Raw genomic sequence first — 66,418 nt, forward strand, 5'->3', positions numbered from 1 at the left:
ATGGTAGCAAAGCGGCACAATGTGGAGAGACATTTCACTACGTGTCACACAAGCTACCATGCTAACTACCCACTGGGCAGCGCACTGCGCACAGAAAAAGCCTGCGAGTTAAAGTCAGCTTTGTGCAAACAGCAGTCTTTTTTCACTAGACCGGTTAAAAACTCCCCAAAAGCAACCGAAGCCTCGTTTAGAGCTACGCAATTCTTGATGAAGAAAAAAAGGCATTTACAGACGGGGAGGTTGTCAAAGAAGCAATGATGATAATTGCTAAAACTGTGCTTGAAGACGAGAAGTATGGAACCGATGTACTCTCCAGTCTCTCCGATGTTCAACTCGGGGCAACTACAATGGTAAGAAGAGTGTCGGCGATGTCTGGGAACTTGACCGACCAGCTGGACCGTGATCTGACGAGGTGCCGGTGGTTCAGCATCCAGTGTGACGAGTCGGTGGACAGCAGTAGTACGGCGCAGCTGATGGTCTTTATCCGGATGGTGTTTGATGATTTCTCCAAAAAAGAAAAACTTCTGACACTACTGCCCCGAAGACAACTACGAGGGGAGTTGACATTTATAACGCAGTGAAAGAGTTTTTGGTGGGAAAAAAGGTGCCGCTGGAAAAGCTGGTATCAGTGACTACACCAGCAGGCCTTATGTGCAAAAGTGATCTGCTTTGAGCACGTAATGACTCCCGTCGTAAAGAGCATAAACAGCATCCGCTCCAGAACTAAACAGCACAGAACATTCTGGGTACTTTTGGAGGAGCTGTCAGCTGAATATGGTGACCTGCTACTACGCAGAAATCCGATGGCTCAGCAGGGGACAAATTTTGCAACGTTTTTGTCACTTTTAGACTTAGACTTAGACTTCCTTTTTATTGTCATTCAAATTTGAACTTTACAGCACAGATAAGAACGAAATTTTGTTACATAAGCTCATGGTAGTGCAGGATAAAAAAGCAATAAGGTGCATATATAAATAAATAAATATATATAAATAATATATATAATATATATATAAAATAAATAAATAAAGAAATAAATAAATAGATTACTGTACAGATAAATATATTGCACTTTTTCACATGCGTCCACGTTTATGGATGTATGTTATATTGTCTTTTTTATTCCAGCGAGTTAAACCATTTTTGGGGGGGTTGTGGGGATAATTTAATCATGATGCGTTTAAGAGTCTTACGGCCTGAGGGAAGAAGCTGTTACAGAACCTGGAGGTTCTGCTTCGGAGGCTGCGGAACCTCTTTCTAGAGTCCAGCAGTGAAAACAGTCCTTGGTGGGGGTCGGAGGAGTTTTTGCAGATTTTCTTAGCCCTGGTCAGGCAGCGGCTTTTTGCGATCTCCTGGATAGGAGGAAGAGGAGTCCTGATGATCTTTTCCGCCGTCCTCACCACTCTCTGGAGAGACTTCCAGTCTGAGGCATTGCATGCTCCAGTCCAGACAGAGATGCTGTTGGTCAGCAGGCTCTCTATAGTGCCTCTGTAGAATGTGCTGAGAATGGGGGTAGGGAGCTGTGCTCTTTTCATCCGACGCAAAAGGTGCATGCGCTGCTGAGCTCTTTTTACAAGAGCTCCGGTGTGTAGGGACCAGGTTATATCGTCAGTTATTTGCACCCCCAGGAACTTGGTGCTGCTTACTATCTCCACTGCTGTGCCGTTGATGTAGAGTGGAGCGTGGCTGGACTGGTGCTTCCTGAAGTCAACGATGATCTCCTTGGTCTTGTTGACATTCAGGACCAGGTTGTTGGTTCTGCACCAGTCAACCAGATGTTTCACCTCCTCCCTGTAGTCCATGTCGTTGTTGTCATGGATGACGCCCACTACTGTCGTGTCGTCTGCATACTTCACAATGTGGTTAGTAGTGGACCTAGCGCAGCAGTCATGAGTCATCAACGTGAACAGCAGTGGACTCAGGCTTTTGGGTGAAATCAAAGAGTTCATGCAGTCCAGAGGTGAGGACACCGTGCTGCTGGAGGACACTGAGTGGATACTTGACCTTGCATTTTTAACGGACATTACTGGAAAACTGAACAGTTCGAACTGTGAGCTGCAAGGCAAAGGTACAACTGTCGCCGATATGATAAGTGCTTTAAATGCATTTAAAGCTAAGATGAACCTTTTCTCTGTGCATTTACAGAGAAAAAAAGTGCTGCACTTTTCCTCTGTGCAGATGGTGCTGAAATACAATGCTTCTGCATCTGAGGCTTTTGACAAAGTTGCAGAAAAGTACTCTCAGGTCATAAACAGAGTTGGGCAAGAGTTTGAGAACAGGTTTTGTGACCTGGATCAGCTTGAGCCATGTGTGTCATTCATTTCTAATCCTTTCATGAACGTGGACATATCATGCATTGCTGAGCAGTTAAAGGCCTACTGAAATCCACTACTACCGACCACGCAGTCTGATAGTTTATATATCAATGATGAAATCTTACATAAAGTGCAATTTTAAATTTTGCGCGAAATATCCTGCTGAAAACGTCTCGGTATGATGACGTCTGCGCGTGACGTCACGGATTGTAGAGGACATTTTGGGACAGCATGGTGGCCAGCTATTAAATCGTCTGTTTTCACAGAATTCTGGACATCTGTGTTGGTGAATCTTTTGCAATTTGTTCAATGAACAATGGAGAAGCAAAGAAGAAAGCTGTAGGTAGGAAGCGGTGTATTGCGGCTGACTGCAGCAACACAAACACAGCCGGTGTTTCATTGTTTACATTCCCGGAAGATGACAGTCAAGCTTTACCATTGGCCTGTGGAGAACTGGGACAACAGAGACTCTTACCAGGAGGACTTTGAGTTGGATGCGCAGACGCGGTACCGTGAGTACGCATGCAGCTGCGGCTTCCAAACATTTGATCGCTTGCCCGTACGTGCGTGCCGCTATGTGCATGTCACGTACGTAACTTTGGGGACTTTGGGGAAATATATGTGCTGTATGAACTTTGGGGAGGTAAACGGTACTTTGGGCTGTGGGATTGAGTGTGTTGTGCAGGTGTTTGAGTTGTATTGGCGGGTTATATGGACGGGAGGGGGGAGGTGTTTGTTATGCGGGATTAATTTGTGGCATATTAAATATAAGCCTGGTTGTGTTGTGGCTAATAGAGTATATATATGTCCTGTGTTTATTTACTGTTTTAGTCATTCCCAGCTGAATATCAGGTCCCACCCGCCTCTCACAGCATCTTCCCTATCTGAATCGCTCCCACTGCCCTCTAGTCCTTCACTCTCACTTTCCTCATCCACGAATCTTTCATCCTTGCTCAAATTAATGGGGAAATTGTCGCTTTCTCTGTCCGAATCGCTCTCGCTGCTGGTGGCCATGATTGTAAACAATGTGCAGATGTGAGGAGCTCCACAACCTGTGACGTTACGCTACTCATCTGCTACTTCCGGTAAAGGCAAGGCTTTTTTATCAGCGACCAAAAGTTGCGAACTTTATCGTCGATGTTCTCTACTAAATCCTTTCAGCAAAAATATGGCAATATCGCGAAATGATCAAGTATGACACATAGAATGGACCTGCTATCTGTCATAATCCGTTACCCGGATCATGGCATGATTTATGTGGGTTATGTTTCTGCTTTAGTCTGTTTCCTGGGTGCACACTCTTTCCCTGTTTATTCTTGGTTTCCATGGGCACTGATTCTCCTCACCTGTCTTAGTTTTGGCAATTAGTGTTTCCACCAGGTGTTTTGGCTAATCACTCCCCTTTATAGTTTCCTGTCACCCAGCAGTAAGTGCTGGGTCAATGTTTGCTCTATGCAACATTTACGTTTCCCCTGGTTCTCTCCTCATAGTAAGTTTGTGCACGCTAGCATTCCTTGTTTATCACCCTTGGTGACATTTTGGTTTTTTTGTTTAGCTCCACGCTTGCTAGCGTCCTCTGTTTTGTATTTTTGTCCTGCCTTTTATTTATTAAATATACTTAAAATCTTACCTGCACTCCACTCCTGCTTGTCTCCTGCCTTGGAAGGAACACGACAACCACAACCATGCCCCGAAGACGTAACAGATTGACCCAGCCAGACGAAGTGTTCCTGTCCAACAAAGACAAGCAAAACATCCTCCTGGAGCTCAGAGCGGACACACAGCCATGGGAAGACGAGGACGAAGCCGAGCTGTCCGAGGAAGACCTTCCGGCCGACGCCATGGTAGCATGGGGGCAGCTTATGGCGAAGTTGTCGGAAGCAGAGACCCGCTTCCTCCCCCACTCTCAAGCCACCCGGACGTCGTCCACCCCACCTGGTACGCGAAGGCTCCGGCAGCAGGCCAGCTCAGCGCAGGCGCAGAAGGGGTATAACACGGACACTTTGCCCTCAACATTGTCTGCCAGGCTCTTCCCGTGCGGCTTCTCCTCCCCTCAGACACCACCTGCTGGCAACTGTCCGGAAAGGCGCCAGCGGCGCACACGCACAAAGCCAGCTTCCAGGCTTCCTAGAGCCCACCCACCCGTGCCCTCTGCTCCCGCCGAACTCTCACAAGCGCTCCCCCCACCAGCTCCATCGAGCATCTGGAATCTGCTTCCTGAGGGGGGGGCCAGTGCTGGTAGCGTGTCAGCGGGACAAGCAGACCTCATTCCACTGAGGATGCTGCCTGCCTCTCCTCCAGCGGGGGCGCTGTCTGCTTCGGCCCTACCTCCTGCTCCAGCACTGCAAAGACCCCGCAGAGACCAACCAAGTAAAATGGGCATTGCACCAACAGGACAAACAACTTGGACAACAAGAGGAACAGTTTGGCGTTCTTGGGGCTTGCGTCAACGCCATAGCGGAACGCCAAGACGCCCGCCTTGGTGCTTTGGAGACACAGATGGGAAGTATACTCTCCGCACTGCAGGTGATGATTCCCCCTACGGCCAACACAGCAGTCCAGCTCAGACAACCACCACCCGCAGATACTCCGTTGCCTGATCCGCCTCTGGCTCCGCCCACGCCGACAGACGAGCCGCCTGCTCCACCTCTGGCTCCGCCCACTCCGACAGACGAGCCGCCTGCTCCGCCTCTGGCTCCGCCCACGCCGACAGACGAGCCGCCTGCTCCGCCTCTGGCTCCGCCCACGCCGACAGATGAGCCGCCTGCTCCGCCTCTGGCTCCGCCCGCTCCGCCTCTGGCTCCGCCCACGCCGACAGACGAGCCGCCTGCTCCGCCTCTGGCTCCGCCCACGCCGACAGACGAGCCGCCTGCTCCGCCTCTGGCTCCGCCCACGCCGACAGACGAGCCGCCTGCTCCGCCTCTGGCTCCGCCCACGCCGACTGACGAGCCGCCTACTCCGTCTCTGGCACCGCCCACGCCGACAGACGAGCCGCCTGCTCCGCCTCTGGCTCCGCCCACGCCGACGGCGCCTCCTGCTTCCATGGCGACGGCGCCTCCTGCTTCCATGGCGACGGCGCCTCCTGCTTCCATGGCGACGGCGCCTCCTGCTTCCATGGCGACGGCGCCTCCTGCTTCCATGGCGACGGCGCCTCCTGCTTCCACGGCGACAGCGCCTCCTGCTTCCACGGCGACGGTGCCTCCTGCTTCCACGGCGACGGCGCCTCCTGCTTCCACGGCGACGGCGCCTCCTGTTTCCACGGCGACGGCGCCTCCTGCTTCCACGGCGACGACGCCTCCTGTTTCCGCGACGACGCCTCCTGTTTCCACGGCGACGACGCTTCCTGTTTCCACGGCGACGACGCTTCCTGTTTCCACGGCGACGACGCTTCCTGTTTCCACGGCGACGACGCTTCCTGTTTCCACGGCGACGACGCTTCCTGTTACCACGGCGACGACGCCTCCCGCGCCTGCCTCGCCTACGACGTACCCACCTCGTGTCCGGCGGGCCGCAGCACGGCGCCGCCCACCTCCTCTTGTCCGGCGGGCCGCACCACAGCGCCGCCCACCTCCTCGTGTCCGGCGGGCCGCACCTCGGCGCCGCCCACCTCCTCTTGTTATATATATATAATGGCAAAAGAAATTCAAAAAGAACATGAAAACCTCCCACATTCTAAAATACATTATAAAAACGATTAGCATCAAAGACAAAAATCATATAATGTGTGTAATATTTCTTTTGTTTCTTTTTTTTCTTTCCTTATGCTACTGTTGTTTCAATACATTGTTAAAAATTTGAATATCCATCCATCCATCCATCTCCTACCGCTTGTACCCTTTGGGGTCGCGGGGGGTGCTATAGCCTATCTCAGCTGCACATGGGCGAAGACGGTGTACAATATTTTTTTTACAAATATTTGAATATTTTTACGAAAATAAGTTGTATGCCTTTGTTTTGAAAATGTAAAATGGACAAGTTTACTATTATTTTCAGAATGTTGAAATAGTTGTACCGGGGGTGGAGGGAAAAGAGCTGGTTACTTGCTTCTCTCGCGAGATCTGACAACACTGCGCGCGAACCAAACACGGCGAGGATAAAGCAAGATGGCGTCTGACGGTGAAGACGTTATTGCAGTCGTCACAGTTCAGTGTTCTTAATCTGTGCGTCCATGTACACATATATGTCCTTTATTAGACTCTATTAAATAACGTAAACATCGTTAACAACTGTTTGCATCCGGTTATATTAGTCTGAGCGCACTTTGATGCTTCGCGAGTTAGCTTAGCTTGTTAGCTGCTAACAAAGAGAGGCGGAAGTGATCAAAACACATCGCTAAGCAGAGATCAATTGTGAGTGTAAAGTGTTGTGATTGTGTGAAAATGTGCGAAAGAACGATAGTAGAGTACGAGGAGGAACTTTGTCCAACAAAAGCGGAGAAGGAGCGACAACCTCAAAAACATCAAGTTGTGTTACACAGAACAGGTTTGTTTACGTCTTACTCTCACATGTTTACTAACTTTATATTTATTTATAACACTATTCCTAAATAGATTGTCTATAGGAAGTTGAATTGTCATGTGAAGATGATGCACTGATTGTTTTATGTTCATAAAAACGAGACAGTTTCAGACACACAATATTTATGAGAGGTTGATGTTCCTCTCAGTTTGTAACAATGTGTATCAACATGTTTACACAAAACTCACACAGTCACCGGAGGAATATTCCAGAGAGCAGGTTAAGTGCAAACTCTTGAGTATGTAAAGCTCAGTTTTACCTCCAAAAATAAGAGAGGTAAGACAAAGTCAGAGTCAGTTACCATGGTAACTGACGCTGTAAACCTAGCCTGCTAGCTGGCAGGTTTGACAAGTTATTTATGTATGTAAAAGCTATACTGACCTGTTATTTCCTTCATATTGGTGCAGCCATTAACCTACTACAACACCTACTACGTCGACCTACTCTGTGGCCTAGTGGTTAGAGCAGGGGTGGGCAATTAATTTTTACCGGGGGCCGCATGAGCAACCCGAGCACTGCTGGAGGGCCACATCGACAATATTTCAATTAAATTTTGCTCAATATTATTTTTGATATACCATAAGATAAATAATAATAATAATAATTAATAATAATAATAATACTTTCATTTATCCTAACTTAACTTTATACCAAAAGCAGATTGCTTTTGATGGTTTTATTTTTAACACTGTCGTACACTACACTTCCTGATGTATAATACAATGCAAGAATGTCAATTTCTGCACAGGGTTAATTTAAAGTTTATCCTGCATCCTCTTTAAAAGTCCAACATTTTTCCCCGTCAGATTTGGACAACCATCTGTTGTCACACCTGCCAGCTTGTCCCATTTCAGTCCTAACATGTCCAAACACGCATTTGCCTATGTCAGGGGTCGGCAACCTTTATCAAGCAAAGAGCCATTTTGACCAGTTTCACAAATTATAGAAAACTATGGGAGCCGCAAAAAATTTATGAAATTTTAAATGAAATAGGCTCCAGCGCCCCCCGCGACCCCAAAGGGAATAAGCGGTAGAAAATGGATGGATGTATACAAAGATTTTTTTTTTGCTTTGTGCTATGTATAATCCAGGGGTCTCAGACACGCTGCCCACACCTTTATATGGGATTTGAAAGCTGGTGCGGCACGCGGGTTTTAACTGAATGGCGCTTGTCAGCGTCATGCGTGCCGTGATGGTACAGCATATAGCTGCAGGGCCGGCCCGTGGCATAGGCCGTATAGGCAAATGCTAAGGGCGCCGTCCATCAGGGGGCGCCACGCCAGTGCCACAAATGTTGGAGAAAAAAAAAAGTTGGTGCTATTATTTCTAAATACAAAAAATAATCCCACGTTAATTAAAATGCAAAGTAAAGCCTATTTAATAGAAATATTATTTGTTACAACATTACGCCCCCCCCCCCTCCTCCTCCCCCCGCACGGTGCGCCCCCTCCCTTCCCGTATCATGACTCTTTTTGGACGTCACCACATCAAAAAATCAACACAAGATGCCAAAACTGTCAGGTGCCCAGGGAAGAAAAAAGAGAAAAGAAGAGGAGGAGAAACGAGAAAAGACAGAGGTAGCAGGTAGGTAACGTTAGCCTACATGAAATTATTTGTCTGTTACAGAATGTGATAGTAACCTGGCTTTTTAGCATTAAGCTAATGTTACATGATTCGGCAATTGCTAATCAATAAATAGCTAGTTCTGTTTTAACGTCGGGTTAATATTGTGGAGGGGGCTAAATTGTTATGGAAAATAATAATGTAACGTTAGGTAATTACAGTACTCCCACCTTACATTCCTCAGGGACATTTCTTTCTTTCTTTAGTTTATTTGGAACATGAACACACTTACATCATAATACATCACACAATTTCATATCATTTCATTTTACATCATGCCCGAAAAGGAGTAGGAAGAAGCAAAGCTTATTTAATCCTACCCCTTTCCCACTTCAAAGCGTTTACAAATATATAGAATCATTTACTGACCTTTTTATATAATAAAATAACATCTATGAATTAGTATACAACAGTTTTGTAATATGTAATTAATTAATTAATTCAGTCATTATTAACATACTGAGATGAAGAATATCTTATTTTCAATAAGGTTGAAAGTATTTCTCATAATTCTTCTTCTTTGTACTCTGTAAGCACTATTATTTTGAACAACCTCTTAAACTGGATCATATCAGTACAATTTTTAACTTCTTTACTTAATCCATTCCATAATTTAATTCCACATACTGATATGCTAAAAGTTCTAAGTGTTGTACGTGCATATACATGTTTGTATTAGATCTTTTAAGCAGGTGTTTTTTGTTTACATTGTTATTTCCTTCTGGTTAGCTAATGTTTGCCCTGCAGGTAATCGTCACTTTTCCACCCCTTTATATATTAGGTATAGTTGTAAGTAAAAAAAAAAGGTCAAAGACAAAGCTATTTGGGTTCTTGTGAGTATATACACTTCACTGCCGATGTGGGGGGGCGCCACCTAAAATCTTGCCTAGGGCGCCAGATTGGTTAGGGCCGGGCCTGTATAGCTCCCACCATAAACAGTGTGCCTGATCAGCCTCACGTTGTATATGGCTTTTGCTTGCTCACGTAGGTGACAGCAACGCATACTTGGTCAACAACCACACAGGTTACACTGACGGTGGCGGTATAAAACATTTTTTAACACTCTTACTAATAATGCGCCACACTGTGAACCCACACCAAACAAGAATGACAAACACATTTCGGGAGAACATCTGCACCTTAACACAACATAAACACAACAGGACAAATACCCAGAATCCCATGCAGCCCTAACTCTTCCGGGATACATTATACACCCCCGCTACCAAACCCCGCCCACCTCAACCGACGCACAGAGAGGGGGGGGGGGTTGATGTGTGAGGGAGCAGGGTTGGGGTGGGTGCGGGGTTTGGTGGTAGCAGGGGTGTATAATATAGCCCGGAAGAGTCAGGGCTGCATGGGATTCTGGGTGTTTGTTCTGTTGTGTTTATGTTGTGTTAAGGTGCAGATGTTCTCCCAAAATGTGTTTGTCATTCTTGTTTGGTTTTGGTTCAAAGTGTGGCGCATTATTAGTAAGAGTGTTAAAGTTGTTTTGTATGGTCACCGTCAGTGTAACCTGTGTGGCTGTTGACCAAGTATGCCTTGCTGTCACGTACGTGTGGAAGCAGAAGATGTATATTGTATAACAAGTGTTGGGCTAGCACGCTGTTAATATAAATTGTAGAAGGCGTCAAATGCTGTACCATCATGGTACGCCCTTATTATAGCTGTAAGGGTGAAAATCGGTGAATATTAATACCGGGAGAGTTTTCTGCGAGAGAAACTGAAATCCGGAAGTCTCACGGGAAAATCGGGGGGTTCAGCAAGTAAGCTGCTGAGCCGCATCAGAGTGATCAAAGAGCCGCATGCGGCTCCGGAGCCGCGGGTTGCTGACCCCTGACCTATGTGAACCAGTCATTACCTGTGGTTGTCCCTTTTAATTGACTGCATGGCTGCCAGCTCCTCCGTGATTTGAAAGTCTGCAGTTATCCCACGTAAGAAGATGAGCAGCTGGCCGATGTCACGTACATCGCAGCTCTCATCCAAAGCCAGCGAAAAACAGTCAAAGTCGGCCGTTCTGTTTTTCAGCTGAAGCTCCAAGTTTCTGGGTATATCAGTGCAACAGAGTCCAATAAGCACTCCTTAATAAACTCCGTCAGAAAACGCCTTACTTTTTCTGGCGATTTTGTAAGAAATGATGAAACTTGTCCCGACGGCTGCATTCTGGGGGTGTGAAATATGGCAAAAAGTCCTTGTTGGGTTTGCAGTTTTACCATCAACGCATCAGCTTCCCTTGCGCGCGCTTCATCAGACAGATTCCGGTATTTTTCCTTGTGCTTCGTCATGTAGTGGCGATTCAAATTATATTCTTTAAACACAGCAAGCTGTGTACCACACATTAAGCACACGGCTTTACCTTTAATTTCTGTAAAGAAATACTTGGCAGCAATGTTCCCTCTATTTGTTCATGTGTCTGAGCAAACACAAAAACTCCCTGAGCATTCAGCGGAGCACATGTGAGCAACATCACACGTGGCAATACCAGCAGCACACCTGTCTCAAACCAATCTTTTATAATAACACTCAAATGAGAGGCGTCATTTTCATGAGATTATTTTGTAATATTAGTGATTTGGCCCACTTGTAATGAAAATAAAAGAAATATTGTTTTTCATAAGCTACGGATTAGTATTGTACAATATGTCTGGGTGGGGGTCCTGCTTTGGAAATCATTTGTACCCCTTTCAGAGATCACATTTAGTTCCCTTAAACATCCTCATGTTGCACAATGAAATGTAAGCATAGGATGAAGTGTGCATTCCTGTAACTTTCTCTAGAAACAGCATTCCATGATTAATATCAATAAATTAACATTAAAAATAAATGACAGTAGAATAAGCACACATATGACTGAGGAGTCATAGTGTAACTTTGTGTGGGAGTTGTCCGACTTTTTGTGTGGCCATAAACGCACCAGTGGCTTAGTGCTATGCGTGTTGGTGACAGATGACAAGTTGCTTTTGGCCTGGTTTGTACGGCAGAAAATGACTAGTTTTGCGAGATATACGTTTTTTTACTCGTGTTTTTGGTGTGGTTATGGCCGAATATAAACAGCTTTGCTCAATAAAGTGATCGATATAATTCCTGTCCTCGAAGCATCTCGATTAAGGCTGAAACGACGCGTCGACGTAGTCGACGTCATCGGTTACGTAAATACGTCGACGCCGTTTTTGTGCGTCGGCGCGTCGCATATTTACGTCACACTACTGTCATGGCGGAGCGCAAAGCAGACGATGCGAGCGAGGGGAAAAAAGCACGCCAAAAGTCGTCAAAAGTGTGGGAGTATTTCAATAAACGGCCTAATAATGTTGTTGTATGCACACTGTGTCGAGCGGAAATGGCCTATCATAGCAGCACAACGGCTATGAACGAACATTTGAAAAGAAAACCCCCGACAGCGTTCTTGCCATCACCATCAACAAGTCATTCGTCCGCGTGAGTATACGTTGTCATTATTACACAAAAACATGAATGTGTAATTTGTATCTGCGTTGTAAATTCATAAACTAAAGCACCGTTTGCTCTGAGAGGCGCGTTTGGCGTGCCTGTTCAGTGTTTACAAAGACGCGCTCCTCTTTAACGCTGTGGAGAGGCGGCGGCGAGCGAGCGGCGAGGCGGGGCGCGCCGGGAGCGACGCCGCAAGAGACAGGGGACGACGAGCGAGCGAGGAAGAGGAGCTGAAAAGCGAGGAAAGAAAGAGAAAAGAGTTGGAAGAGAAAAGACTTTGTGTAAAATTAAAAGATTGTAAACCTGGCAAAGCCGTCTGGCGTTCAGTCTGTCGGTCCTGAAAGAACCTCACGGCACAAGACGTGTCACAAACGCTAACGTTAATTAGTTGTGCAAATACCTTTTACAACATTAACAGTTACATATACTATGTACAAACCAACAATTAACTTTCACTTTAATCATACTATCATTGTTGTGTTATTAAGCAAAATAAGCAATACTTTTACTTTTGTTGAAATGTTTACACTTGTTACAGAATATTTCCGTTTTGCACTTTTTTGTATTGGATGTTTATCTTTATTTTTGCACATTTTAAAGCAAAATAAGCAATACTTTTACTTTTTAAATGCTTATACTATTCCAGAATATTAAGATTTGCACTGGATGTTTACTTTTATATTTGCACATTAAAAAGCAAATAAGCTACTTTTAATTTTGTTAAATGTTAAAAGTTTTAAATGTTTACATTGTTACAGAATATTTTGTCATGTTGTTGTCAATGTTGACTGAGTGGCCATACTTTTTTTTTTGTAAATAAAAGCCATGCCTTTTGAAAAAACTGGCCTACATTTATTTTTTCCTCTTCATTTTAAATTAAAAAAAAAATCGGTAAAAGGAAAAATAATCTATAGATTAATCGAAAAAATAATCTATAGATTAACCGATTAATCGAAAAAAATAATCTATAGATTAATCGATAGAAAAATAATCGTTAGCTGCAGCCCTAATCTCGATAGACGTTACAATAATTGAACGGTGTTGACGAACACCGTTAGGGCCGCTTGTTGTCACTGTCACTCAGAGTTGCATTGCAAAATTACACAAAATAAATGTGTTTATTTTGTTTAGAATTCAGATGGGTTTGATTTGGTGCGCGGCATCTGTTTGTTGTGCGCAGAGTACGCTTGAGCATTGTGCAATTGCGCAGGCGCGCACCTTAGAGGGAACGTTGCTTAGCAGTCCATGTCTTGTTGGAAACACGCCATTCGTCATCAACTTTTCTGTTTTTAGCGTCTCGGGTGTAAACCGTGCATCACTTGTCGCTGTGCACCTTCATTCGTCCATAAATAGCACTTTTCAAAATAAAAGCAGCACAGTTGTATTGCACGCACGACATAGATGTTTTTTAGACTTTATTTTGTAATTTGTGATTGCAGCTGTTCACATTTACTCACATACGTCCACACGGAAGCAATACAAATAACGCTTTTCAAAACAAAAGCAGCACCATTGTATTGCACACTCGACATAGATACTTTTTTAAATGTATTTTGTAATTTATGATTGGCCTCACGTGGGCCGGACAGGGACGCACAAAGGGCCGGATGTGGCCCGCGGGTCGCCAAATGCCCAGGTCTGGGTTAGAGTGTCCGCCCTGAGATCGGTAGGTTGTGAGTTCAAACCCCGACCCAGTCATACCAAAGATTATAAAAATGGGACCCATTACCTCCCTGTTTGGCACTCAGCATCAAAGGATGGAATTGGGGGTTAAATCACCGTAAAAATTATTCCCGGGCGCGGTCACCTCTGCTTCTCACTGCTCCCCTCACCTCCCAGGGGGTGATCAAGGGTGATAGGTCAAATGCAGAGAACAATCTCGCCACACCTAGTGTGTGTGTGACAATCATTGGTACTTTAACTTTTTAATGTGGCATTGATTGTCGAAAAAACAAAGCCTGATCTAAAGATGGCATCTTTCCAATCCAATCCAACTTTATTTGTATAGCACTTTTCATACACAAGGCAGACTCAAAGTGCTTCACAGCACAACATGTGGTACAACAAAGTGAAATGAAAGAAAATAAAAGCAAAATTAAAATGCAGACAATAAAAAATAAAAACAGTCCGGACGTTAAAAGTTAAAAGATTAAAAGATTTAGCTGAAAGCTAAGGTGAACATAAAAGTTTTCATTCTCGTTTTAAAAGTAGTCAGAGTTGGGGAAAGTCTGACATCTTCAGGAAGTTTATTCCAGCTATTTGTTGCATAGTGACTGAATGATGCTCTCCCTTGATTTGAGTTTACTCTGGGAACCGCTAACAGATTGGTCTCAGAAGATCTTAGTGATCTAGAGGGCTTATATAGTGGGAGCATATCGGTGATATACTTCGGCCCTAGACCATGTAGTGATTTATATGTGAGCAGGAGGATTTTGAAATCAATTCTCTGATGTACAGGGAGCCAATGTAAGGATTTAAGAATTGGTGTAATGTGCTCACATTTTTTGGTCTTTGTTAGAACTCTAGCAGCAGCGTTCTGAACAAGCTGTAGCTGCCTGACAGTTTTTTTGGGAAGACCTGCAAGGAGACCATTACAATAGTCTAGCCTACTGGTAATAAAGGCATGTACAAGTTTTTCTAAGTCTTGAGCTACATTTTTGATGTGATAGTAGGTTATCTCATACCATCTCAAACCAATTGGCCGTTCATTATTAAGTGAAATGTCTTGAAGTCGCTTAAATTTGTCTTTAACCAAGCAACACTATGTTTTATCCAGTTACTCGATTAATCGAAAACATTCCCAGTAGAACACTTGATTAATAAAATGTTCAATAGCCACAGCCCTATATTTCATGTACGATTTAATATATAGCATGTAGGAGTTAAAATGTGTTTTGTTTGTGTCCTGTAGACATCCATCAGCTGATTGAACACCAAGAAGAATGTTTCCCTCATCTGCAGGGGGACAGTTTCACTTTAGAGGATCCACAGCACTCACATTTTAAAGGGGACGAGGAGGATCTACAGCCCCCTTATTTTAAAGAGGAAGAGGAGGGAGAGTGCCCTTCAGGGCAGGAGGAGGCTGATCTCAGCAAGTTTCCACTGACTGTTGTCTCTGTGAAGACCGAAGACCATGAATACAAACCACCTGAGTCCTCACAGCTTCATCACAGTCCAAGTAAGCACAACATCCACATATCATCTAATACAATGTTTGTGACACATGTTCATCCAGGGGCCACATTTATGACTAAAGATGAAGATATACTTGCATTTTAACACCACCATTTAAAAATGAATGCTCATCAATCATCAACAATGTAATTGCTGGGGTGTAACCATGTGACCTAGAGGCCGTCCTCCTTACCTCACGTGGTCAAATGAAGGCAAACATTCAATATGACTACTGTTTATTTACCTTTATCAGCACATATGTCAGCATATTTCAAAGGTTTAGTGGTAAAGATTAGGGATGTATACCAAGTACCATTTTTTTTAGTACTGGTTCCTAATTATGTCGTCCATGAGGACCGTGAAGATTCTGGACTAACGACACAACTAATTGTATTTTTAATTCCAGCTGACTGACGTAACTATGACACGTTGTCACATTGAGTTCATCTGCCGCTGCTACACATTAGAATCAGCTTTGAATAATGACAAATAAGGAAGCAACAACACGCAAAAGTTTGATGTGTGTGTTATTGACAAGAAGATGACATAACTGCATTTCACCTTGCACTGCACACATAGTTGACTTCTTTAAGACTTCAAATAAACAGCTGTTGATAAAAGACTTCCCTGCTCTGAGATGTTACAGAACATCATGTTGGAGGTGTTCAACATCTTGTGCTAATAGGAATGCTATTTAAAATGCCTTTTTTCCACTTTTTTATTTCCACAAATTACATGTAGTATCGATAAATACTGGTATCGATAAGGAATATCGATTAGGGTATCATATCGATAAATTCTTAACGATTTACATCCCTACTGAAGATACAAGCCAGATATCTTAAAAAAATATATTCAACGTTTATTTGGATTTAGTTACTTCTCTGCTGTCCAGCAATGTCTCAATCAATCTGGTTTATTAGTACTAATTAGCAAAGTTTTCTTGTCTTTCTAAAGTCTTTCTTTTGACAGCCCCTCGTGATTAAGTTGTCCGAGTGCAAACTGAGGCGGTATTTGTGACTGATAAAACTTTCGGCGAATCAAAATTTAAGAAATTGTACCGGAAAGATCATTACTTTTGAAGACGACCAATAAAAACGCAATCAGTATCAGAAATACTTTAATAATCCCAGAGGGTAAATTAAGATTTTCAGCACAATCCCATTTAAGAGCAGACCGACATTACAGAGAGACAGAACAGGATCGCAGTCTAAGCCTGGGCCCCTGGAGAGGGGGTCCAGATTGAGGCCAAAGAAAAACTCATATCCATAGCACACAGAAACATGTGTGTAAGAGGGAAACATAAAAGAAAACAAAGGACATTAAAGACATTAAAAGAGCAGAGCTGATGCAACCAGCTACTTCTACACAGCCACAAAAGTAAAACAACAACAACAAAACATATACACTGTAGTGACCTCTGCGGTGTTCCATGCCATCGTTTGCTGGGGTGCGGGGAACACGGCCAGAGACAGGAGCAGACCCAACAAATCAACCAAGAGAGCCAACTCCATGCTCGGCCGCCCACCAACTCCCGGCCAGTGTCCAGTCTGCATGGATGAGCGAGGATACGTCCAAGGAGACCGAGGTGTCCGATACCTGCTCATTCAGCCAAGACACTGTGAAGCTTGTCCGTCCTGGCTCTCAGCGCCAGCTCCGAAGCCCTGTCTCTTCATCCGCATCTCCTCCAGTCTCTCCAAACGGACTCTGGTGTGGCAGAGACCCAGCAGCTGTTCTCCATGGCCAAAAGGCTCCTGGGAGGCAGATCCAGACATTCACAAAAAAAGCACAGCAGAAGTCACCAAAGTGCCACCCCTTGTCACACAGTCCCAAAGGGTCCTGAACCAAAAGGCAAAAATACCCCGCATGAAAACAAGAAGGAATTATCAGGAACACAAAAGGGTGACACAAGAGCACAGAGCTCCTGCCAACAGCAGCCACTACAGCGGCACCATCTTGGGGGGAAAAAAACGGGGACGGAAATTTGACCCGGTTATCTTCTCCAAGTCACGACACTGACATTGTCTTTGTGACAGCGCGCTTGCTCCCCCTGACGTGCCGGTCCTCAAGTGACGGCGTGATAACAGTGCACTGTCACAATAAACAAAAACAAACACCGGCGGAAAGCGATAATCGATTAAAAAAACAAGCAAACTGGAGTTTTGACCCGGAGAAGGCAGGTCGGTTAAAAAAAACAAAAACTCTGCATCCCAGGGACGCGCAGACTTACGGAAATGCACATCCTTTTTGATTTCAATGCGTAAAAAGACATAAAAAGTGTGTTAACTCCAACACTGGTTATTAATAAGGGATCAATAAAGTACTTTCTATTCTATTCTATTCTATTCTAATGTAATTATCAGACAGCAGTCATTTCCATTAGACAATATTCAAATATAGGTGGTAGTGTTGTAACGATACCAATATTTTGGTACCGGTACTAAAATTATTTTGGTAGTTTTCTAAATAAAGGGTACCACAGAAATGGCATTATTGACTTTATTTTAACAAAAAAACGTAGGGTACATTAAACATATGTTTATTTTTGCAGTTAAGTCCTTAAATCAAATAGTGAACATTCAAGACCACTTGTCTTTTAGTAGTAAGTAAACAAACAAAGACTCCGAATTAGTCTGCTGACGTATGCAGTAATATATTGTGTCATTTATCTACCTATTATTTTGTCAACATTATTCAGGACAAGTGGTAGAAAATGATTTATTAATCTACTTGTTCATTTACCGTTAATATCTGCTTATTTTCTCTTAACTTGTTCTATCTACACTTCTGTTAAAATGTAATACCCGGTAATCACTTATTCTTCTGTTGTTTGATACTTTACATTAGTTTTGGATGATACCACAAATTTGGGTATCAATCCGATACAAAGTAGTTACAGGATCATACATTGGTCATCTTCAAAGTCCTCATGTGTCCAGGGACATATTTCCTGAGTTTATAAACATAATATTAGGGGTGTAACGGTACACAAACATTTCGGTTCGGTATGTACCTCGGTTTAGAGGTCACGGTTCGGTTCATTTTCGGTACAGTAAGAAAACAACAAAATATACATGTTTGGTTATTTATTTACCAAATTTGTAAACAATGGCTTTATCCTTTTAACATTGGGAACACTATAATAATTCTGGCCACGTTAATCAACATTAAACTGCCTCAAGTTGTTGCTCAGATGAAATACAATGGCAAAACTTTTCTTCTACATATAAAAAGTGCAACATTAAACAATTTCAAGTCAACTCATCATGCTTAATTTATTACAGCATTTGGGAATCCTGTAGTTGATTTTTATTATGTAAATGTTATATTTTTATCAACATGTGATAGCAGGGACCCTGCCATTCAAAACTAGGCTGCTGCATTTCTAATGATTAATGTAACTATAGCTGAAAAAATAGTACAATAGCAATAGGAGAGACTATTCATCCCTGAACACCATGGATTTCATGTAGGCTTAATGATGCAGTTACATTATTATATCAACTATCAGAGACAGAAACTCTTCATTTAACATAATGTCCTTTTTTGCTGCTTCAACACAGCTCAGTCAAGACAGAAAAAGGTAAAGTGAATTAACAGACAGACATGGCTTTGCTGTCCGTATTCTTTAGTATCGCGGTACTATACTAATACCGGTATACCGTACAACCCTTATAGGTGGTATGGCCCACTTATAATTAAAATAACAAAGTAATGTTGGTTTTCATCAGATATGTTCTAGTATTGTATATGTGGATGGGGACCCTGCTTTGGAAATAATGTGTACTCCTTTCAGAGATCACGTTTAGTTCCACTTCAAACATTCACATGTTGCACAATGAGATGAGTGCTGTAGCACGAGCGTGGGATAACGTGAACAGTTGTGGAACTTTCTAACGAACACAGTGGAAAGTATTTTAAGAAAAATGAAATGACGCAGATATTGCTTTCTCCTTTTCCTGTTAACTCGAAAGAAAAAACAGGATCTCGTTGGAAGCGCGATGTATGTGCAGACGCTGTTTGGGTATAACAAAATAGTGGCTGCCAATGTAGTTTACAATGTCACTACGTCAGTAGTTGTCAAACTTTTTTCACCAAGTACCACCTCAAAAAATACTTGGATCTCCAAGTACCACCATCATGAACAGCATTAAAATACAGTAGCATAGTAGGCCTTAATTATTCATTAAAAACAAGGAGGACACTTTATTTAACAAGTGTATTTAATATTTTAGCCACTGTAATATTACACACAGTTTGAACAGTAACATTGTGTTTGAATATAGGAAAATAAAACACTGTACTTAAATAATAAAATAATATTTGGCATACCACTAGTGGTACACTTACATCAGTTTTATGTGTATGTACATATATACATGTATATGTGTGTATATATGTATATGTATGTATATCATGGATATAACTGTAAACATTATAATGATAAACCGCAGTAAGATTCTGGACATTGGGTACTACCATTTCATTTTTAATTATCGAAAACCCTCATTTAGTAAGGCATTTTAGGCGACATTGCTCACTTCCTGGAAATGCAGCGGCGGCGCGCCTCTGAAGATGGCGCATGTGTACTAGCGCTGTTTGTTAAAGTTAAAGTACCAATGATTGTCACACACACACTAGGTGTGGCGAAATTATTCTCTGGTTAGAGCAGGGGTGGGCAATTAATTTTTACCGGGGGCCGCATGAGCAACCCGAGCACTGCTGGAGGGCCACATCGACAATATTTCAATAAAACTTTGCTCAATATTATTTTTGATATACTGTAAGATAAAAAATTATAATAATAATTTAATTTAACCTAACTTAACTTTATACAAAAGCAGATTGCTTTTGATGGTTTTATTGAAACTCTTAATCCTTAAATATTTATATTAAGCTATGTGAAATTGAAATAAGAAAACAAAAACAATCATTGAATCACTGCAATTTATTTTTAACTTGTTCACACTTTAACTTTGTTGCACAAACAAGGAAAAACAACAAACAACTTAACAAGTTTATAGAAATACTGCAATACAACAAACAAAAGTCCAACATATTTCCCCGTCAGAATTGTCCAACCATCTGTTGTCACACCTGCCAGCTTGTCCCATTTCAGTCCTAACATGTCCAAACACGCATTTACCTATGTGAACAAGTCATTACCTGTGGTTGTCCTTTAATTGACTGCATGGCTGCCAGCTCCTCCGTGATTTGAAAGTCTGCAGTTATCCCACGTAAGAAGATGAGCAGCTGGGCGGTGTCACGTACATCGCAGCTCTCATCCAAAGCCAGCGAAAAACAGTCAAAGTCGGTCGTTCTGTTCTTCAGCTGAAGCTCCAAGTTTCCAGCGATGGTCTCAACCCGCCTCGTTACAGTGCGTCGGGAGAGTGACACGTTCTCAAATGTGCCCCTCTTCTCCGGGCATATCAGCGCAACAGAGTCCAATAAGCACTCCTTAATAAACTCGCCGTCAGAAAACGCCTGGCGATTTTGTGAGGAATGACGAAACTTGTCCTGACGGCTGCATCTCTGGGGGTGTGAAATTTGGCAAAAGGTCCTTGTTGGGTTTGCAGTTTTACCATCAACGCATCAGCCACCCTTGCGTGCTCTTCATCAGACAGATTCCGCTATTTTTCATTGTGCTTTGTCGTGTAGTGGCGATTCAAATTATATTCTTTAGATAGATAGTACTTTATTGATTCCTTCAGGAGAGTTCCCTCAGGAAAATGTAATTTAAACACAGCAACCTCCATCCATCCATCCATCCATCCATCTTCCTCCGCTTATCCGAGGTCGGGTCGCGGGGGCAGCAGCTTAAGCAGGGAAGCCCAGACTTTCCTCTCCCCAGCCACTTCGTCCAGCTCCTCCCGGGGGATCCCGAGGCGTTCCCAGGCCAGCCGGGAGAGATAGTCTTCCCAGCGTGTCCTGGGTCTTCCCCGTGGCCTCCTACCGGTCGGACGTGCCCGAAACACCTTCCTAGGGAGGCGTTCGGGTGGCATCCTGACCAGATGCCCGAACCACCTCATCTGGCTCCTCTCGATGTGGAGGAGCAGCGGCTTTACTTTGAGCTCCTCCCGGATGACAGAGCTTCTCACCCTATCTCTAAGGGAGAGCCCCGCCACCCGGCAGAGGAAACTCATTTCGGCCGCCTGTACCCGTGATCTTGTCCTTTCGGTCATAACCCAAAGCTCATGACCATAGGTGAGGATGGGAACGTAGATCGACCGGTAAATTGAGAGCTTTGCCTTCCGGCTCAGCTCCTTCTTCACCACAACGGATCGATACACAGCAACCTGTGTACCACAAATTAAGCACACGGCTTTACCTTTAATTTCTGTAAAGAAATACTTGGCAGTCCATGTCTTGTTGAAAACACGGCATTCGTCATCAACTTTTTTTTTTTTAGCGTGAGCTGACATCTCGGGGTTAACCGGGCATCACTTGTCGCTGTGCACCTTCACTCACAGGTTACACACGGACATACAACCATAAATAACACTTTTCAAAATAAAAGCAGCACAGTTGTATTGCACGCACGACATAGATGTTTTTTTTAAAGTAATTTGTAATTTCTGATTGTCGCTCACAATCATGCACGCGCATGCGTCCACACGGAAGTAATACAAATAACGCTTTTCAAAACAAAAGCAGCACCGTTGTATTGCACACTCGACATAGATACTTTTTTAAATGTATTTTGTAATTTATGATTGGCCTCACGCTGGCCGGACAGGGACGCACAAAGGGCCGGATGTGGCCCACTGGCCGCAAAATGCCCAGGTCTGCCCTAAAGGGACACAGGGACACATTTTTTTTTAGATATGTATCTCGTGCGCACCAGATAGTTTCTGGTGAGCACGAGAAAGCATTGGATGCATGCGCATGGTTTGAGGTCTGTGTGAAAATGCCAGTTCAGGAGTTAATTCGGCTGTATTTCCAACTAGGACTTTCCCCCATGTCCCTTTAGGGGTGTTGTGGCAAAATGTGAATGCCTGCCAAAAATGTATTTCCTTCGCGGGGGCGCGCAGAGCTCGCTGAACCTGCATTTGTGGCTTGGTCTGTCCAGAGCGGATCACTAGGTGTAAGACAAACACTTTATCTTCCTGGTTATTGTATCGCTACGTGTTTGACATTATTTAAGACTTTATAGTGGCCGGAAAAGAGATTTAAAGGAGTGTTGTTAGTCCCATGTTGATGTGATAAAACCTCTTTCTTGTTTGGAAGATACACACAATTGTAACTTTTATTTCTTCCTGCACATAATAAATATGTACAATGTGTTTGGATGTATTCATTTATGTAAAATTGTCATTAAATGTAATATTGCCTGACAAAAAGTGATTTGGCGTAATATTTTGATATTTACACATCGCATATTTACACTCGCGTATTTTACTAGAATACCCTTATGAGCATTACATATATCAAAATCAAATACCCACTGTACTGTTTACTTGTTGAAATACCCTTTTTAGAACAAATATCTACCCAAATGGCCACTTTGTTGCTGCCAAAAATGTATTTCAAGTAATATTTTAATATTGACACATCTCATATCTGCATATTTTACTACAATACCCTTATGGGCATTACATATATATATAAACCAAGTACCTACTGTACTTTATTTACCCTTTTTGGAGCAAATATCTACCCATATAATTTATATGTGTATATATAATATACATATTATGTATAAGCATGTATATATATATATTATATTTTATTTGTATTATATATTACTGTACCTTGTTCTTAAAAATATTAGTTATTTTGTATGTCAAATTGAGTGTATATATGTATACTGTATATATGTATGTGTGTGCGTGTTTATACACTGCTCAAAAAAACCACATCAGATTTCAATGGTGAAAAAAAAAATGTCGGATATCTATACTGATATGGACAGTTTAATGTCTCAGGAACAAAAGGATGCCACATCTTTTGATAGAAATAAAAGTTTTCAGCCTACAGATGGCTCAGTATATAGACACCCCAAAAATCAAAGTGAAAAAATGAGGTGGCAGGCTCGTCCATTTTGCCTAAATTCAATTTCTGCAACTCAAAATTCTTGTGTGGCCCCCACGTGCTTGTATGCATGCTTGACAACGTCGCGGCATGCTCCTAATGAAACGACGGATGATGTCTTGTGGGATGTCCTCCCAGATCTATATATATATATATATATATACATATATATATATATATATATATATATATACATATATATATATATATATATATATGCTTAGGAAGAATGGCCGCCCGGATCTGAACCCAAGTGGTGCTTTGTTATCAGACTTCTGTGCTCGTCACAGATTGTCCATAACAAACACTATGTTCAAACATAAGGGTGTCCATATGTGCACTTGGCACCAGGACACCCTCGGCCGCAGTTCCATGATTGACTTTGTAGTTGTGTCATCAAATTTGCGGCCTCGTGTTTTAGACACTCGGGTGAAGAGAGGGGCAGAGCTTTTTACCGATCACCACCTGGTGTTGAGCTAGCTCCGATGGTGGGGGAGGATGCCGGACAGACCTGGCAGGCCCAAACGCATTGTGAGGGTCTGCTGGGAATGCCTAGCAGAGTCTCCTGTCAGAGAGTTTCAATTTCAACCTCCGGAAGAACTTTGAGCATGTCACGAGAGAGGCACTGGATATTGAGTCCGAGTGGACCATGTTCCGTGCCTCTATTATCACGGCTGCTGATTGGAGCTGTGGCCGCAAGGTGTGTGGTGCCTGTCGTTGCAGTAATCCTAGAACCCGCTGGTGTACACCAGCAGTGAGGGATGCTGTCAAGCTGAATAAAGAGTCCTATCGGGTCTTTTGGCTCATGGGATTCCAGAGGCAGCGGACAGGTACCGACAGGCCAAGCGGTGTTCGGCTTCAGCGGTCGCGGAGGCAAAAACTCGGACATGGGAGGAGTTTGGGGAAGCCATGGAAAACGACTTCCGGACGGCTTCGAAGCGATTCTGGTCCACCATCCGCTGCCTCAGGGGGTGGGGGGGAAAGCAGTGCACTGTCAACACCGTGTATGGTGAGTATGTTGTGCTGCTGACCTCTCCTGCGGCTGTTGTGGATCGGTGGAGGGAATACTTAGACGACCTCCTCAATCCCACCAACACACATCTTCCTATTTCTCATAGGAATATATATATATATATATATATATATGTATATATATATATATATATATATATATATATATATATATATATTCTCGTGGGGAATCTGTGGTGGACTCTCCCATTTCTGGGGCTGAGGTTGCCGAGGTAGTTAAAAAGCTCCTCGGTGGCTGCGCTCGGGAATCATTTGGTGAATTAACCCCCAGCCCTTGATGCTGAGTGCCAAGCAAGGAGGCAATGGGTCCCAATTTATAGTCTTTGGTGTGACTCGGCCGGGGTTTGAACTCACGACCTTCCAGTCTCAGGGCAGACACTCTAACCACAAGGCCACTGAGCAGGTCAATGGTTAATGCATCCTCAATAGAAAATAAACCTTAGCAAAGGTTAGCTAACAATTGAGTCATTGGTAGCCCTCTATTCTGCCTATAAAGCGCTATAAATAACATCCTAATACCTTCATCAACATTTTTAATACACACTTTAAGTACAAACCCTGTTTCCATATGAGTTTGGAAATTGTGTTAGATGTAAATATAAACAGAATACAATGATTTGCAAATCGTTTTCAACCCATATTCAATTGAATGCACTACAAAGACAAGATATTTGATGTTCAAACTCATAAACTTTATTTATTTTTTTGCAACTAATAATTAACTTAGAATTTCATGGCTGCAACACGTGCCAAAGTGTCACGACTTGGACTAAGGCTTGGTTTGTTCTCCCGAGGTGCAAAAGATTTGGACCAGATGTGGCGTGAAGGGGAGTACATGATTTATTTTAACACTATATATCAAAAAAAGAACAAACGAAAGCGCGCACGATGGCGGAGGTACAAAACTAGGCAATTGAAAACAAAACTTGTACATAGGCAGAAACTGTGAACAATTAAACAAAAACACTAACTGTGGCATTAATAAACAAAAAAACTTACTTGGCATAGACTATGAAGTGCGCAGAGGTAAGAGTGTGACAGGGGTATGAATCCGGGATGTCGCCAGAAAGACAAACTGAAAACAATGAACTTAAATACTACAGACATGATTAACGAAAACAGGTGCGTGACTTAAAACGTGAAACAGGTGCGTGACGTGACAGGTGAAAACTAATGGGTTGCTATGGTGACAAACAAGAGTGCACAATGAGTCCAAACGTGAAACAGGTGAAACTAATGGGTAACCATGGAAACAAGACAAGGGAGTGAAAAGCCAGAAACTAAAGAGTCCAATAACTAAACAAAACAAAACATGACTAATACAAAACATGGTCACACAGACATGACACAAAGTAGTTGGGAAAGGGCATGTTCACCACTGTGTTACATCACCTTTTCTTTTAACAACACTCAAACGATTGGGAACTGAGGAAACTAATTGTTGAAGCTTTGAAAGTGAATTCTTTCCCATTCTTGTTTTATGTAGAGCTTCATAGTCGTTCAACAGTTCGGTGTCTTTGCTGTCGTATTTTACGCTTCATAATGCGCCACACATTTTCAATGGGAGACAGGTCTGGACTGCAGGCGGACCAGGAATGTACCCGCACTCTTTTTTTACGAAGCCACGTTGTTGTAACACATGCTGAATGTGGCTTGGCATTGTCTTACTGAAATAAGCAGGGGCGTCCATGAAAAAGACGGCGCTTAGATGGCAGCATATGTTGTTCCAAAACCTGTATGTACCTTTCAGCATTAATGGTGCCTTCACAGATGTGTAAGTTACCCATGCCTTAGGCACTAATGCACCCCCATACCATCACAGATGCTGGCTTTTGAACTTTGCGTCGATAACAGTCTGGATGGTTCTTTTCCTCTTTGGTCCGGATGACACGATGTTGAATATTTCCAAAAACAATTTGAAATGTGGACTCGTCAGACCACAGAACACTTTTCCACTTTGCATGAGTCCATCTTAGATAATCTCGGGCCCAGAGAAGCCGGCGGAGTTTCTGGATGTTGTTGATAAATGGCTTTCGCTTTGCATAGTAGAGCTTTAACTTGCACTTACAGATGTAGCGACAAACTGTATTTAGTGACAGTGGTTTTCTGAAGTGTTCCTGAGCCCATGTGGTGATATCCTTTAGAGATTGATGTTGGTTTTTGATACAGTGCTGTCTGAGGGATCGAAGGTCACGGTCATTTAATGTTGGTTTCCGGCCATGCCGCTTACGTGGAGGGATTTCTCCAGATTCTCTGAACCTTTTGATGATATTATAGACCGTAGATGTTGAAATCCCTAAATTTCTTGCAATTGCACTTTGAGAAACGTTGTTCTTTAACTGTTTGACTATTTGCTCACGCAGTTGTGGACAAAGGGGTGTACCTCGCCCCATCCTTTCTTGTGAAAGACTGAGCATTTTTTGGAAAGCTGTTTTTATACCCAATAATGGCACCCACCTGTTCCCAATTAGCCTGCACACCTGTGGGATGTTCCAAATAAGTGTTTGATGAGCATTCCTCAACTTTATCAGTATTTATTGCCACCTTTTCCAACTTCTTTGTCACGTGTTGCTGGCATCAAATTCTAAAGTTAATGATTATTTGCAAAAAAAAAATGTTTATCAGTTTGAACATCAAATATGTTGTCTTTGTAGCATATTCAACTGAATATGGGTTGAAAATGATTTGCAAATCATTGTATTCCGTTTATATTTACATCTAACACAATTTCCCAACTCATATGGAAATGGGGTTTGTAAATATGTAATGTAGTAACATTCTTAATAACATGTCATATATATATACATATCTTGCTCATTTTAAGCATACAATGTCTGCTCTCACTGGGATGCCGACTGATGGGATGTTCATATCTTCCCATTTAGATGAAGAATTAATCCTCACAAACGGTTAAAAAAGGGTGTGTGCAAAAGAGCGTATTTCCGTGTCTTTCTTGCCATCTCCAGGTCTAAGTTGGATGTCAAAGTTGACCAAGTTCTCGGTTTATTTTCACAAACTTCACCATATAAGTGAGAAGCATGATTTATAATCTAGAATTAGCTTTCACCATCTTAGAGGCGAGAATGCAGCTCAGTATGTAAATATAGCAGCATAAGCTAGTTACTTCTGTGATCAATGTGCCGCTAAAAGTAGGTCCTTAACGTTAGCGCTTATAAAAACAATATCGCTAATACTTGGTTAATATTCAGGTGACAAAATGTAAATGAAGTATTGTTGGCAGGACTATTTGGAGGACTTTGTGGGTCTAATAGAGGAGCTCCCATTGACTCCAATGTTAGCTGATTTTTGCTCACATTTATTTACTAATTAGAATTCATAAAAATTTAAAACATGTCTTACATAAGGATTGTGAATGATAGGCGACATTTAAAAAAAGTGCAGTTTCCTTTGAATTTGTCAGATAAGTAAACAGTCCTTCAAATTAAAGATGAAAAACAATTGAGGTTGATTATAGATATTATCCACAATGAAGTTACAGTAAAACTAAACACACAAGGGAAAGTACATTCATATACACATGAAGTACACATATAAGTAAGAATCTTGTTAACCACCAAAATATCTTCACACCCCTAGTTGAAAGCACACCAACCCCATGAAATGACACTTCCACGTGATGTAGAACAGTAGTACAACATTTTAAACATACACACACATCTGAAGAATATAAAAAATATATATATTTGGTGGGTCAAACAAAATGACTCGGCGAACCAATGTTTGGTATGGGCTATATGACCTCAATTCTATATCCTAATAACAATATACAGTATGTCACGATTTATCATTTGGTATATGATTAATAATAGAAGAATTTCAAAGCGGGTTACAAAAGCTCCTAATTTGGCAGCTGACATATGCAGTAACATATTGTGTCATTTCTAATTGTATTATTTTGTCGAAACAATTATTATTAATGTACTTGTTTATTTACTGTTAATATCTGGTTACTTTTTTTGAGAAAATAATACTGGAAATGATGTAATATTTTACTGCATATTTCAGCAACTAAATTAGGAGCCTGTGTAGCCTGTTTTAAAATGGTTCTATTAGTAATTGTATATGAAATAATATATCGCAAAATGAATTTTACACCAAATCGTCTATCCATAATAAAAAGTTCTGTCGTCCTGGTTGGTTTTTATTTTCCTGTGAATAATGTTGTAAAGAGCAGCGTGTTTGTGCGTCACTGAGATTTCAAGACAATTCATATGATAACTTGTTTTTCCTAAGTGCATGTAAAAGTACTGAATGCATTGTGTGACTTAGCAGAGCTGGATGTTTCTAAAACATGTTTGTCTTCTTGTGTCCTGCTGACGTCTGTGAAGAACATCTTCTCCCTGAGCAACAGAAGTGGAGCTTCAGGATGGAGCCACAGCCCTCCCACATTAAAAAGGAAGAGAAACACCCACTGATCCCCCATTTTACAAAGGAAGAGGATGACCCACTGACCACTCACATCAAAGAGGAAGAGGAGGACCCACTGATCCCCCATTTTAAAAAGAAAGAGGAGGAACCACTGACACCCCATTTTAAAGAGGAAGCGATGGATCCACTGAGCCCTCACATTAAGGAGGAAGAGGAGGACCCACTGAGCCCTCACATTAATGAAGACCCACTGACCCTTCACATTAAAGAGGAAGAGGAGGACCCACTGACCCCTCACATTAAAGAGGAATGGGAGGACCCACTGAGCCCTCACATTAAAGAGGAAGACCCACTGACCCCTCACATCAAAGAGAAAGAGGAAGACCCACTGACACCCTATTTTAAAGAGGAAGAAGAGGACCCACTGACCCTTCACATTAAAGAAGAAGAGGAGGAACACAGCATCAGTCAGCAGGGAAAGCGTCTTGAAGGACTGGAGGAGGTTGATGTCACCAGGATGCCAGTGACTGGTGTCCCTGTAAAGAGTGAAGATGATGAGGTCAAAAGTGAAAGTGAGGAGAAGAGAGAGGCGGAGCCTCCAAGCAGCAGCTCAACTCAACACATGACAACAGAAGCTGATGGAGACCACTGTGGAGGATCACAAGCAGACAAGCTCTTAGCTCCAATATCAGATAGTGACGACACAACGTCACATTCTCCTGACACTGATGATGAAGACTCTAAAGATGATAAGACATGTCACACTGACAACACACACTTCACATGCTCTCACTGTGACAAAACTTTTAGTTACCGTGGTAATCTGAAAGTGCACATGAGAATACACACTGGAGAAAAACCTTTTTCCTGTTCAATCTGCAGTAAATATTTTGCTCGAAGGCACGATTTGAAAACACACATGAGTACACACACTGGAGAAAAACCTTTTACATGTTCAATCTGCAGTAAAGATTTTGCTCGAAGGAACTATTTGAAAACACACATGAGTACACACACTGTAGAAAAACCTTTTACATGTTCAATCTGCAGTAAAGATTTCACTCGAAGGCAGTATTTGAAAACACACATGAGAATACACACTGGAGAAAAACCCTTTTCCTGCTCAGAATGTGGAAAAAGTTTTGGAACAAATACAAATTTACAATTACACATGAGAACCCACACTGGAGGAAAACCTTTTTCGTGTTCAATCTGTGGTAAAGATTTTACTCACAGTCACCATTTGAAAACACACATGAGAATACACACTGGAGAAAAACCATTTTCCTGCTCAGAATGTGGAAAAAGTTTTGTAACAAATACAAATTTAAATTTACATATGAGAACCCACACTGGAGGAAAACCTTTTTCATGTTCAATCTGCAGTAAAGATTTTACTCGCAGTCACCATTTGAAAGCACACATGAGAATACACACTGGGGAAAAACCTTTTTCCTGCTCAGAATGTGGTAAAGCATTTGGACGAAGAAGCACTTTGAAAGTACACATGAGAACTCACACTGGAGGAAAAAAAAATATTGTTCAATCTGAGGGAAAGGTTTTGTAAAAATTCAGTGTTTAAAAGAACACACACTGGAGAAAAACGTTGTTCCTGCTCATAACGTGGTAAAGCTTTTGTTCGAAGAAGCCCTTTGAAAGTACACATGAGAACACACACTGGAGAAAAGTCTTATACATGTTCAGTATGTTGTAAAAGTTTTATACAAAGTCTGCAGTTGAAAGTACACATTAGACTACACACAGGTGAGAAAGTGTTGAGTTGCAGTGTGTGTGGTAAAAGATTATCTTCTAAGTACCGTATTTTCCGCACTATAAGGCGCACCGGATTATTAGCCGCACCTTCTATGAATTACATATTTCATAATTTTGTCCACCAATAAGCCGCCCCGGACTATAAGCCGCGCCTACGCTGCGCTAAAGTGAATGTCAAAAAAACGCTGCGCTAAAGTGAATGTCAAAAAAACAGTCAGATAGTTCAGTCAAACTTTAATAATATATTGAAAACCAGCGTTCTAACAACTCTGTCCCAAAATGTACGCAAATGTGCAATCACAAACATAGTAAAATTCAAAATGGTGTAGAGCAATAAATAGCAACATAATGTTGCTCGAACGTTAATGTCACAACACACAAAATAAACATAGCGCTCACCTTCTGAAGTTATTCTTCATTCGTAAATCCTTCGAATTCTTCGTCTTCGGTGTCCGAATTGAAAAGTTGCGCAAGCGTGGGATCCAAAAATGGCCGGCTCCGCCTCGTCGAAGTCATCGGATTCAGTGTCGCTGTTGTTGTGCAGCAGTTCTGTGAATCCTGCCTTCCGGAAAGCTCGGACCACAGTTGTGACCGAAACTATCTGCCCAGGCATTTACGATCCACTGGCAGATGTTGGCGTATGTCGACCGGCGCTATCTGCCCGTCTTAGTGAAGGTGTGTTCGCCTTCGGAGCTGTGTGAAAAAAGCCACCCGGCCTCTTCGCGTAAACTTCCCTTAACCACTCGCTCATCTTTTCTTCATCCATCCATCCCTTCGAGTTAGCTTTTATGATGACGCCGGCTGGAAAGGTCTCTTTTGGCAAGGTCTTCCTTTTGAATATCACCATGGGAGGAAGTTAGCATGGCAAGCTAGAACCACAGTGAAGGATGACTTCTCATTCCCTGTGGTGCGAATATTCACCGTACGTGCTCCCGTTCCACAGTGCAGTTCACAGGAATATCAGTTGCTGTGAAATACGGTAGTAATCCGTGTGCGGATGGAGAGATTGCGTCTTTTTATGAACCGGATCCTTGTCGCGTAGTAGGAGCCATTTTGTGGTCTTTACAGATGTAAACAGGAAATGAAACGTACGGTGATATCCGCGCGTTTTTTCTTCTTCTTCCGGGGGCGGGTGAAGCGCTTCCTGTTCTATGGGGGCGGGTGAAGCGCTTCCTGTTCTATGGGGGCGGGTGCTTTCCTTGGCGGTTGCTTGCGTAGAAGAAGAAGCGCTTCCTGTTCTACCGGGAAAAAAGATGGCGGCTGTTTACCGAAGTTGCGAGACCGAAACTTTATGAAAATGAATCGTAATAAAGCGCACCGGGTTATAAGGCGCACTGTCAGCTTTTGAGAAAAATTGTGGTTTTTAGGTGCGCCTTATAGTGCGGAAAATACGGTACCAGTGTAATAAGCACAAGTGTGCTGGTGAGAAAAGCAGCAGCAAATGAAGATGCAGGATTTGAAATAAACTGTCAAAACTTTAACTTTGACCTTCTAACAACATCAGCACATAGATGCTAACATTTATAGATTACATATTTTAGATTATTGCTTTTTTTCCCAGTCAAGTACATGTTTTAATATACAACTTTGTGTACTTTTATTTAAAAATGAACACAAAACTTTGACTGTAAAGGTGAAAATAAACAGGACAAAACATGATACAAATACTTTTTATGTGTATAGAGATATTCAAAAATAATTTTTAATTATTAGTGATGTTATAGATTAACTCCTTTATATGATGTACATATTTGTTTACATTTGTTCATGCCTTTGCTTTTGAGTACCCATAAATCCCTCTTAGTTAATATTTACTGGTTCGCATCTGAAACATCTTCTGGACCACTTCTGGAAGCATATTATTATTTACTTTATACATCATTTGAGCAGTTGTCTTTTATACAATATCATTTACTTTTAAAATGTATGACTCTGAATCATTGGTTGGGTCTCAATAATCCATTCTTTTAATTACCTTTATTACTCTCTTTTGTAATATGAATATTGTTTTATATGTATGTCCCCTTTATGCAATATGTAGATTAGAGAAAATGGCAACATTATATGTGGAAGGTTATGAAGGATAGTTTTGTTTTTAATCTGCATTTCTTATTAAAAAACTACACATGACAGTTGTTATTCCCCCCTTTTTAGAATCCCTCAATTATTATCAATTTCAGAAAACATGGGAAAGTTTGGGATGTTAGGGAAAAGTGAATAATGTACATCATCCCACAGAGCTTTACTGTACATCCATCCATTTTTTCTACCACTTGTCCCTTTCATTTTACGTGTATAGCCTTTATTCACAAACTTGTCCGCCAAAGGGTGTTGCGTTTTGGAGAAACTCCTTGTCAGAGTGCTGTTCAACACAGGAAAGAGAAACCCAAGGATGCACAGGACGCTGAGTAAAGCGCCTCTTTTACTGCGGAAATCTACTCACAAAAACAATCCAAACAGGAGGTAACAAAAAGCGACGGTACGAAAAAGAGAAGACAAAATGTGCATTGTAGAAAAAAGAACAAAAGCTACTTATATACAAAAATAAACTCAACTTGTTTTGGAGTTACAAGACATGCACACTACAAAACAACACCAAGATGGATGGCACTGGGAATGGCCAAGGTAGCAAAATACTCGAAGCATAAAATCAACTGGAGTGGAGTGGAATCGCCGAGTGCCATCCAGCTGTCAAGGTGCTGCTTAAGTAGCACCAGGGTCAATTGGAAGCAGCTTTGCACGTCCCACAACTCCGCCCACAAGGGCAACACAGGAACTCTAGGAGGAAGGAGAAATGTAAGAACAAGGTCAACTGCACCAAAAGAGGAAAACTGACAATACAAACCACAGGCGGTAACAACTTCCCTCAAATTAATTTGGAAAAAAATGGACAGAGCATAAGAGATAAATCATCACAAATAAAGTTAAATCTTTCAAAAAGTTTACCTTTGTAACTCACTTCTATCCAAATAAATCCAGGATGTTTCTCCAGAATGTTCCATCGGAGAATTCTGTCAAACTATGTCTACTAGGAAAATGTAAACCAATTATTTTTTTGTTAAATTCTGTCATTTTATTTATATATATATATATATATATATATATATATATATATATATATATATATCCATCCACTTCGTCCAGCCCCTCCCGGGGGATCCCGAGGCGTTCCCATGCCAGCCGGGAGAGATAGTCTTCCCAACGTGTCCTGGGTCTTCCCGTTCGGGTGGCATCCTGACCAGATGCCCGAACCATATATATTATATATATATATATATATATATATATATATATATATATATATATATATATATATATATATATATATATATATAATGCCTAAGGAAATTTAAAAACATGAAAACCTCCCACATTCTGAAATACATTATAAAAACGATTAGCATCAAAGACAAAAATAGTATCATGAGCATAATATTTATTTTGTTTCTTTTTTTTCTTTCCTTATGCTGTTGTTGTTTCAATACATTGTTAAATATTTGAATATTGTTACGAAAATACGTTGTATGTCTTTGTTTTGAAAATGTAAAATGGACAAGTTTACTTTTATTTTCAGAATGTTGAAATATTTGTACCGGGGGTGGAGGGAAAAGAGCTGGTTACTTGCTTCTCTCGCGAGATCTGACAACACTGCGCGCGAACCAAACACGGCGAGGATAAAGCAAGATGGCGTCTGACGGTGAAGACATTATTGCAGTCGTCACAGTTCAGTGTTCTTAATCTGTGCGTCCATGTACACATATATGTCCTTTATCAGACTCTATTAAATAGAGTAAACATCGTTTACTGTTTGCATCCGGTTATATTAGTCTGAGCGCACTTTGACGCTTCTCGAGCTAGCTTAGCTTGCTAGTTAGCTTAGCTTGTTAGCTGCTAACAAAGAGAGGCGGAAGTGATCAAAACACATCGCTAAGCAGAGATCAAGTGTGAGTGTAAAGTGTTGTGATTGTGTGAAAATGTGCGAAAGAACGATAGCAGAGTACAAGGAGGAACTTTGTCCAACAGAAGAGGAGAAGGAGCGACAACATCAAAAACATCAAGTTGTGTTACACAGAACAGGTTTGTTTACTTCTTACTCTCACATGTTTACTAACTTTATATTTATTATTAACACTATTCTTAAATAGATTGTCTATAGGAAGATGGATTGTCATGTGAGTATTGTTTTATGTTGTTCATAAAAACGAGACAGTTTCAGACACACAATATTTATGAGAGGTTGATGTTCCTCTCAGTTTGTAACAATGTGTATCAACATGTGACCCACACAGTTACCGGGGGAATATTCCAGAGAGCAGGTTAAGTGCAAACTCCTGAGGATGTAAAGCTTGAGAGTTTTACCTCCAAATATAGAGCGGTAAGACAAAGTCAGCCAGTTTCCATGGTGACTGACGCTGTACACGTAGGCAGGTTTGAAAAGTTATTTATGTGTAAAAGCTATACTGACCTGTTATTTCCTTCATATCCGCATTCGTTGATGCAGCCATTAATGTGGCAGTGATTGTCGAAAAAACAAAACCTGATCTAAAGATGACATCTTGATCTCATACCATCTCAAACCAATTGGCCGTTCATTATTAAGTGAAATGTCTTATAGTCGCTTAAATTTGTCTTCAACCAAGCAACACTGTTTTATCCAGTTACTCGGTTAATTGAAAACATTTCCAGTAAAACACTTGATTAATAACATTTTCAATAGCCACAGCCCTATATTTCATGTACGATTTAATATTTAGCATGTGGGAGTTAAAATGTGTTTTGTTTGTGTCCTGTAGACATCCATCAGCTGATTGGACACCAAGAAGAATGTTTCCCTCATCTGCAGGGGGACAGTTTCACTTTAGAGGATCCACAGCCCTCACATTTTAAAGGGGATGAGGAGGATCCACAGCGCCCCCTTTTTAAAGAGGAAGAGGAGGGAGAGTGTCCTGTAGGGCAGGAGGAGGCTGATCTCACCAAGTTTCCACTGACTGTTATCTCTGTGAAGACCGAAGACCATGAAGACAAACCACCTGAGTCCTCACAGCTTCATCACAGTCCAAGTAAGCACAACATCCACATATCATCTAATACAATGTTTGTGACACATGTTCATCCAGGGGCCACATTTATGACTAAAGATGGAGATATACTTGCTTTTTAACACCACCGTTTAAAAATGAATGCTCATCAATCATCAACAATGTAATTGCTGGGGTGTAACCATGTGACCGAGAGGCAAACATTCAATATGGCTACTGTTTATTTACCTTTAGCAGCACGTATGTCAGCATATTTCAAAGGTTTAGTGGTGAAGATTAGGGATGTATACCAAGTACCATTTTTTTTTAGTACTGATTCCTAATTATGTCGTCCATGAGGACCGTGAAGATTCTGGACTAACGACACAACTAATTGTATTTTTAGTTCCAGCTGTCTGGCGTAGCTATGACACGTTGTCACATTGAGTTCAGTTGCCGCTGCTACACGTTAAAATCAGCCAAAAAAAAACTTAGGGTACATTAAACATATGTTTATTATTGCAGTTAAGTCCTTAAATAAAATAGTGAACATACTAGACAACTTGTCTTTTAGTAGTAAGTAAACAAACAAAGACTCCTAATTAGTCTGCTGACATATGCAGTAACATATTGTGTCATTTATCTACCTATTATTTTGTCAACATTATCAAGGACAAGTGGTAGAAAATGAATTATTAATCTACTTGTTCATTTACTGTTAATATCTGCTTACTTTTTCTTTTAACATGTTCTGTCTACACTAGGGATGTCCCGATCCGATATTTGGATCGGATCGGCCGCCGATATTTGCCAAAATATGCGTATCAGCAAGGCATGGGAAAATGCCGATCCAGATCCAGTTTTTAAAAAAAGTCCGGTCCGTGTTTTCCAACGCACCTATTTAAATAATACATTCCACTTTTCTGCTGCTCCCTAATTTCCGTTCCGCATTTTCCAGCACACCTTCAACACATCCACAGGTCTGTGGATTCTCACGCAGTTGCTTTTAGCTGCTGGCATTACACGACAGGCTCTTCTCACTCTTTCCTGTGTCTCCCTCTCACAGACAGCGAGCGCACCTTCTTACACACGTCACATACTGTCACGTCATACGTCACATACTGTCACGTCATACGTCACGTACGTTTTCGCCCTCCCCAAGCAGGTAGCAGCATGACTAACGTTAGCTGTGATGCTAGCGCAGCCGTGCGAGCAACGCTCCCTCTAAGGTGCGCGCCTGTGCATTTGCGCACGGCAAATCTATGCCACGCACAAAATCAAATAAAAAATAAGCGCATAACAATTTTCGACACACGGACAAGACAGAGAAAACAGTTTACGTCATCATTGTTCAAATATTGTAACGTCTGTCTAGACGCTTATCTCCATTCGGTGCCACACGTCCACACCATCAAAATGCAGAGGCAAACATTTCCACATCAACACCGTATGAAAAAAAAAGTTATTTTTTTAGTTGTGATTTCGTTCTCTGCATGAAAGTTTAAAAGTAGCATATATTAATGCAGAAAGAAGAAGAATGTTTTAATGTAGACACATAGAATCATCATACTGCTGTGATTATATGCATCAAGTTATTCATTCATTCAAGGCTAAGGCAAAATATCCACATATATATGGTGTATCGTCACATGGACTAAACATATCCGCATATATATGGTGTATCGTGACATGGCCTTAAAATATCGCAATATTAAAAAAAGGCCATATCGCGCAGCCCTAGTTCAATGATGCCATTTCTGTTTGTCATGTATAATTTTGTCTATTTTGTGTTTATTCTTCAATAAACAGGTCAGTTTCTTGTTACCAACCATTGTGTATTATTCAAACTCCCCTAATTCAGCTGGCTAGTTGTTATTAAGAGTACTAAAACCCTTTTCAACATGATTCTGACAACTAAGTAGGCTAAATAACTTTAAACTTTAATACATGCTCGGATAGGCCAGTATCGGTCAGTATCGGTATCGGTCAGTATCGGTATCGGATCGGAAGTGCAAAAACAATATCGGTATCGGATCGGAAGTGCAAAAACCTGGATCGGGACATCCCTAGTCTACACTTCTGTTAAAATGTAATAATCACTTATTCTTCTGTTGTTTGATACTTTACATTAGTTTTGGATGATACCACAAACTTGGGTATCAATTCGATACCAAGTAGTTACAGATCATACATTGGTCATATTCAAAGTCCTCATGTGTCCAGGGACATATTTTCTGAGTTTATAAACCTAATATACATTTAAAAAAAACCGAAAGAAGATGTTGTGATGCCAAAACATGTCGACGTAATCATAGTAGTATCAACTAGATACATTTGTTTACATTTTGATGCCGGTGAGCTACGGTGTGTAGTGAAGCATGTTGAGCTATTCCTCGTCCTGCAGGGATGATACTTGTAAGAAACTTACTTTATTTGTCGCCATAGAGGCGAGGATTAGTGATTTAGAAGTCGCTAAAACACTGCCGACGGCGGATGGACGTTAGCCGCTAGCTAGCTAGCCATGTCTTAAAGCACCTCTTCTTGAGGGTCTTTCAGTGTTATAACTAGGGCTGGGTGATATGGCCTTTAATTAATATCTCAATATTTTTAGGCCATGTCACGATACACGATATATATCTCGATATTTTGCCTTAGCCTTGAATGAACACTTGATGCATAGAATCACAGCAGTATGATGATTCTATGTGTCTACATTAAAACATTCTTCTTCATACTGCATTAATATATGCCCATTTTAAACTTTCATGCAGAGAGGGAAGTCACAACTAAGTCAATTTAGCAAAACTGTATTTATTAAACCGTGGCACAAAAATTCATGTCATTTCCAAAACAGAAAGTGCAAGATTGTCAGAGACATTTTAAAACAAGCTATAAGTGCGCTTTTGTGCATGATGTCGCTAAGATGACATATCAAAACAACACTAAATTAAAGTGCACTTTTTGCACAGAACGCCACTACAATAGTATGTCACACAAGATATTTCAATAACTGTCAAATAAAAATGAGCTGCATAATATGAAATTGGTAGGTTACTGCGGACGTCATCTCCTTCTATTGTTGACTATTTTTTTCATACTGTGTTGATCTGGAAATAGTTTCTTCGGCATTGTGTTGGTGTGGCACCGAACGGAGATGTCTCTAACGCAGTGTTTTTCAACCTTTTTTGAGCCAAGGCACATTTTTTGCGTTGAAAAAATGCGGAGGCACACCACCAGCAGAAATCATTAAAAAACTAAACTCAGTTGACAGTAAAAAGTCGTTGTCGCAATTGTTGGATATGACTTTAAATCATAACCAACCATGCGTCACTATAGCTCTTTTCTCAAAGTAGGTCTACTGTCATCACCTGTCACATCACACCCTGACTTATTTGGACTTTTTTGCTGTTTTCCTGTGTGTAGTGTTTTACTTCTTGTCATGCGCTCCTATTTTGGTGGCTTTTTCTCTTATTTTTGATATTTTCCTGTAGCAGTTTCATGTCTTCCTTTGAGCGATTTTTCCCGCATCTACTTTGTTTTAGCAATCAAGAATATTTGAGTTGTTTTTATCCTTCTTTGTGGGGGCATTGTTGATTGTCATGTCATGTACATTGTCTTTGCTCCACAGTCAGTCTTTGCTGTTGTCCAGCATCCTGTTTTTGTTTACTTTGTAGCCAGTTCAGTTTTAGTTTCGTTCTGCATAGCCTTCCCTAAGCTTCAATACCTTTTCTTAGGGGCGCTCACCTTTTTTTAATTTTTGGTTTAAGCATTAGATACCTTTTTACCTGCACAATGCCTCCCGCTGTTTCCCACATCTACAAAGCAATTAGCTACCGGCTGCCACCTACTGATATGGAAGAGTATTACACGGTTACTCTGCCGAGCTCTAGACAGCACCGACACTCAACAACAACACATCATTTGCAGACTATAATTACTGGTTTGCAAAAAATATTTTTAACCCATATAGGTGAAATTCGATCATCTCCCACGGCACACCAGACTGTATCTCACGGCACACTAGTGTGCCGCGGCACAGTGGTTGAAAAACACTGCTCTAGTGGGTGACTTTTCAAATGATGCTACACATTAGCAGTGGTGCTACTTTTTGTAGCAACGCTTTTGCCGCATAAATGTTCAACATATTCCCGCTTGAAGCCAAACCACCGCCAGACAATGGACCATGTGCTGTTTTTCTTGGGAATTAATTCTTCCTCCATTTGTTACCAGATTCGCATCTTCTTTCTCTCGTATTACCACTTGCACCACTCCGCTAGCATCACAGCTAATGTTACCATATCGCTACTTGTCTGCTCCGCGGGAGCGTGTGACGTTGCACACGTGACGTATGTAAGAAGGTGCGCTTGTTTTACGTCTCTGTGAGAAGGAGATACAAGCAAGAGTGAGAAGAGCCTGTAGTGTAATGCCTGCAACTAAAAGCAACTGTGTGAGAACGTATACTCGAATATCACGATATAGTCATTTTCTATATCGCACAGACAAACCCGCGATATATCGAGTATATCAATATATCACCCAGCCCTACTCATAAGGGTATTCTAGTAAAATATGCAGAGATAAGATGTGTCAATATCAAAATATTACTTTAAATCAATTTTTGGCAGCAACAAAGTGGCCATTTGGGTAAATATTTGCTCTAAAAAGGGTATTTAAGTAAACAGTACAGTAGGTACTTGATTTTGATATATGTAATGCCCATAGGGGTATTCTAGTAAAATACGCGTGTGTAAATATGCGATGTGTAAATATCAAAATATTACGTCGAATCACTTTTTGTCAGGCAATATTACAATTAATGACAATTTTAGATAAATGAATACATCCAAACACATTGTACATATTTATTATGTGCAGGAAGAAATAACAGTTACAGTTGTCTCATCTTTAAATCTCATCAATACCACAGAAGAGGCTAACTGTCCTTTTCCGGCCACGATAAAGTCTTAAATAATGTCAAACACGTAGCGATACAATAACCAGGAAAATAAAGTGTTTGTCCACCGCTGTGGACAGACCCAGCCAAAAATGCAGGTTCAGCGAAGGAAATACATTTTTGGCAGGCATTCACATTTTGCCACAACACCCTTAAAGGGACATGGGGGACAGTCCTAGTTGGAAATACAGCCGAATTAACTCCTGAACTGGCATTTTCACACAGACCTCAAACCCTGCGCACGCATCCAATGCTTTCTGGTGCGCACCAGATACATATCTAAAAAAAAAAATTGTCCCCATGTCCCTTTAGGGCAGGGGTCGGCAACCTTTACCAGTCAAAGAGCCATTTTGACCAGTTTCACAAATTAAAGAAAACAATGGGAGCCACAAAAATCTTTTGAAATTTAAAATGAAATAACACTGCATTCAAAGTTTTTTTTTTGCTTTGTGCTATGTATAAACCAAGAGTCTCAGACACGCGGCCCACACCGTAATATGAAAATTGAATGTTAGTGCGGCCCGCGGGTTTTATGTGAATGGCGCTTGACAGCGTCATACTTGTCAACCCTCCCGATTTTTCCAGCAGACTACGAATTCCAGGGCGAGTATTCTCTCGAACGTGCCGTGATGGTACAGCATTTAGCGCCCACTACAACCAGCGTGCCGGCCCACCCACACGTTGTATGGGACTTCTGATTGCTCACGTAAGTGACAGCAAGGCATACTTGGTCAACAACCACACAGGTTACACTGGTCGTGGCGGTATACAAAAACTTTAACACTCTTACTAATAATGCGCCACACTGTGAACCCACACCAAACAAGAATGACAAACACATTTCGGGAGAACATCTGCACCGTAACACAACATAAATACAACAGAACAAATACCCAGAATCCCATGCAGCCCTAACTCTTCCGGGCTACATTGTACAGCCCCGCTACCAAACCCCGCCCACCTCAACCGACGCACACGGGTTGGGGGGGCAAGGTTGGGGTGGGGGCGGTTTTGGGGTGGTAGCAGGGGTGTATAATGTACCCCGGAAGAGTCAGGGCTGCATGGGATTCTGGGTATTTGTTCTGTTGTGTTTATGTTGTGTTAAGGTGCAGATGTTCTCCCGAAATGTGTTTGTCATTCTTGTTTGGTTTTGGTTCAAAGTGTGGCGCATTATTAGTAAGAGTGTTAACGTTGTTTTATATGGCCACCGTCAGTGTAACCTGTGTGGCTGTTGAGCAAGTATGCCTTGCTGTCACTTACGTGTGCAAGCAGAAAATGCATATAACAAGAAACTGGGCTGGCACACTGTTTGTACAGATTGTAGAGGGCGTTATTATTGTAAGGGTGAAAATCTGAGAATATTAATCCTGAGAGTTTTCTGCGAGAGGCACTGAAATCCGGAAGTCTCCTTTGAAAATCGGGGGGGTCGGCACGTATGCAGCTGAGCCGCATCAGAGTGATCAAAGAGCCACATGCGGCTCCGGAGCCGCGGGTTGCCGACCCCTGCTTTAGGGGCTCCGTAAAAAAAATAAGTAAGTGGCTTGTTTAAAAAAAAATCAATATTTAAAAAATAAATCACATGATGGAAGTCAGTGGCGCCCCTTTACGTCATTCATTGCAATGACAGAAGAGTGAAAGTGATTGAAATTGTGGCCATAATACTCCCTGATTTTTTTAAATCTACCCCTTGTTCATGTTTATATTCTTGTTCCCTTTTACTTTTATGTAAGCTAGTTTTTATACAAAACTTTAATAAAATATTCAAATATCACAGAATATGACGTTTCAAAAGCACCTTTGTAAAAACAATTGTAAGTCCAGGAAGTGACGTAGTCTTCCGGTACCTATGGAGTAGTGACATTGACCACCACCACCGGAATATGTTTTATTTATTTCATGACATCACGTACCCTAAACGTTAAAACAGCATCGACACGATTGAAGACAGCTTCCAGCAGTGTAAACGTGGGTTTATTTACTATCAAGTTCGTATTTTTAATTGTTGAAATGAAATCAGCAGTGGCGGGCTAGTTGTTTTGATAGCGGCTAAATTAGCATGTCGCGATATTTGTACATGGGATCACGTCTGCGCCGATTAGATGCGCAGAGGGTTGAAACAGCGCTTGTGTCTCTTCCTTACATTTACTTGAACATCATTATCCAGCACCATCTGGTGGTCACATTGTGTACCACAGTCAGTTTAACTGCATGTCATGACACCTACTAACTCGTATGTCACTCAAAAGTGCAGATTCTAACCATTGGAATCATTTCTATAGTTTGAAAACATCCAGCAGGCAGCATTTAAATGTTAATTATGTTGTATTATCCTCAGGTAGCAAAGTTAATTGCCTTTTTTGTGCTGTTTTGCAAGACCCGTGTCACGTGACTTCAAACTTGACACCTCAATGGCTGCTTCTGAGACAGGCTCGATGGTTTTAGTCTTCTTTTAACGGAAGTGAGTCTTGCTTTTTGAAGCAGCACATTTTTCGGCACTGCATTTTTTTAACTTAATTTTTATGCACTGGATTTTCAACTAACTATTGTTTCGGATCAAAAAGCATTCTAAAAAAAAAAAGATCATTCCTGAATCCAAATACCGGTACACAAAAACAGGTGCCAACAAGAAAGAAAAGTAGGTTTTGTATTATAGGAGCCCAACCTAAGAGGGGTTTTGAAACAAGAAAACAAAATAAAAGCTTTGAAATTAATATAAGAAAAGTCCAATTAAATCTCCAGTATTTCTTCAAAAAACATTGACATTAAGTGCTCTGGTTTAAGAGGACACGTTTAAATGTCAGCAGCAACATGAAAATAACTGGCCTTTAACAATGGTGTTTTTATAGAAGCAGAGGACAAATTTCACCACACCTAGTGTGTGTGTGTGACAATCATTGGTACTTTAAAGGCCTACTGAAATGCGATTTTCTTATTTAAACGGGGATAGCAGGTCCATTCTATGTGTCATACTTGATCATTTTGCGATATTGCCATATTTTTGCTGAAAGGATTTAGTAGAGAACATCGACGATAAAGTTCGCAACTTTTGGTCGCTGATAAAAAAGCCTTGCCTCTACCGGAAGTAGCAGACAATATGCGCGTGACGTCACAGGTTGTGGAGCTCCTCACATCCGCACATTGTTTACAATCATGGCCACCAGCAGCGAGAGCGATTCGGACCGAGAAAGCGACGATTTCCCCATTAATTTGAGCGAGGATGAAAGATTCGTGGATGAGGAAAGTGAGAGTGAAAGACTAGAGGGCAGTGGGAGCGATTCAGATAAGGAAGATGCTGTGAGAGGTGGGTGGGACCTGATATTCAGCTGGGAATGACTAAAACAGTAAATAAACACAAGACATATATATACTCTATTAGCCACAACACAACCAGGCTTATATTTAATATGCCACAAATAAATCCCGCATAACAAACACCTCCCCCCTCCCGTCCATATAACCAGCCAGTACAACTCAAACACCTGCACAACACACTCAATCCCACAGCCCAAAGTACCGTTCACCTCCCCAAAGTTCATACAGCACATATATTTCCCCAAAGTCCCCAAAGTTACGTACGTGACATGCACATAGCGGCACGCACGTACGGGCAAGCGATCAAATGTTTGGAAGCCGCAGCTGCATGCGTACTCACGGTACCGCGTCTGCGTATCCAACTCAAAGTCCTCCTGTTAAAAGTCTCTGTTGTCCCAGTTCTCCACAGGCCAATGGTAAAGCTTGACTGTCATCTTCCGGGAATGTAAACAATGAAACACCGGCTGTGTTATTCGGCTCAACAGTCAGGGGCTGCATTCTACGACGGGGGTGCGTTATCCGGCACAACACCTGCCTTAATACACCGCTTCCCACCTACAGCTTTCTTCTTTGCTGTCTCCATTGTTCATTGGACAAATTGCAAAAGATTCGCCAACACAGATGTCCAGAATACTGTGGAATTTTGCGATGAAAACAGACGACTTAATAGCTGGCCACCATGCTGTCCCAAAATGTCCTCTACAATCCGTGACGTCACGTGCAGGCGTCATCATACCGAGACGTTTTCAGCAGGATATTTCGCGCGAAATTTAAAATTGCACTTTAGTAAACTAACCCGGCCGTATTGGCATGTGTTGCAATGTTAAGATTTCATCATTGATGTATAAACTATCAAACTGCGTGGTCGGTAGTAGTGGGTTTCAGTAGGCCTTTAACTTAACTGAAACTTATAGGTGAACATTATTTTCGGACATACACACAATAAATATGATTATAGGACATACACACAATAAACATAATTATAGGACATACACACAATAAACATGATGATAGGACATACACACAATAAACATGATTATAGCACATACACACAATAAACATTTGTGGAAGACCCTTGCTTCCGGGGGAGTTCTCGGGACCATTCCAGGGAAGACATTGTCATGAGATGGTTTAGACTTCTTTATTTTTTCAGGAACAGAGTCTTTGGCGTGATTTTCAGCCGCTGCCTTTTCTTACGTGAGCACACGAATGGTTTCCTTCCGTCCGCCGTCTGCTTTTCAGCAGCACGTCGCCGTCGTTCGCCGTCTACTTTTCAGCAGCACGTCGCCGTCGTTCGCGTGGTAGCAGAGGATGGTTTCCTCCCGTCCGCCGTCTGCTTTTCAGCAGCACGTCGCCGTCGTTCGCCGTCTACTTTTCAGCAGCACGTAGCCGTCGTTCGCGTGATAGCAGAGGATGGTTTCCTCCCGTCCGCCGTCTGCTTTTCAGCAGCACGTCGCCATCGTTCGCCGTCTACTTTTCAGCAGCACGCCGCCGTCGTTCGCGTGGTAGCAGAGGATGGTTTCCTCCCGTCCGCCGTCTGCTTTTCAGCAGCACGTCGCCGTCGTTCGCCGTCTACTTTTCAGCAGCACGTCGCCGTCGTTTGCGTGGTGTACTGTGCTCCGCGTCTTGCCTCTTGCTCTCCACCTCTCCTCCCGTCTCTCTCGGTTGTCACCCTTTTATACACAGACAGATTATCTGATTGTGCCCAGCTGCCCGACCAACGCAACTGTAGTCCATTTGGACGCGGGTCCGCAGGCCATGCCCCCTCGCCGTCATCTTGGAGCGGGCCCCGGTGTCGGACCGCCGGCCCCGCCTCTCCACAACATTATTATAGGACTGTGGAAGTCTTGCGCTTCCGGGTTCATCACGGACATGACAGCTGCGTTCATGGTTCTGAACAATGATTTATTTGTCACTATGAGTCTCTTTGTGTGCTTTTCAGCCATGTTATTATGCCAGTCTCGCTCTTGCTCGCGCTCCAACCAACCCTCCTCTCCTTCCCAGCTGCTGCCTTTAACAGAGCGACAGGTCATTAGATAAGCACGCCCAGGTGGGCCATCTACGCACCTGTCGCTGATCTTGAAGCCGGTCCTGGACTCAGGCCGGGACGCCGTCCGGCCGCGCCTACTCCCCCCATCCCCCGTGAGGGAGCGGGAAAGGAAGTCGGCCACGGCCATCTGTGCACCCGGTCTGTGGATCACTCTAAAGTTGTGGAGTTGCAAAGCCAGATACCACCGGGTGATCCGCGCGTTGGCATCTTTCATTCGGTGGAGCCACTGAAGGGGTTTGTGGTCTGAGCAGAGGCTGAATGAGCGCCCCAGGAGGTAGTATCGGAGGGCCTCAACCGGCCACCAAATGGCGAGGCACTCCCTCTCCACTGTGCTATACCTGGCCTCCCTTTTGGATAGCTTCGGCTGATGTAGTCGGTCGACGCCCTCCACCTGCTGAGACAAAACCGCTCCCAGTCCTCTGCTCGACGCGTCAGCCTGCAGACAAAGCAGGAGAGAAAAATCAGGCATGTGCAGGACCGGACCAACTCCTCACAGAGGGCTTTCTTAACCCTCTCAAACGTCTGCTGTAACTGCTGCGACCACTGGACCAGATCTGGAGCACCCTTTCAGATGAGGTCAGTTATTGGGCTGGTCAGGTCCGAAAACCGGGGGATAAACCTCTGGTAGTAACCTGCCAGACCCAAAAACTGCCTCACCTCTTTTTTCGTCTTGGGGGTTGGGAAGGCCCCAATTGCCGCTGTTTTGTCTACCTGCGGCCGCACCTGCCCTTCTCCCAAGTGGTACCCCAGATACTGTACTTCCGTCCGGCCAGCTGCACACTTCGCCGGGTTGGTGGTGAGCCCTGCCTGCCTCAGAGACTGGAGCACTGCTCCCACCCACCGCATGTGTTCTTCCCAGCTGCAACTCTGAATGATGACGTCATCCAGGTAGACAGCCACATAGGCAGCCGCGTATGCAGCGTGAGGTCGCAATACCCGGTCCATGAGGCTCTGGAACGTGGCGGGCACACCGAACAAGCCAAACAGAAGTGTCACAAATTGGTACAAACCTTCCGAAGTGGAAAAGGCCATTTTTCCCCTGGACTCTGGTGACAAGGGAATCTGCCAGTAGCCCTTGGTTAAAAAACGAGCCGTACCCAGCCGATCCAGGAGCTCGTCGACCCGAGGCATTGGGTAAGCGTCAAAACGTGATATTTTGTTCACCTTGCGGTAATCCACACAGAACCACACAGACCCATCCATCGTTCTTCCCTACCAGAACGATGGGACTGCACCACGCCGTGTGGGATTCTTCTATTACCCCCAACTCCAGCATGGATTTTAATTCCTCCCGTACCACTTTGCGTTTGTATTCGGGGAGCCTGTAGGGCCGAGACCGCACCGTAACACCCCGGCTGGTCTCAATATGATGTTGAATGAGGTTCGTGCGTCATGGCCGAGTGGAGAACACATCAGAAAAAGCGCTGCTGCAGCTTGGCAACACCCGCTCTCTGCGCTAACGTAAGCTGAACGTCACAGAGGAGGGGGGAGGGCAGAACAGAGAATGTTGACCTCAGTTTGAAGCAAAGGTGTTAATACTAATCGCCACATTTGGCGAGGCGTGTTTTAAAGCAGCTGTTGTGAGAGTAGCATATGTGTGTGTGTGTGTGCTCCTTTAAGAATGGCAGTATGTGGGGTGTGTGACGAGTAAGTGAGTGGGCAAGTTAGGAGAGGTAGCGCTAGCATGTGCAGGAGTGTCAATAGCATGGTGGATGTCTGCTTGTGCCCTGTGGAAATTATAAATAAAGTGACCAAGTTGTAACTAATTGATGGCCTCGTCATTCCGACCAAAGTGAAGGGTCTCCCCTGCTCTCCTCGACCACGGTCTGGGAGCCGATAAGCAGGAAAGGTGTAAAACAGTACTTGCAACGCGGTGCCTCCCTTTATTGTTAGTTTTGAAGCCCAAATACCTCCATATTGTACTTCCCACCCTCATTAATAACCAATAGAATTGTAGTTTTTTGCCTTTCTTCCTTTTCAAGATGTTATTGCTTGTATGCACTTTGTGTGCGCGCCTCGAACCTGTAGTCACTCAGATGAAAGAATGAAACCGGTACTTTTTAAAGGTGGTATCGTACCGATTTCAATTGATTGTAATGTATATAATGTAATATATTGTGGCCAAACAGCTCAATTTTTGTTTCATCTGAAATCACATGGAAAAAGATAAGACCTTCTGGAGGAAAGTTCTGTGGTTAGATAAAATAAAAATGGAGCTGTTTGGCCACAATACCTAGAAATATGTTTGGAGGAGAAAAGGTGAGACCTTTAATCCCAGGAACACCAATCCTACCGTCAAGCATAGTGCTGGTCGTATTATGCTCTGGGCCTGTTTTGCTGCCAATGGAACTGGTGCTTTAAAAGCCTACTGAAACCCACTACTACCGACCACGCAGTCTGATAGTTTATATATCAATGATGAAATCTTAACATTGCAACACATGCTAATGCGGCCGAGTTAGCTTACTAAAGTGCAATTTTAAATTTCGCGCAAAATATCCTGCTGAAAACGTCTCGGTATGATGACGCCTGCGCGTGACGTCACGGATTGTAGAGGACATTTTGGGACAGCATGGTGGCCAGCTATTAAGTCGTCTGTTTTCATCGCAAAATTCCACAGTATTCTGGACATCTGTGTTGGTGAATCTTTTGCAATTTGTTCAATGAACAATGGAGACAGCAAAGAAGAAAGCTGTAGGTGTGAAGCGGTGTATTAAGGCAGGTGTTGTGCCGGATAACGCACCCCCGCCGTAGAATGCACCCCCTGACTGTTGTGCCGGATAACACAGCCGGTGTTTCATTGTTTACATTCCCGAAAGATGACAGTCAAGTTTCACCATTGGCCTGTGGAGAACTGGGACAACAGAGACTCTTACCAGGAGGACTTTGAGTTGGATACGCAGACACGGTACCGTGAGTACGCATGCAGCTGCGGCTTCCAAACATTTGCTCGCTTGCCCGTACGTGTGTGCCGCTATGTGCATGTCACGTACGTAACTTTGGGGACTTTGGGGAAATATATGTGCTGTATGAACTTTGGGGAGGTGAACGGTACTTTGGGCTGTGGGATTGAGTGTGTTGTGCAGGTGTTTGAGTTGTATTGGCGGGTTATATGGACGGGAGGGGGGAGGTGTTTGTTATGCAAGATTAATTTGTGGCATATTAAATATAAGCCTGGTTGTGTTGTGGCTAATAGAGTATATATATGTCTTGTGTTTATTTACTGTTTTAGTCATTCCCAGCTGAATTTCAGGTCCCACCCGCCTCTCACAGCATCTTCCCTATCTGAATCGCTCCCACTGCCCTCTAGTCCTTCACTCTCACTTTCCTCATCTACAAATCTTTCATCCTCGCTCAAATTAATGGGGAAATCGTCACTTTCTCGGTCCGAATCGCTCTCGCTGCTGATGGCCATGATTGTAAACAATGTGCAGATGTGAGGAGCTCCACAACCTGTGACGTCACGCTACTCGTCTGCTACTTCCGGTACAGGCAAGGCTTTTTTATCAGCGACCAAAAGTTGCGAACTTTATCGTCAATGTTCTCTACTAAATCCTTTCAGCAAAAATATGGCAATATCGTGAAATGATCAAGTATGACACATAGAATGGATCTGCTATCCCCGTTTAAATAAGAAAATCGCATTTCAGTAGGCCTTTAAATGGGACAATGAAAAAGGAGGATTACGTCCAAATTCTTCAGGACAACCTAAAATCATCAGCCCGGAGGTTGGGTCTTGGGCGCAGTTGAGTGTTCCAACAGGACAATGACTCCAAACACATGCCAAAAGTGGTCAAGGAATGTCTAAATCAGGCTAGAATTAATGTTTTAGAATGGCCTTCCCAAAGTCATGTGGACAATGCTGAAGAAACAAGTCCATGTCAGAAAACCAACACATTTAGCTGAACTGCACCAATTTTGTCAAGAGGAGTGGTCAAAAATTCAACCAGAAGCTTGTGGATGGCTACCAAAAGTGCCTTATTGCAGTGAAACTATCCAAGGGACATGTAACCAAATATTAACATTGCTGTATGTATACTTTTGACCCAGCACATTTGGTCACATGTTCAGTAGACTCATAATAAATTCATAAAAGAAGCAAACTTCATGAATGTTTTTAGTGACCAACAAGTATGTGCTCCAATCACTCTATCACAAAAAAATAAGAGTTGTAGAAATGATTGGAAGCTCAAGACAGCCATGACATTATGTTCTTTACAAGTGTATGTAAACTTTTGATCGCGACTGTATATATGCATCCATTTTCTACCGCTTATCCCTTTCGGAGTCGCGGGGGATGCTGGAGCCTATCTCAGCTATAATCGACTGGAATGCGGGGTATGTATATATATAAATACAGTATATACTGTATATTTATGTATATATGTTCAGTTTAACAATCCAGTTGTGATTGATTGAATGCCCTGAGAATTATACTTGACATTATTTTGTAAGTGCCACTAAATAACGTGTAGTATTTTGTTAATTTCTTGCCAAAGATATTTTCATTTGAAAGATATTTTCAAAGCAGAATATTATCCTTTGGGCCCTCTGGCACCTCATGGGGGACCCGTAAAATCTGTGCCTCTTAAGACCTCCCTGTTGGCTTTGTACGCTCATGTTACTTCTCAACTAGTCAAAGTTGATGCTAATCGACCTGTTTCTTCTCCTTTTTACAGAATGTGAAAGCAAAAGTGAGTCCACAAATAACCAAATCGTAAAAGCAGCATCAAAAATGAAATCTGAATTGGTAAAATCTTATATATTTTGATCCCAGCCTGTGTTTGTCTTCTTGTGTCCTGCAGACATCTGTGCAAAATATCGTCCACCTGAGCAGCAGGAGGGGTCCTCCAGTATGGAGCAGAAGAGGTCACAGCACCTCCACGTGAAAGAAGAGGAGCCACAGCCCCCCCACTTTAAAGATGAAGAAAAACAGCGGCTGTCCCCCCACTTCATAGAGGAAGACAAGAGACACCTAATCAGTGTGAAGAGTGAAGAGGATGAAGTCAAAGGTGAGCGTGAGGAGAAGAGAGAGGCAGAGCCTCCAAGCAGCAGCTCAACTCAACACATGACAACAGAAGCTGATGGAGACCACTGTGGAGGATCACAAGCAGACAAGATCTTTGCTCCACTATCTGATAGTGAGGACACAACGTCTCACTCTCCTGACACTGATGATGAAGACTCTAAAGATGATAAGACATGTCACACTGACAACACACACTTCACATGTTCTCACTGTGACAAAACTTTTAAATACCGTCGCAATATGAAAAGACACATGAGAATACACACCGGAGAAAAACCTTTTTCGTGCTCAGAATGTGGTAGAGATTTTAGACTAAAACAAATGCTGAAAGAACATCTGAGAATACACACTGGAGAAAAACCTTTTTCCTGTTCAGAATGTGGTAAAAGTTTTGTAATGAATCAAAATTTAAAAGTACACATGAGAACACACACTGGCGAAAAACCGTATTCATGTTCAATCTGCAGTAAAGATTTTACTCGAAGGGACCATTTCAAATCACACATGAGAATACACACTGGAGAAAAACCTTTTTCATGTTCCATCTGCGGTAAAGATCTTACTCGAAGGGACCATTTCAAAGTACACATGAGAACACACACTGGAGAAAAACCTTTTATTTGTTCAGTATGTGGTAAAAGTTATATAGAAAGACGGCAATTAAAATCACACGTGAGAACGCACTCTGGTGAAAAACCATACTCCTGTTCAAGCTGCAACAGAAGCTTTCGCCACCGACAATCTTGTACAGTACACATGAGAACACACACAGGAGAGAAAGTGTTGAGTTGCAGTGTGTGTGGTGAAAGATTCTCTTCTAAGTACCAGTGTAAGAAACACAAGTGTGCTGGTGAGAACAACAGCAGCAAATGAAGATGCAGGATTTGAAATAAACTGTCAAGACTTTAACTTTGACTTTCTAACATCAGCACATATAACATGTGTGACATCATTTTTGGTTGTGTAACACCATCTTGTTAAAATTATTCTAACATTTATAGATTAGACACTTCAGATTAGTGCTTTAATTTCAGTCAAGTACATGAGTTAATATACACATTTCCATCCATCCATTTTCTACCGCTTGTCACTTTTGGGGTCGCGGGGGGTGCTGCAACCTATCTCAGCTGCATTCGGGCGGAAGGCGGGTACACCCTGTTTTTTTGTGTATTTTAAAATGAACAGAACAATTTGACTGAAAAAGTGAGAATAAAAAGTACATAGAATATGTTACATACAATAAACATTTTATGTGTAGATATTCATAATTCGCTTTTATACTTATTCATAATAGTGTTTTATATGTTTTTTTTAAATAATTAAGTGCTACATATTTTATTTTCTGTTTGCATGTTCTCCCCGTGACTGCGTGGGTTCCCTCCGGGTACTCCGGCTTCCTCCCACCTCCAAAGACATGCACCTGGGGATAAGTTGATTGGCAACACTAAAAATTGGCCCTAGTGTGTGAATGTGAGTGTGAATGTTGTCTGTCTATCTGTGTTGGTCCTGCGATGAGGTGGTGACTTGTCCAGGGTGTACCCCGCCTTCCGCCGATTGTAGCTGAGATAGGCTTCAACGCACCCCGCAACCCCGAAGGGAATAAGTGGTAGAAAATGGATGGATGGATGGATATTTTATTTTCTAATTCTAGATGATTCCATAGATGAATTCCTTTATATGATATACATATTTGTTTTACATTTGTTCATACCTTTGCTTTTGAATACACATAAATCCCTCTTAGTTCATATTTACTGGTTCACATCTGAAACATCTTCTGGACCACTTCTGGAAGCATATTATTTACTTTATACATCATTTGAACAGTTGTCTTTTATACAATTTTAAAATGTGTGACTTTATGAATCATTTGTTGGGTCTCTGTAATCCATTCTATTAATTGTCTTTATTACTCTCTTGTGTAATATGAATATTGTTGTGTGATTGTTTTATATGTATGTCCCCAGACCTTTATGCAACAAACAATGTATGCTTGAACTAAAGTTGGGTACAATAAATGTAGTTAATATTTGTGGGTATGTATTTTATTCTATTTATTATAGCAGTCCATTTTTTCAATGTTTTCTTTATATGACTTACATGTAGTTTCCAGCTTACTTCATCATCTAGACTAACTCAGCCTGGAGGATGTGTGTAATGTTGAGATGTATTGGAGATGCCTTGGTTTGTTTGGATGTTGTCAACCTGTCAATTGTTCTATTTAAACATGTTGTCAGATCTCGCGAGAGAAACAAGCAACCAGCGCTATTACTTCTTCTTCTTACTGGCAGTTAGCAGCCATGACTTGAAAGGTTCATACTGCCACCTACCGGACTGAAGAATGTTGTGTGGGCCATAGAACAAAGGAAGAAATCCCGTTAAGAACCTGTGGAGGGCAGCAATACACTTAAAATCTTCTACTAGTCTGCTGGAAATAGAAAGAAGAATAAGAACGAGGGGAAAGCAATATGACGTTTGATGGAGAAAGTCTAAATGTGGGCATTATAGTTCTGTATTTTTAATCAGTGCATACATGTGCACATATATGTCCTTTTATATAGGCTACCTTTTATTTTGTTTCCCGAGTGTCCTGCTTCCTTGATTTTTGTAAGTAAAAAATAATCTTCAATCACGCTGCTGGATCAGTTTGAATTACTGGATGGATCGCGGGAGATGGAACAATATGTGACAAGGAAGGCTGTGCATGGTGCGAGTCAGACAAGATGTCAAGTGGAACAAACATTTGAACAAAGGGGTTATAGGAACAATGGTACATGTCGTGGTATGGGTTGTAATGATCAGACGGTTTATGTAAGCAATGCATTTTATTCCGACTAGCCCCAGTCTAGCATAGGATTTCCTGTGTCACACCATCAAGCGTCATTACGTAACATCCGGTGCTATATCAAAATAAAGGCATAACAGATAACACCACATCTCCCTTTCTAGAAAACTAAACAGACTAACATTTACAGTGGTATGTCAGATAATGTAAAATCTGTAAACCTTTGCATGAAATAACATATATTCACTCACAATGGAATAATGCACTCCTAATACTTCTCAAGAAAAATAACAAAAGCAAACATAGTCAGGCAATATCTTTGGAGGCAAATAGTGTAACCATCAGAATACAAAACATTCACCAGTCTTACTTGTTTCACATCGGGTTTTTTTTTTTCTTTTCACTTTCTTTTTCATTTGTTTCTCTCTCCCCCTCCCACAGTTTACAAGTCCAGTCTGTGAGGTTTTCTCACCACTCTGCCACACCTAGTGGTAATACCATGTGTGTGTGTATGGACAGGTGTACGTGCTTTGGGAGTCTGTGTTGGAGGTGACTTGGGGCGTTCTGGAGAACCCAGTGTGGCCTCACCTGGTTGGGGTGGAGTGCTGGGTGTCAGTGTGCGAGGTGTGTGTGGAACAGTCTCTGGAAAAGGAACAAGGTGGTGTCTATTCCTTCTGATCGTGCCTGTAGGGCAGTCCACAATGTATGAACGTGGGGCAGAGTGGGGTGAAACCACTGTGCCTTGAGACTTTGTATTTGTAATCCACACTGGTTGACCTGGAGTGAGTTGACTCAGATCTCTCACCCGGTGTCTTTTGTTGAAACTTGCAGTGTCCTTTGCTCTCCTCTCCCTTTCTCTAGTTGCGACGACGGTGCTGTCTGGAAGCTCTGGAGTTAGGAGAGATGGATGCTGGGGCAGTGGAGTGCGCAGTCTTCTGCCCATGAGGAGTTGAGCAGGACTGTAGCCATTTGCGAGTGGTGTAGCTCTACAAGCCAACAGAGCTAGATATGGATCTTTAGCCTTCTTTAGCAGGTTTTTCACGGTCTGCACGTGACGTTCCGCCTCTCCATTACTCTGAGCGAACCTAGGGCTACTGGTGGAATGAGTGAACCCATAAGCTGCTGCAAAGTCCTTGAATTCTTGACTGGAGTATTGAGTTCCGTTATCACTGAAAAAATGGACCGGAACACCGTGCCTGGAGAAGATCGACTTGAGATGCACAATAACATCCTCAGATCGTGTGGAAGTTAGCTTGGCGATCTCTACAAACCTAGAGTAGTAGTCCACTACAAGTAGGTAGGTCTCTTGGTTGAGTGAGAATAAATCAGAACCTACTTTTTGCCATGGTCTCTCTGGGAGCTCACTGGACATTAATGGCTCTACCGGATTGACTCGTTCTTTGATGCATGTGTTGCAATTTCTCACCAGCTCATTTAGTTGGCTGCTCAAGCCAGGCCACCATACAGCCTCTCTGGCCCATTCTCTGCATCTGGTCATCCCCTGATGTCCCTCGTGAAGTGCGTCGAGGACAGAGTTGCGCATCACTGTGGGAATAACTAGTCTGGAGCCTCTGAGCAGTAGTCCATCGTGTACTGTAAGTATAGTTCTATCAGGCCAGTAAGCCTTCACTGGACCTGTGAGCTTGCTGTGGTCAGGCCATCTTTTCTGACAGTATGACATGACCTCTGAGCACACACTGTCTTGCTGCAGTTGTTCTCTCAGTTGAGCCAAGTATGTTGAGCTGGCGGGCATGTTGGTGACGACTTCATCTGCGTAGATGTTTGTCTCTTCCATTAAGTCTCTGTCTGTCCTTTTCCTGCTTGGGTTTTGGCTGACAGGCGAGCGTGAAAGAGTGTCGGCTGTAAACAAGTCTTTGCCAGGGGTGTGTGTGATAGTATAACTGTACCTCATGAGTCTGAGTCGGAACCGCTGGATTCTGGGAGGAAGCTCAGTGAGTGCCTGGTGACCTAGCAGGCTGACAAGTGGCTTGTGGTCAGTTTCCATGGCAAAATGCCTCCCAATAATGAAGTCCCGGAAACGCTCGCAACCCCATGTCAATCCTAGCGCCTCCTTCTCCACCTGGGCGTATCGCTGTTCGGTCTCTGTCATGGAGCGTGATGCGTACGCGACTGGTTTCCACAGCTCTCCCTCCTTCTGTAGGAGGACTGCCCCCAATCCGTATGAAGAGGCATCCGCCGACAGTTTCAGCTCTTTGTTGGGGTTGTACAGTGTCAGTACTGGAGGTGATGTGAGATCATTTTTCAGCCGATCAAACGCTCTCTGTTGTTCACATCCCCAGACCCACTGATACTTCTTTGAGAGAAGGTCTCTCAACGGCTTGTCCTTTTCCGCCAGACCTGGAATGTACTTTCCGAGCTGGTTTAACATTCCCAGGAAACTGCGAACCTCTCCTGTGTTGGACGGCTCTCTCATTGACATGACAGCCTTTACCTTATCTGGGTCAGGTTGCACACCTTCAGCTGACAGAATGTGGCCTAAAAACTTGACTTCACTTCTGCTCAGTTCACATTTCTCCATGTTTAATGTGACCCCGGCTTCCTGGAGTTTGTTGAGAACGGTGTGTAGTCTGATGTCGTGCTCTTGTTGGTCTCTTCCCCAGATGAGAACATCATCCATGTGGCATACAACTCCCTGCAGCCCATCGATGATCATAGACATGCGCCGCTGAAAATGTTCTGGGGCTGACGCTATGCCGAAGGGCAGCCTGTTAAAGTAAAAACGGCCAAAGGGAGTTATGAAAGTGGTGTACAGTGATGACTTGGGGGATAATGGGATTTGCCCAAATCCTCTGTTGGCATCTAACTTGCTGAAGACCTTCGCTCCTGCTAGAGAACCAATTGTCTGCTCCACTGAAAACAGTATGTATTTCTCTCTGCAAACCGCTTCGTTGAGGCGAGTGAGGTCAACGCAGATGCGCACTGAGCCATTCTTTGTAGGCACTGGAACCATGCCCGAACACCAGTCAGTCGGCTCTTCCACTCTGGATATGACTCCAATGTCTTCCATTTTCTTGAGCTCCTCTTTTACTTTGCCTAGTAAAGGGATGGGGACCCGTCTTGGTGTGGCCAGGGAATAGGGAATGGCGTCTGGCCTGAGCTTTATAGTGTATGGCTGCTGCATCATTCCTAAACCCTGACACAGTTTTGGGTAGGACTCTTCCATTTCAGACTTGTCTACGCTGTCTGCTCTGTAGACTAGTTTAAGCTTAATGCTTGCTGGTCTGCTTAACAAGGCTACATTTAGGTCATTGACAACATAAACATCTTCCTGTATCACCTGCTCTCCTTTGCATAATGACTCTCTATATCTGCCTAAAACAGATAGAGGCATGCGGCCTGGGCCAAACAGTGGTCTGTCGGGTTTAGCTAGCTGCGTGTTGCCCTCTGTAATAGCATAGTAAATTTTAGCTGGGATAACTGAGACATCGGCTCCTGTGTCGATTTTAAATCTGACTTTGTGGTTTCTCACAGTTAAATCAGCATACCATGGGTCTAAACCTGCATCTATTGAGCCTAGGAACAAGGGAGTGTTATCATTACATTCTGTCTCTACAACATGTACTGTTTTGGTAGATTTACATACTTTGTTGTAATGGCCTCTCTTTCCACATGTGTGACATGTGACATCTCTGGCTGGGCACTGTGCTTTGGCATGACCAGGGGATTTTCCACATCTGTAGCATGTCTGGCGATCAGATGTTGGCTGTGGCTTTGCTGCTGAGTGCTTTGGGTGATGAGGGATTTTGTGTGTAAATGGTTTTTGTCTTCTGCCTTTTGTTATTGCATCAATGTCCATCCTACCCCCTCCTCTGAGGTCTGTTTGCTGCCTCTTGATCACTTCGGACTGTCTTGCCATGTTGACTGCTTTTTCCAGCGTCAAATCTGGGTCTAACTGCATCCTCTCGGATAGACTGACGTCTCTCAGCCCCACCACAATACGATCTCTTATTAACTCGTCGTGGAGTGCTCCGTATTTGCAGTTTTCTGCCAGGGCATGCAATGCAGTAATAAAACCATCAACAGCTTCGTTTGGTTGTTGCACTCTTTGGTTGAATCTTGCCCTCTCATATATCACGTTTTTCCTAGGCACAAAGTACCTTTCAAGCGTGGCTTTCACTGAGGTGTACTGCTGTCTCTGTATGTCGGTTAAATCATGACCGCGCAGGATGTCATCTGCTTCATCCCCCATGCAGTAGATCAGAGTGTTCACCTGGTTAGCTTCAGTGCTAAAATGGAGGTTGCTGGCTAGCCGGAATCTCTCGAACCTGCGTATCCATCGTTCCCAGTCCTGAGGCTTTGAAAAGTTGAACGCTTCAGGTGGTTGTATGGAGAACGTAGCGCTCGGAGGAGCGTTAGCATTAGTCGCTAGCTGGGGAGGTTGTTGTTGCCGCGCTGCCGGTACAGCCGCTGCGTTGCCGCCGCCTTCGGACATCTCGTCTCTCCTGACGTTAAAAAAAACTCTCCTTTCAGCTGCAAACGTTGCTCTTTTTACCGCTGCTCAACTTCTGACACCATGTCGTGGTATGGGTTGTAATGATCAGACGGTTTATGTAAGCAATGCATTTTATTCCGACTAGCCCCAGTCTAGCATAGGATTTCCTGTGTCACACCATCAAGCGTCATTACGTAACATCCGGTCCCGGACATCCTGTATGCTATATCAAAATAACACCACAGTACATGGGTTATACTTGTATAGCGCTTTTCTACCTTCAAGGTACTCAAAGGGCTTTGACACTATTTCCACATTCACCCATTCACACACACATTCACACACTGATGGCGGGAGCTGCCATGCAAGGCAATAACCACGACTCATCAGGAGCAAGGGTGAAGTGTCTTGCCCAAGGACACAACGGACGTGTTGAGGTTGGTAGAAGGTGGGGATCGAACCAGGAACCCTCAGGTTGCTGGCACGGCCACTCTCCCAACTGCGCCGATCCCTTTCAGTGTTTTATGCAACTGACTCTGACTTTGTCTTACCTCTCTATTTTTGGAGGTAAAACTCTGGAGCTTTTGAAGTGAAAAGGGACAAGCAGTAGAAAATGGACGGATGGATGGCTAATCAAAGGAAAAAAAAGTAAATATATATATATATATATATATATATATATATATATATATATATATATATATATATATATATATATATCCATCCATCCACTTTATACCGCTTATTCCCTTCGGGGTCGCAGGGGGCGCTGGAGCCTTATATATGTATATGTATATATATATATATATATATATATATATATATATATATATATATATATATATATATATATATATATATATATATATATATATATCAGTGACGTGCGGTGAGGTTCATGGCTGGTGAGGCACTGACTTCATCACAGTCAGGTTTACAAACATATGAACCCTAAAGAGTATCTTATTCACCATTTGATTGGCAGCAGTTAACGGGTTATGTTTAAAAGCTCATACCAGCATTCTTCCCTGCTTGGCACTCAGCATCAAGGGTTGGAATTGGGGGTTAAATCACCAAAAATTATTCCTGGGCGCGGCGCCGCTGCTGCCCACTGCTCCCCTCACCTCCCAGGGGGTGGGCAAGGGGATGGGTCAAATGCAGAGGACAAATTTCACCACACCTAGTGTGTGTGACAATCATTGGTACTTTAACTTAACTTTATCTTTACACATACAAACTATAACACACAAAAAAACACATTTAATTAAAAAAAAACTTTATTATGGTCTTACCTTTACTTATAAATGAAGTCCATGCACCACTCCTTCTGAACAAAAACATTGATAACTTGTTTATAGAAGTGTTCCTTATCTTTCTTCAGTTTTAAAAGTCTCTCTGTCTCGATGGGGATCTTCCTTTAATGATTACCTCCTGCTTCGATTGAAAGTCCAGTTTAGAAAACTGTTTTATTTTAGATATGTAATCCTCCATGTTAAAAGTCCAGGCAAGAGGAAAAAAATAAATGATTGCTAACTGTTGCTGCTTGTTGTCACTTCTTCTGCAGCCGAGCAATCGCAAAAATGATCTCTGGGATCACTAGCGCCCTCTACCATCATGAGGCGGGATTGCTACGAGCCTCAGCCAGTGCGTCTTCGCAGCCGTTTTATGATTGCTCAGCACAAGAAATATGTTACACACATACAGTTGTGGACAAAATACACTGTACATTATATAACTCAGCTAACTAAACTATGGAAATGTATAATATAATTCATTCAGCAATACAGTCTCACTGCACAGCAGGCCAGCAGTTAGCCCAGTCATTGCGCAATCCATGGTGAGGCTCAACTCAGTGACGTGCCTCATCTGGCTGCTGACTCACCGCAAGTCTCTTCTCGGTATTTGAACGGCAAATGGGAAAATTCAGCAATTTTGAATAAAAATAATCTAAAATTGGTGAAGTCAAATGGAAAATAACTTTATAGTATAATCACTGGATACATATAACAATTTAATTTTTTATTTTTTTTATTTTTACATTTTTTTTCTTTCCATGATGGCACGTGAGGCCCCGCCTCACCTGCCTCCCCTGACTGCACGTCACTGATATATATATATATATATATATATATATATATATATATATATATATATATATATATATATATCCATCCATTTTATACCGTTTATTCCCTTTGGGGTCGCAGGGGGCGCTGGAGCCTTATATATGTGTATATATATCCATCCATCCGTCCATCTTCTTCCGCTTATCCGAGGTCGGGTCGCGGGGGCAGCAGCCTAAGCAGGGAAGCCCAGACTTCCCTCTCCCCAGCCACTTCGTCCAGCTCTTCCTGTGGAACCCCGAGGCGTTCCCAGGCCAGCCGGGAGACATAGTCTTCCCAACGTGTCCTGGGTCTTCCCCGCGGCCTCCTACCGGTCGGACGTGCCCTAAACACCTCCCTAGGGAGGCGTTCGGGTGGCATCCTGACCAGATGCCCGAACCACCTCATCTGGCTCCTCTCGATGTGGAGGAGCAGCGGCTTTACTTTGAGCTCCTCCCGGATGGCAGAGCTTCTCACCCTATCTCTAAGGGAGAGCCCCGCCACCCGGCGGAGGAAACTCATTTCGGCCGCTTGTATCCGTGATCTTGTCCTTTCGGTCATAACCCAAAGCTCATGACCATAGGTGAGGATGGGAACGTAGATCGACCGGTAAATTGAGAGCTTTGCCTTCCGGCTCAGCTCCTTCTTCACCACAACGGATCGATACAGCGTCCGCATTACTGAAGACGCCGCACCGATCCGCCTGTCGATCTCACGATCCACTCTTCCCTCACTCGTGAACAAGACTCCGAGGTACTTGAACTCCTCCACTTGGGGCAAGATCTCCTCCCCAACCCGGAGATGGCACTCCACCCTTTTCCGGGCGAGAACCATGGACTCGGACTTGGAGGTGCTGATTCTCATCCCAGTCGCTTCACACTCAGCTGCGAACCGATCCAGTGAGAGCTGAAGATCCTGGACAGATGAAGCCATCAGGACCACATCATCTGCAAAAAGCAGAGACCTAATCCTGCAGCCACCAAACAAGATCCCCTCAACGCCATGACTGCGCCTAGAAATTCTGTCCATAAAAGTTATGAACAGAATCGGTGACAAAGGGCAGCCTTGGCGGAGTCCAACCCTCACAGGAAACGTGTCCGACTTACTACCGGCAATGCGGACCAAGCTCTGGCACTGATCATACAGGGAGCGGACTGCCACAATCAGACAGTCCGATACCCCGTACTCTCTAAGCACTCCCCACAGGACTTCCCGAGGGACACGGTCGAATGCCTTCTCCAAGTCCACAAAACACATGTAGACTGGTTGGGCAAACTCCCATGCACCCTCAAGGACCCTGCCGAGAGTATAGAGCTGGTCCACAGTTCCACGACCAGGACGAAAACCACACTGTTCCTCCTGAATCCGAGGTTCGACTATCCGGCGTAGCCTCCTCTCCAGTACACCTGAATAGACCTTACCGGGAAGGCTGAGGAGTGTGATCCCACGATAGTTAGAACACACCCTCCGGTTCCCCTTCTTAAAGAGAGGAACCACCACCCCGGTCTGCCAATCCAGTGGTACCGCCCCCGATGTCCACGCGATGCTGCAGAGTCTTGTCAACCAAGACAGCCCCACAGCATCCAGAGCCTTAAGGAACTCCGGGCGGTTCTCATCTACCCCCGGGGCCTTGCCACCGAGGAGCTTTTTAACTACCTCAGCAACCTCAGCCCCAGAAATAGGAGAGCCCACCACAGACTCCCCAGGCACTGCTTCCTCATAGGAAGACGTGTTGGTGGGATTGAGGAGGTCTTCGAAGTATTCCCTCCACCGATCCACAACATCCGCAGTTGAGGTCAGCAGAACACCATCCTCGCCATACACGGTGTTGATAGTGCACTGCTTTCCCTTCCTGAGGCGGCGGATGGTGGTCCAGAATTGCTTCGAAGCCGTCCGGAAGTCGTTTTCCATGGCCTCACCGAACTCCTCCCATGTCCGAGTTTTTGCCTCTGCGACCGCTGAAGCCGCACACCGCTTGGCCTGTCGGTACTTGTCCGCTGCCTCAGGAGTCCTATGAGCCAAAAGAACCCGATAGGACTCCTTCTTCAGCTTGACGGCATCCCTCACCACCGGTGTCCACCAACGGGTTCTAGGATTACCGCCACGACAAGCACCAACTACCTTGCGGCCACAGCTCCAATCAGCCGCCTCGACAATAGAGGCGCGGAACATGGTCCATTCGGACTCAATGTCCAGCACCTCCCCCGTGACATGTTCAAAGTTCTTCCGGAGGTGGGAATTGAAACTCTCTCTGACAGGAGACTCTGCCAGACGTTCCCAGCAAACCCTCACAATGCGTTTGGGCCTGCCAGGTCTGTCCGGCATCCTCCCCCACCATCGCAGCCAACTCACCACCAGGTGGTGATCGGTAGAAAGCTCCGCCCCTCTCTTCACCCGAGTGTCCAAAACATGAGGCCGCAAATCCGATGACACAACTACAAAGTCGATCATGGAACTGCGGCCTAGGGTGTCCTGGTGCCAAGTGCACATATGGACACCCTTATGTTTGAACATGGTGTTCGTTATGGACAATCTGTGACGGGCACAAAAGTCCAATAACAAAACACCGCTCGGGTTCAGATCCGGGCAGCCATTCTTCCCAATCACGCCTCTCCAGGTTTCACTGTCGCTGCCAACATGAGCATTGAAGTCCCCCAGTAGAACGAGGGAATCACCCGGGGGAGCACTCTCAAGTACTCCCTCGAGTGAATCCAAAAAGGGTGGGTACTCTGAGCTGCGGTTTGGCGCGTAAGCGCAAACCACAGTCAGGACCCGTTCCCCCACACGAAGGCGGAGGGAAGCTACCCTCTCGTCCACCGGGTTGAACTCCAATGTACAGGCTCTGAGCCGGGGGGAAACAAGAATTGCCACCCCAGCCCGTCGCCTCTCACTGCCGGCAACGCCAGAGTGGAAGAGAGTCCAGCCCCTCTCGAGAGAACTGGTTCCAGAGCCCTTGCTCTGCGTCGAAGTGAGTCCGACTATATCTAGCCGGAACTTCTCCACCTCGCGCACTAGCTCAGGCTCCTTCCCCCCCAGCGAGGTGACGTTCCACGTCCCAAGAGCTAGCTTCTGTAGCCGAGGATCGGACCGCCAAGTGCCCTGCCCTCGGCTGCCGCCCAGCTCACATCGCACCCGACCTCTATGACCCCTACTATGGGTGGTGAGCCCATTGGAGGGGGGACCCACGTTGCCTCTTCGGGCTGTGCCCGGCCGGGCCCCATGGGGACAGGCCCGGCCACCAGGCGCTCGCCATCGTGCCCCACCTCCGGTATATATGTGTATATATATATATATATATATATATATATATATATATATATATATATATATATATATATATATATATAAATATATCCATCCATCCATTTTATACCGCTTATTCCCTTCGGGGTCGCGGGGGGCGCTGGAGCCTTATATATATATATATATATATATATATATATATATATATATATATATATATATATATACACCGACCGGTAGGAGGCCGCGGGGAAGACCCAGGACACGTTGGGAAGACTATGTCTCCCGGCTGGCCTGGGAACGCCTCGGGGTCCCACAGGAAGAGCTGGACGAAGTGGCTGGGGAGAGGGAAGTCTGGGCTTCCCTGCTTAGGCTGCTGCCCCCGCGACCCGACCTTGGATAAGCGGAAGAAGATGGATGGATGGATGGATATATATATATATATATATATATATATATATATATATATGTCTTAATAAGGTTATCCAAAAAATAGTGCTCGATACCGTAGTAGAGCGCAATATATGTATGTGTGGGGAAAAAAAATCACAAGACTATTTCATCTCTACAGGCCTGTTTCATGAGGGGGGTACCCTCAATCGTCAGGAGATTTTAATGGGAGCATTCGCATACCATGGTTTATATAGGGCACAGAGTGGGTGGGTACAGGCTGGCCTAGGGGCGTGGTGATTGGTTCATGTGTTACCTAGGAGGTGTTTCCGTCTATGGCGGCATGTTGTTACAATTTCGCTGCGCTTGTTGAGGGATGACAGGTCTGGACGGTAGATAATAAACAGTTTCTCTTTCAAGCATAGGTTGCATCTTTTATTACCACTATTGTAAGGTGTGCTGGATGCAAGAATTTGCCATGTTATTGAATATTCAACATTATTGTCTTTGAGGTCCCAAATGTGTTTGCTGAGTTCTGTGGTATTTCCCAGGTTTTTGTTCCTGAAAGAAGCCTTGTGGTTGTTCCATCTGGTTTTGAATTCACCCTCGGTTAATCCTACATATGTGTCGGATGTGTTAATGTCCTTGCGTATTACCTTAGATTGGTAGACAACTGATGTTTGTAAGCATCCCCCGTTGAGGGGGCAATCCGGTTTCTTTCGACAGTTACATGCTTTGTTGGTTTTGGAGTCGTTCTGACTGGGGGTCGACGGCTCATTTGCAATTGTTTTGTTGTGGTTTGAGATGATTTGTCGTATATTGTTCATGCAGCTGTAGCTCAATTTGATGTTGTTCTTGTTGAATACTTTTCTTAGGTTGTTGTCTTTGGGAAAGTGTTTGTCAATCAGGTTGAGGAATTTGTGTCCAATGTTCGTTGAGACGTTTTTGCTGTATGGGGGGTTGTACCAGATGATGCCGTTTCGTTTTCTGTTCTTTTTTGGCTGGTTTCCTGGCGTGAGTTCATAGGTGAGGGTGAAATTGTATCCGCTTTCATCAAGGGCTTTTTGGTACGGGGGGGTTGCTTGGTCAAATTCAGCTTTGCTAGATGACAGCATCGATAGCCTTTTATTGATTCCGGTAGGTATTCTTTTCGTGGTGGTGGGTGGATGGTTGCTTAGTTGGGTTTATTAGTCGGCATGTTGGGTTATTTGCAAAGTTGGGTTTGTGATCCTTCAATGTGATGAAGGCTTCCTTGTTGGCTGTGGCGTCCACCCTGTCCTCAATGTCCAGTTCAGCCGCGATCCTTTTATTTTCCAGGTGGATGTTCTGTAAGGTATTGGGTTGCGCTTTTTTGTATGATTTGGTGATGCTTCTGTCCAGTAAGGTGTGGTGTTCTGGTATGTCCATTCTGTAGAAGTTTGTGGTTTTATCCCAACTAAATCTGAAATAGGAAAAATCAGCAAAATAATCCTGGACAGAGTCAACACAAAAATCAAGGACAAAACACCACTCAACCAATGGAGAAATACAGCAGCAGTAATCAAATGGTTCAACAACATCCAAGACAAACAACAGCACAACTTTATCTCCTTTGATATCGAGGAATTTTACCCTTCCATCACACAAGACCTACTGACTCAAGCACTAGACTTCGCCTCAGACTACGACTCAATCACAGGCAACGAAAGAAACATCATCATCCACGCAAAAAACTCCATTCTCATCCACAACAGTACACCATGGCAAAAAAAGAACAATGCAACATTTGACGTCACTATGGGAAGTTTTGACGGAGCAGAAACGTGTGAACTCGTTGGGAGTTTCCTCCTCTCCCAGCTCGCTAGCCTCAATCTGAACCTTGGTATTTACCGTGATGACGGACTGGCAGTGTGTCGCGCCTCGCCAAGGAGCAGCGAGAATACCAAGAAGCGCATATGCCAAATTTTCAAAGAGAATGGCCTACGGATCACGATTGAAGCCAACAAGCAAACCGTCAACTTTCTTGACGTCACTTTCAACCTGAGAAATAACAGCTACCAACCATTCACGAAACCCAACACAACACTCCAATACGTGCACCATGACAGCAACCATCCACCCACCACCACGAAAAGAATACCTACCGGAATCAATAAAAGGCTATCGATGCTGTCATCTAGCAAAGCTGAATTTGACCAAGCAACCCCCCCGTACCAAAAAGCCCTTGATGAAAGCGGATACAATTTCACCCTCACCTATGAACCCACGCCAGGAAACCAGCCAAAAAAGAACAGAAAACGAAACGGCATCATCTGGTACAACCCCCCATACAGCAAAAACGTCTCAACGAACATTGGACACAAATTCCTCAACCTGATTGACAAACACTTTCCCAAAGACAACAACCTAAGAAAAGTATTCAACAAGAACAACATCAAATTGAGCTACAGCTGCATGAACAATATACGACAAATCATCTCAAACCACAACAAAACAATTGCAAATGAGCCGTCGACCAATCACCACGCCCCTAGGCCAGCCTGTACCCACCCACTCTGTGCCCTATATAAACCATGGTATGCGAATGCTCCCATTAAAATCTCCTGACGATTGAGGGTACCCCCCTCATGAAACAGGCCTGTAGAGATGAAATAGTCTTGTGATTTTTTTCCCCACACATACATATATATATATATATATATATATATATATATATATATATATATATATATATATATATATATATATATATATATAATGCCAAAGGAAAGTTAAAAAGAACATGAAAACCTCCCACATTC

At 43.2% G+C, this 66,418-nt stretch overlaps 1 protein-coding gene across 1 annotated transcript; it reads left to right on the forward strand.

Annotated features, from left to right (window-relative positions):
* Positions 1–6,396: 6,396 nt before the first annotated feature.
* On the forward strand, positions 6,397–52,668 carry LOC133624644 (uncharacterized). The gene is made up of 6 exons (XM_072916224.1): positions 6,397–6,797; positions 14,815–15,081; positions 28,490–30,087; positions 34,226–34,379; positions 35,096–35,362; positions 50,442–52,668. Exons 1-6 carry the CDS (start codon positions 6,695–6,697, stop codon positions 51,536–51,538), a joined length of 3,486 nt encoding a protein of 1,161 aa, XP_072772325.1. The 5' UTR covers positions 6,397–6,694; the 3' UTR covers positions 51,539–52,668.
* Positions 52,669–66,418: the final 13,750 nt, after the last annotated feature.

Source organism: Nerophis lumbriciformis, linkage group LG01 (assembly GCF_033978685.3).
Source record: "Nerophis lumbriciformis linkage group LG01, RoL_Nlum_v2.1, whole genome shotgun sequence".
Taxonomy (NCBI): Eukaryota; Metazoa; Chordata; class Actinopteri; order Syngnathiformes; family Syngnathidae; genus Nerophis; species Nerophis lumbriciformis.

Bases quoted from the DNA above. Each gene is read 5' to 3' on its own strand.
- LOC133624644 (XM_072916224.1), top strand. From the start codon at position 6,695: ATGTGCGAAAGAACGATAGTAGAGTACGAGGAGGAACTTTGTCCAACA. The intron at 30,088-34,225 runs GTTTTGTAAAAA...TGATCAAAACAC, and splicing joins TTGTTCAATCTGAGGGAAAG to ATCGCTAAGCAGAGATCAAG. The intron at 35,363-50,441 runs GTAAGCACAACA...TGTGTCCTGCAG, and splicing joins ACAGCTTCATCACAGTCCAA to ACATCTGTGCAAAATATCGT.